Raw genomic sequence first — 72,089 nt, forward strand, 5'->3', positions numbered from 1 at the left:
TTTTACAAGAACTGTGGCTAGGAAAGTCCATTTATCTTGAAGATATAAATGAGACTTGGAAATTTATGTGAATGCACTTCATCTTTCTTTCAGAATTAAGGAAACACACTCAGTGTTAGTGTAGACCATTTTTAAACAGGCTGACAAAAAGAAACAGCACTTTAGGTTGAATTCAATTAAAAATTTTAATGACTAAATTACATTGACTGCTTGAAAAAAAAAAAGAGTGAATAACATATATTGAAAATGAGAGATTATAAGTGTAATTGTAGGAAACTGATGCTGACTCTGTGTTGCAGCATCTCAGAGAAGGTTCCACTTCGACACCCCTGTGGAAGAGTGTAAGGCATCATTTTTCTGATGCTTGTCCACTCCTTTGCTGGGGTGAAAGAAGTTGCAATAAACTGATTAAAGCAAGATGCTTTCCATTCTCCCAAGGAAAATGTGGTAGAGCTGTTGAGATGTGTGCTGGCTGAAGGTGAGACTCTCAGCTCATCCATCGGCTGCTCTTTGGAATGGGAAAAAAAAAATGTAAAATATCCACGCACAAAAATAGAATTTAAAAAAATAAAAACTCCTTTAAGCACTGTAGTCGTGGCAAGAAATTTACACGTTATGTCCTCTTCCATAAAAAAGCATCATCAAAAAGAACTTGTGCCAGTTTTGTATTAAAAGGCCTATAGAAATCTCTTAAAATTGCCTTGGTGGTTGGCAGCATGGGGCCCAGGCTTCTGTCTTCAGGTCTTCGGGTGTTGGATGCAGGACTCTTGGTAATCAGAGCTTCTTGTTTCTCACTCAGAGGTCCTGTGGAAAAAGAGAATATTATCTTCAAATATTTCCCCTCAAAATGCCCATCCTAAAGAAATCTAATGGCTGAATCAGAAGGTTTGCCATGAGGAGAAAAATGTAATTTTTGTTAGCAGCCACACTGTCTCAGAATATGGAATACAGGCTTAGATCAGTAAAATAAATCACTACTGGTAAATATGGAAATAATACATGTTCCTCTCCTGGTAAATATGGAAATAATACATGTTCCTCTCCTGTTAATTAATCCTCTCTATAAAAAGCAGCACAAATCACTCTTGGAGGGAAATGGCTATTTTCAGAAAAAGCCCAATGATTGAAGACAACTTCCCCTCCATTCTGGAGCAGCAGGCACTTTATGCTGCTATTCCATTTCATGGTGTGAGCTGACTAATGCCCCAAGAAACCCCACAAGCTTCACTCAGCACTCAGGAAAGCCCTGGTTTGTTTATTTTGGGGGCTGGCAGTGGGATCCAAGTGGACACAGGTGCAGCGACACCCCACTTTGGGAATAAATGTGCATCAGCAAGATAAAAACCTAGGGAGTTTTCCAGCACAAACCACACTCAGGAAGCAGATGCCAAGCTTTTCATCTGCTCAGCCTGCTCCATCCAAGCTTTCCCATCATCTAGACCAAGCCTTGGACCAGACAGACGATTTTTCAGCCACATTTTCATTCTCTTGCTACTGTCAAATCAACATTGGGCAACGTTTTGTCTGCCGGCGTTTCTTCCGAGGATTAGCAACAGATGTCTCAATCAGCACAGCAAAAACACAATTTCTCCCTTCTCCTCGGCTACAAACACAACCTTTCATCATGCTCAGATTTAGGTTCTGGGCTGGAAGCACTTCAGTTTGTTAAAATCGTGCAGGGTAACTTTGCATCTCCGTAAGCCCGTGGCAAGCGAGACCTGAGTGACTTCAGAAGCAGGGCTGGCTTCTGTGTGGGAAGATAAATCCCTGCATTCTGAGGGGTCTGGATGTTTTAATTTTTTTCTTTATATACTCTTACTAAGATCTTCTAACACCAGGCATTTGAGAATTTAATTTTGCTTGACTCCAGGCAATGAGATAAATGCATCCTTCAAGCCAAATTCCTCTGCTTCTCTTTTTGTCTCTTAATAAAGCAAAACCAACCTAAAAGGAGGAGGAGAATAATGATTTTGCACACTTAAGCCAGCCAGCAAGCACCTACCCAGATCCAGGAACTGGAACACCATGTGCATGGTGTACCTCATGTTTGATGCATGGTCCTCCAGGCGAAGAACAAGGATCTGATCTTTGTTAAAAACTGTCAGCCAGTCCAGGAGATACACAACATAGAGCCCTACCTGTAACCTCACCTGTAAGTACAAAAAAACCCCAAATTAGTTCACCTTACAACACAAAACACCACCCAACTCTGTCATCTGAGGGGAAAAAAAAAATCCCCAAAATGTGCTTTTAAGGAATGACAGAAAGAATGTATGTGAATATTTTTAAATCTTCCTCTCAGTTTCTGAACAGCTTAAAGAAATCTTTGCAAATAGCTCTTCTGCTGGTGAGAGATGTCATTTTACCAAGCTGCATTTGCTGCACCAGCCACAGGTGTGTGTAGAAACGCTGCACAGACACAATGACCTGGGGAAGGATGCTCAGCCACCAAGCTCACACCCAAGCTCTGTGTGCCTGGAGCCTTCATGGAGACCCTGAGGGCTCTCAGCCCCCAGGTGAACAGTGATTCAAGGGAAGATGCTCAGTCCTGCCCCTTCTCCAGACCCCAAGGCTGCTTATTTCAGTTTGATTTCACCTTGGGGAAATAGTTTAGGGGTGGGCTTGGCAGTGCTGTGTTAAAAGTTGGAAAATTCAGTGACCTTACAGGTCTTTTCCATCCTAAATGATTCCACTCCAGGTCACACTGCCATGAGCAGGACAAAAATTCTGCCTCGCTGTCAGGTGTTAGATTTGGGTGCGTTTTGCTGCATCCTCTGATTGCAATAATTAGGTTGAGATCTCAGCTGCAGCAGAATTGATGGTGCCTTGTCTGAGTACCCAGAGAGTCAGAGCAGAGAGAGGGAAAGGCAGATTTTCAGCCTCTCCTGCCCTTATCTCTGTTTTAGCTCCCTTCTCAATTTTACATAACAAGTTGAAACAGAAAGAGTAGCCTTGGTGTTCTTAAAAAGTCCAGCCTCCAACTGTGCTTATAAATATTTTTCTCAATCCCTTCAGGCTCAGAGGAGAGGAACATGAATCCCAAGTCTTAAACATCTTTCATAAAAGAGACTTAACATCTTCAGCTCGCATTACCACAGACCCATCAAGTCAGACAACAGCCCCTTTTTCCTGACACCGCCCCATGACCTACAATGATACCTAAATTCCCCTAAAAAAAGCCTTATTCTGAATTATTGCCAAATTATTATTATCCTGTGTGATTCTGATGTGTGCCTTTGGCTGTTTATAACCCAAGTCTCCACAATTAGCAGATTTCTTTATAGATATTCTACACCAGAATCTGGAACCTCTTATTTAATGAAGACACCAGGCTAAGATGGGATAATTCTGGCAGGGCAGCACCCCAGCCCTCAGTCAGCACCTCACTCCACTCAGCAAAACTTGTGGTTTAATGTTTCTTTTCTCACTTGTAAATAGTTTCTTCATCTTCCCTATGCACTCCTTCAGGGGCTGGCAGGCTGGGATCACCCTGGTCACTGTGCCTTTCTCTGGGTAAAGTTCTTGCTGCTGATCCCAGGTGCCAAACACCCCTTTCTCCCCCTCAGCACCCATCAGCAGCCAGGATGCCCAGGACACCTCTCTGGTTTCAGAAACACATTAACAAATAGCAAACCCCTTCTTTTCCTGGCACAGTCACAGAATTAGCAACCTAATGAGCTCACCAGGGACAGCACTGCTCACTCCTTCAATGCACAGCAAACCAGGAACACAACAGATTTAGCAGCTTGGCTGCAGAAGAAGCTAAAAAAGGCCACTGAGGAGCACAGTTGGCATGTGGGTTTCATTACAAGCACCTGCTTGTGGCTCTATGGAAGGAAAGAAGCCTCCTCTGCTCATTTCCAAAAGCATCTTCTTCAAGAGGGCTGCTCAAGAGGACAACAAATGGAGACGGGTTCTGCACCCTGAGGATGAACATAAGAGGAAAATCTTTCCTTCTGGTTCTCCCTCTGCCTTTCTCTGCCACACTGGAGGGAATACATTTGTGCAAGCAGATGGCTGGAAAATTCTGTGACGCTGCCCAGCAGCAACTGGGGTGTGAGGAAGTCCTGGGGGCTGCACTGGGGGCTGAGCAGCTCCAGCCTGGCTGGTAAGTGAGAGCAGTGTCCTGTTTGCTCTGCTGCTGCAGGGACACAGCCCATGGAATGCACTCTTGTACTGTTATTTTATCCATAACTTCACCCAGAGGCAAAGGAGGGAACTATTCCCTCCGAATCCTTTACAGCCTGAGCAAATAAAAGAGGATTGAATGGCAAACTGGCCAGATGAGATACATCCAGTCCATCTCTTCCATATTATTCTCTGCCCTGGAGCAAAATGTGAAGTCAGTTCTATGCTGAAATTGTGAATTTTGGAATTGTAAGCCTGTAATACTTATCCATTCCCCTGCCAGCAGTTTCTGTGTTTTCTTGTATAATTTTCTGGCATGCACAATTAAAAAAAAAAAAGAAAAATATTTTATCTAGTTATTGGTAGCCTTTTCTTACAAAAGAACACATAATTTATTCTGATTTTGAGGCAATTTGGTACTGCAAAGATCTTTGCCAGAGCTACTTTTTTGGAGACATCTGCAAAAAGCTTGCACATTAAATTGCAATCTTCACAAAATGTGCTCTCCATGCACTTGCACAATAGGAAAGCTGTGTTATCCCTGCTGGCACTCAGCAGGGAACAGGCTGAGGAGACAGCTGGGCCCCCACACCATCTTTTACATGCCTACATATATATTTATACCCTCCACTTTACTAATGAAGAGGGAGAAAAGTTTTGATTTCTCGCGGCTTCCTTGCAGGGGATTTTGGTGCCTGAACAACCTTTCCAGCAGGCTGTGCAGATGGACAGAGCCCAGGCAGAAAGGGACTGATGGACAGCAGCTGGCCAGGAGCCAGCAGGGAGCCCTGGAGCCAAGGAGGGCAGTGGGGTGGCCTGGGCAGGATGGAGAGGCAGCAGAGCAGGGAGGTCACTGTGCCCTGCCCTGGCACTGCTGGGGTCACACCTGGAGGGCTGTGCCCAGCTCTGGCCCCTCAGCTTGGGAAGGAGCTGGGACACTGAGCACATCCAGAGGGGCTGGGAACACAAACCCTGAGAGGAGCCCTGAGGGAGCTGGGGGTGCTCAGCCTGGAGAAAAGGAGACTCAGGGCTGCCCTCATCACTCTCACAGCTCCTGAAAGGTGCCTGTGCTCAGCTGGGCTGGGCTCTGTCTGCAGCAGCACTGACACAGCCAGAGCACACAGCCTAGGCTGCACCAAGGGAAATACAGGCTGGAGAGCAGGGAAAAGTTTTTCCCAGAAAGGTGATAAAGTTCTGGAATGGCTGCTGGGGAGGTGCTGGAGTCACCTGTCACCGACACATGTTTTATGAAAAACCCTTTCCTTAGGATTTTTTCTCCTGAGAAGCTGAGAGGCCTCAGGAACAAAATGCAAACAATGATTGTCTGCTGCTGTGGGATGCAGCAGGTGGATCTGGGATTGATCTCATGTGGTTGTTTCTAATTCATGGCCAATCCCAGTCCAGCTGTCCAGACTGTCTCAGTCAGAGACAAACCTTTGTCATTCATTCCTTTTCTATTCTTAGGTAAGTCTTCTGATGAAATCCTTTCTTCTATTCCTTTAGTATAGTTTTAACATAATATATATCATAAAATAATAAATCAGCCTTCTGAACATGGAGTCAACTTTCTCATCTCTTCCCTCATCCTGGGACTGCTGCAATCACTGTCACAGTCCCCATCCCTGGGTGTGTTTAACAAAGCCTGGATGTGGCACTGGGTGCCAGGGTTGAGCTGAGCTGTTGGGGCTGGGCTGGACTCGATGATTTTGAAGGTCTCTCCCAACCCAGTGATCCTGTGAATTCTGTGAAGAGAGCAGGGAGCCCGAAGTGCGGGGCCATACGTACGGGCATGGCGTTGTTGAGGGTGTTGTTGTAGACACAGGCTCGCAGGGAGAAGTCCAGCACGCAGCCCTCGAAGAGCTGCAGCGACTCCGCCACCTTCTCGTGGAAATCCTCCGCGGACTTGTTGGCGCTGGCGAAGTACAGGTAGTCAGAGTACAACCTGGGAGGGGAGAACAGGGCAGTCAGGGGCTGAGGGAGTGGAAGAACATTTATTTACACAGCAGGTTTGGCAATTCCAATCAGCTACAGGAATCCAGGGAAAGGGGAGGTGTGTGTAACAGCATCCCGCCCACAGCCTGTCACCCAGTGACACTTTTTAATTCATTTTAATCACTTTTAGCTCACAGCAAAACCCTCTCCAGGGAATTTTGAACAGCATCCCCACTTTCAAGGTCTGCGTCCCTGGAGACCTGACCCTAGAAATTGTGTGAGCCAATGTTTTCTCCTAAAGGCAAAATTTAAATTTTAAATTCATGTTCTCTGTGAACAGAAATGGTCTCAGCTGATGTTGCTGCCCCTCTTCACCTGGTGTTCAATGGTCAGGAACAGTCCTTGTCTCTAAAACTTAAAGCTGATTTTAGAAACTTTAGGTGGGTTGGAAAGAGTAATTCTTATATTATTATTCTTATAGTAATTACTCTATAGAGTAATTCTTATATTATATATCTTATATACGGCTGGCTACCATCATCATTAGAAAGAGTCCAGATTTCCTATTCCTTTCACAGGAAGCTTCACCTCCAATCTTATGTTGACTTTCCATCAAAAACTTCCAATATGCAGCAGCTTACCTGTTGATTTCTATTTTTTTTTTTTTAAGATGAAGCAGGAGTTTCTCTAAGTTACAAAGCATAATCCCCTCATTGCTCACTTTTAGCACAATTACTTAAAATCACTTTAAAAAGATAATGTAAGTTCAAATTCCTTTGGGGGTGATGCAGTGAAACAACCCAAAACCTTCAGGCAAGGAAAATATCAATTTTAGCATTAAGCCCTGAAACCTTGATTAGGCTTTTGCAAGATAAACATGTTTTAAAGAGACAAAGGAAAGGAACTATTCGATCTGCTGAACACGATATTTTAACTTCCATTCATAATTAGGCTTAGAATGACCAGAACCCAAACAATTCCACAGGATTTTGAAGACAATTTTGTACCATTTGAGGAGCCACTTCCCCGGGTGTTTTTGCAGCCCAGATCTGATGCCTCCACAGTATCCTTCTCTTGATGAAATTCCAGAAATCCTACATATTTTTCAGCCTCTTCCAAAAAACCACAGGTGTTTAAGAAATAAAAACACCAATCTATTTAGGTCTCACTTATTACTGCAGTGACCTTTTGTATTGCACTTAGTTTATTTATCCTTTAACTCCCCTATATTTCCGTGGGTACTTAAAAACACCTCATTTGGAAAGTTTAGGCCTAAATCCAGCAAAGCACTTAAGCACAGCAATAGCCCCTCTGCACTCATTATTTATGTCAGTGTTTTTTGCAAGAAGAGAATTTTAATTCCCAAGTGAAACAAATGAAGACTCTCTGTTCATCTTAAAAGAAATAAGAAAGGGAAAAGCTGAAGGACCAGGCCAGCTAAGTCCACCTAAATTAGACACTCAACAACACCTCCTGCTTGCAGGAAATGTGGATATCAGGACCCAGCTTGTCCCAGGATGGTGGGATTGAGTGGTGAAAGGCTTTTTCCTGGGAAAAAGCAGCCAGCAGGTACAGCATGAGCCAGGCTGAAGAGTCATTACAAAGGTTAAATATGACTGCCTGGTGTTTCTGACCATCCATCAAAAGAAATGCATCATTTTTCAGACTCGTTGGCATCTTATGAAAAACTACATTCTTGAGGACAAGTTCTCCCTCTGCAGGGCGGTTGGGATTTCCTTTCCATTTCTCTTTTTCTTTTTTTCCCCCATCTGTTTTTAATTCTGAGGACATCTGCCTTTGCTGATTAGGATTTCAGCTGTTCTAGCTACTTGAAGTCCTTCCTTTCCACCTCTGTCCATTCCAATGAAATAATGACACCAGTTGAGGACAACCATCTCAAAAAAAGATGTAATTCAAATATTCCCAGCTGGGGCTAGCCCAGACTTTGTGCAGGTTAGATCAGAGCCCATCCCAGCCCCCTGCCCTCCTGGCTGCCCCAAGGAACCTGTCCCACTGCCTGGCACCACCAATGGATGCCTGGGCTGTGCCTTCTGCTTTTGCTCCTGCAGCTCAGATGAGCCATCAGGAATGCAGGGAATTGCAAACAAAGAGGAACCAATTTGTCATAAACACAGTCAAGGAGATGAAACTGACTTTTTCTGTGACCCCTGCTAAAGCTGGCAAAGAGCTGCACCTCCATTACAGAGGGTGGTTAAGGCAATCAGGGAGTTTGTCACTAATTTACATGAGGAAGCCACTCCAGCCACTCTCTTGCATAAAATTACCATCTGTTAACTCCTGGGGTCAGGAGATGCCGTTGATGTGGAGAGCTGCATTTCCTGACACAGGAGCTGGGAAGCATCTCCCAACCCTGCTCTCACCACAGCCATGTCCTGCCAGCAGGGAAGCTCCTTGGGGAGCACCACCCCAGCTCTGGGAGCTGCTGGGCAGTGGGTACAGGCTGCCTGCACACACAGCACAGGCCAGCTCTTCTCCCAGAGCCACCAGAGCCTGGTCCTCACAGAGCCTTCATCCCCAACATCACTCTGTATCCCCCATCATCACCTGCATCCCCACCATCACCTGCATTCCCACCATCATCTTCATCCCCAACATCACTCTGTATCCCCCATCATCACCTGCATCCTCACCATCACCTGCATCCCCACCATCACCTGCATCCCCACCATCATCTTCATCCTCACCATCACCTGCATCCTCACCATCACCTGCATCCCCACCATCATCTTCATCCCCACCACCTCCTGCATCCCCCATCACCTGCATCCCCCACCATCCCCTGCATCCCCATCATCACCTGCATCCCCACCATCCCCTGCATCCCCATCATCACCTGCATCCCCCACTATCATCTTCATCCCCACCACCACCTGCATCCCCTTCCTTCCCTGAGTTTTTCTGGTGCTTTGTCCCTGAGCACTGACCCTGCCACAAGGATTCTGACTGTCCTTATGGAGCTACAGTGAGAAGGAATCCACACCCCTCAGTCTGATCCTTGTGGACTCTGCCTCCATCACACCCTCATCCTTATTATCCTGCTTCAGAGAACACAGTGGGAAGGAATGAGCCAGAAATCTGGAAGAAGACTGGAGAGAAAAAGTAAAATGCAAGTGGAAAGCTGGGTATTCCTGACTCTGCATAGCCATTTAAAACAGCCCATACCTTGGGAAAAGCCAAGCCCTTTCCCTGCAAACCAAGGATGAGCTCCTGTAGCTGTTGGCTGTGCAAGCTACAAATGCCCAGTGAACCTTTACATGACTGTCTCAGCAAGCACTTTAAAGAGTTTTTAAAAAATGTATCATTTGCTGACTCCAGAGCTATTTAATCATTCTTAATCATTATTATTTAATCAGTTTCAACTGCAAACCCCATGAAAACATGGATTTTACTACTTAAATGAAATGAAACATTTCCCAGGACTACTTCTGCTGAGATCTGGATTTGCAGTGCCCTCCTGGTCTAAAGAGCCCTGCTGAGAACCAGGGCATATTAGCTCAGGTAATGGCATTAGATTACATTTGGAAACATAAAAATTCTTTTTTTCAGAGTAGCTCAGTAGTCCAGGCATGGAACTCATGGCATTCACACTCACATACTTCTCTTTAAAACATTATCACTGTTACCTGTGCCAAAATACACAGAATAAAACCCCTCTTGTCACAACCAAGTAGCTCTCAAACATCACATGAATATTTACTTGCATCCAACAGAGTGAGAGCTGAAAATATTATTATAACAAGAAAATTTTCTTGCTCACCTTTCAACGGGGTCCCTCAGCATGATGATAAGTTTGGCATTTGGTTGGAAGGCATGGATAAAATCCTGGATTAGGAAGGGAGGTTCTCCTTCAGTACTGTTGTCATAGAAGAAAATCCAAGCATTGTTGTCCCACATTGTCGAGGCACTGGCCTCCCCTGGAAATGAAAAGCATCTCTGCTGGTAACTCATTCCATTCCACATGTTGGAGTGGAAACTGGCTGAATTTTGAAGTGCTATTAGGCAGATCAAAATTGACTCCATGAATTTCAACACACCCTAGTTGCTGCAGACTGCTCTGGCTGCAGCAATCCCACTGCCCTGTGCCTTTGGGAATGCAGGGATGCTCAGGGCAGGTTTTATGCAATTCCACCTGAAATGCTGCTTTCCATGACCACACTGCTTCCTGCTGGTGGCTAACACATGCAAATAGATTTAATTTGGGCTGGAATGGACTGCTGAACCTTTTCCAGTGAGGGATCATGGAATCACAGAATGATCTGGGCTGGAAGGGACCTTCAAGATCATCTTGTTCCCATCCCTTCCACTGGGCCAGGTGGCTCCAAACTCCATCCAACCCAACCTTGAGGAGCAGGAATTTGTGCTGAAGCCTTGCAATGCTCTTTGTAGCACCCACAGGTTGGCCTTAATGCTCCCAATCTCAGAGAAGCAGTTTGCTAACAAATTGGAACATTTCCCACAGAAAAATGTGGAAACCATCACCCCTGCTGATCAACAGCACGGAAAACATAATCAGGAGAATCAGTGAGCATATAAGAAATATTTAAAAAGCAGCTGAGATGCATCATTAAGGTTTGAAATATTATTTTTATATAATTATTCATGTAGAACAAGTCAACTATTTATGAACAGATAAAGGGTTTATAGAATAAATAGCACACTTTGGTAAAATACCAGATTCTGGTATCTCTAGTGTCAGAAGAACTCACTCGGAATGCAATGCTACAGGGAGAAATAAATTTAGTGAAAATCTCTGCCAGAGTGAGGTATATGATGGTTCAGCTGCTAAAGGATCTGATATGTTGTTTTGAATTTTGTAACTTTCTCTGTCTTTTTAAGTAATGCTGGCATTCATTTGGCACAGTACTGTTCAATAAAACATGCACAGAAGCTTTTTGGGGACTTATAATGAAAGCTAACTCTTGCTAATGAGGTTTTTCAAATCAAAGGGAAAGAGATTAAAAAAATAATAATGTTGTAGGCTTATGGACTTGTACATTATTTCCCTATTTTTTTCTTCCTTCCTCTGCTGGGAAAGCCCAATAAAGATTTAAAAAGATGGACAAAACACAACACGAGAAAGGTACTGGCTCCAAACTTCGGCTGAACATAATGTGATTCATTAATAAAGTCTGGGAGTTGTTAGAAAACACATTAATCTCCTGTCACGTTCATTTTGCCTCTTTCAGGAGGAGGAGATCAGCTCCAGTGGCTATAGCTGGGTGTCCACAACAGCTCCACTCTTCCATTCTAAATTAATTAGCCAAAGCACTGCCTAATCACCAGCAGGCTTCCACTTGTCAATTAAAACTCAATTAGCCCAGCTCCCACACTGGGTGAGGCAGAAACACAAAGGATTAACCAGGGGCCAGGAGCTGAGACAGCCCTGCCACAGAAACCTCTCCCGAGCCGCCAGGATGCGGGGAAACGCAGAGGGGACGAGCCCCTGCAGGCAGGGGTTTGCTGGGGAGGGCACTCCAGGGATGGGGGTGACCTTGGGGAGTCCCTGCTCCATCCCCCCGACAGGCACAGCCTCAAACAGCTCTCTCAGAAAGGTTTGGCTCAGTGATGGCAAGGTGATTACAGCCCGTGACCCCACCGAGCCACCTCGATTTCTGCCTGGACTGGATCCGATCATCCTTCACAGCTCCCTGATCACCTTGGGTGTTCTGTTGGATTTCTCCCAATCAGCCTGGCCAAACCTGCAAACACCTCCCTACACTGCTGCAATGGGAGCTACAAAAAACACCCAGTGCACTGACACAGAAATGGGCAGATTCTCCTAAGATCAGAGCCCCCGTTCCACAGAAACTCTGAATTCCACCTCCCCAAATCTGCAGGCAGGACTCAAGGCAGGGATACAAATCCCATCATCAGAAAGGCTGGAGAAGAACTCCAAGATTGTCTAATCCAACCCAAGATCACAGGCACAAAACCAAATCATGCTAAAGCATTACCAGGGCTCAAGGTGCTGCTCCAGCCCAGCAAAACCTGGGCTCAGCTAAAGCATTACCAGGGCTCAAGGTGCTGCCCCAGCCCAGCAAAACCTGGGCTCAAGAGGGTAAATCTTCCCACAGGATGACGGTCACAAATTTAATGAGGGGGAAAAAAAGATATATAAAAAAATATAATCATCATTCTGGTCCCTGCTGACTTTTATAATTTTAATTTCCTGCAGCAGATAATTTTTCTGACAATTTGACAGTGTTTGGTTTGGGGTTATAATACAGGTTTAATACCTGCAAAGAGAACAAGCCATCCTAAACATGAGATAAATTAATCACCAACAATTAATTGTGTTTAATTACGCCGGTGCAACGGAATTGGTTTTTTTCTTATGGACTTAAAGATCATATGAATTATTTAATTGCCTAAAGAATGGTGCATAACCTCCTCTTTCAGTCATTAATGGATTAACATCATATTGTGTTTTCACAAGTCATTCCACTGAATTTATCTTATTAATGACTCCACATAAACAAATCCTGTTCAGAATGCCTCGGGCTAGATCAGCCCTGTCCTCTGGGGTTCATCTCTAAACAGATATTGAGGGTTTGTTTTTTTTTTGGAAAATGCAGTTATTACCCACTAGATTTAATATACAAAGAAGCCCAACTTTTCAAAATAATATAACATTATGAACTACTGAAATATTTACAGTTTTAATTTGATTTTTCTTTACAGTCATCTGAAATAAGAAAAAAAAAGATTATGAGAAAACCTGATGCTCATACAGATTCATTTTAGGCTAGATGGCTTTGTTTTGTTTTTTTACCAAGGTCATAAAAGACTGCCTTAATGAGTATAATCATTCAAGACTTTTCCTGTAAACTTAATAAGAAAACCCAGCAGAACCTTAATGACACAAGAAATGAGACCACAGGAAAAAGAAACACAAAGTGAGCCCTACAAAAAGCTGCAACAGGAGGTGGGTAATCAAAGATGTACATTGCCAATTAGATTAGTGAATTTAATTAGTATAAGCACTTCGCCCATCAAAGGACAGGAGATATTATTGTAAGGAGCAGGAAAATCTGCAGATGTCCTTGATGGCAACATTTCTTAAGAACCCCATCTTGCAAATGTTGCTCAGTGTTGCAATGTTTAATAAAGTGAATGATGGACTTAAATGGAGGCTGGGAAAGTATTGAAGAAATCTGGCTCAGACAAGGCTCTGGTTTAACCAACCTAAGGCATCATCACCATCTCATCCAGCCATCAACAGGTTAAAATTTTAGATCATAATGAGACCAAACCCCCCTTAATTCTGAGGGCAGGCAATAAAATCTTGTCTCTATGTTCTGTAGAATTGTGACTTCAAGCCTACTTGAAAAGTCTCTTTTTGACAGGCAGCTGTCACTTGCACAACTACTTTTTGCACGGAATGTGTCTGGCTTCCCTGTGAAATAAGACTGGTAAAATTCCCCTCCCTGCAGTTTTCTGGTTTTAGCAGACAGCAAAAGCAGAATTTAGCAGTTTGTGATGTTCCTCATGGGCACTGTAAACCGGGACACCGTGGGCCAGAGAGGATTGACCACTGTGTGCCAGGGAAAGCAATCCAGGGATCCCTCCCTAGAGCCCTGTGCTCACCATGGACTTCCACAAAGTACAATCAAACAGCACTTCTACACCATTCCTAGGGGCAATTAGGTAATTTAACACCAACTAATTATATATCAATTTTTACTGTTGGAGCTTAAGAGCCACTGGGAGCTTCTGCTACCACATCTCCCAGCAGCTCCAGGATTTTTGCAGCACCCAGTGTGTGTCATACCACCACAGTTACTGATTTATCCCAGACATTTGGAAGTGAAGCCACAATCCCAGCACTACAGGCAATCCCCTGATAATTGTGCTTAAAGTGGATGTGGCACTTGGGGACATGAGTTAGTGGTGACCTTGGAAGTGCTGGGGGAATGGATGGGAGTGATGATCTTAGAGGGCTTTTCCAACCTAAATGGTTCTAAATGGTGAAAACAAAATGGAAACTTCGTTTGAACGAGTCACCAAGGTCATTCTCGGGGAAAAGAAAAACCAAACAAACACATTCATTAAATGCTGATGCTCATCAGATACACAGCACTTGCTTGGGAATTTTCTGAAGACAACCACAACTTCTTAACAAAGAAAGAAGGAAAAGAAAGCCAAGAGCTTCCAGGCACACCAGAGAAGAGCAACATCAGGGGCTCTGTGCTGAGAACCAGCCACAAAATCCCCCTCTGGTACCTCAGCTCTGAGCACAGCCAGTGTGGAGCTACAGAGAATCTGGGGGCTGTTTCTGCCCTACCAATGATGATGTTGTTCCTCTTGCCATGCTCCTTCACTGCATCACTCTGCAGCACACTCTGGATCTGATGTGCTGCCAGGTCGAACAGATCCAGGTAATCTTCCACCGGGTAGCGGTCGTGGAATCCATCCCTCAGCCGGATGATTCCTGAGGAAAAACAGCCAGGAAGAGAGAATTAAAACCAGCAATTCTGACAGCAACAGGGCAAGGCTAACCACTGGTGCAAACCAAGGTGGTTGGCCCCGAGCCAGCCAGCATCAGCACGAGATCAGACCGGCCAAGTGCAACCCTCAGATAAAAGTGCCAATAATGAAGTGGCTGAGATCTGAGATAGTGAATGATTACACCATAAATTCGCAGTGATAGGAAGTATTTTAAGTGCTCTGTTTTGTAGTCCCTGCATGAATGAGCTTGGATTTATCTTCTTCTAAATATAGCTTTTGGAAGGAATATAGAAGATAAGATTCTGCTTCCATTTGCACCCATGTAAAATTGCAGTAATATTGGACTCCCACTAGATTTACTGTTTTGAGATTGAGCACAGGCTCTGATGCCAAATATGCAAATCAACACACACTGGGAAATCATTCATGGGTTTTTTTCCTTTCACAGGTATGCAAATAAAGCTCCATGGTAGTATCTTGTTTTTCTCCTCTCCTTCCCTACACTCCAGGGTGAGTTCAGTATCACCTTCCCCCTGCGTTTCTCAGCATCCTGAGCTGCATCCTGTGATTTTTATACTCCTTTTCCCACTCCTGTTTCCAAATCTAGTCTCACTTCTCCATTTGCTGTACATGCTCCCCACACAGGACTTCTCAGCTCTCCCTTTCTTGTTCCCACAAGGCCAATAATTATCAATTATGTGAGAGGAAAGCTCAGCAAGGGAGTTCTTTTGTCCATTGCCTCTGATTTTCCCCTTTAGGAAAGTGGGATTTAATGAGGGTAGAAGAAAGTTCAACAGCATATTTTGACTTGTTTTGAGGGGGGAAAAAGACAGCCCTGGTTTGTTGCCACCCCACTCCTGGGAACAGAAACAGTGGCAAGGAGCCAGGAGAGAGAGACAGTCAAGCTGAGACCAAGTCCTGTGGAGCATCAACCACCCCAGCAGAAGGGGAAAGGAGTGATTTGTGAAATGGGGCCTCCCCAGAGGGCTGTTTGACTTCAGCTGAAATTAGTCAGTCTCATAAAAATCCACTGAATCAGAGGATGCCATTGAACAAAGAGTCTTTCTTGTCCAGCTTAAGTGTTACAAACCAAGCCTAGTTAATAGCCAGGAGCATAGGAGTCATAGCCACTTGCTGGCTGTCTCAGTTTCACTTGTGAGTGTGTTTGTCATATCCTCTGTTTTTCTTTTCTTAATTTTTAAATAGTAACCATTAGGTAATGTACTTTAAAGGCAGAATTAAAGGACTGAGCCACCAGGAATAAACCTGATCTTTCATTCTCAGTGGCAGACAGCTGAGATGATCAGAAGGTCATCCCTACAGATCCCTCTCCCATGAGACCACGAGCTCAGCAATGTTTCCTCATTTTCCAGCTTTACAAAACAACTTCAAAAAAACTGAATTATGCAGAGAATGTTCTCTTCAAGGATCAGCACTTGGTCTCCAGTGGCTGACCACAAGACTCTGCAAGTGGAAGGCTTGTGAATGCCAGCACAGAGATAGGAATTCACCCTTGTTCTCAAGTTAGATGCACTCCAGACTGATTTTTTACATTCTTCTGCCTGTTTGGTAGGTCAGGTTCAGAGCTTTAGTGAGTCTTGCTGAAGTGAGGCTGGGTGCATTACCTCCTCCAAAATTCATTCCAAACATTTATGTTGAGGTTCATGTAAGTGGAGGTGTAAAACATTTCAGTTTAAGGTATCAGTTGGGTTCAGCCTTTCCTGCCAGCATTACCATGGAACACAAAATCCTCCACAGATATTGCTGACAGTCCCTTCTTTCCATCACTTTATCTGAACATGAGAAAAAGTTGTGACTATGCCTGGATCCCTGGCAGTGCCCAAGGCCAGGCTGGATGGGGCTTGGAGCAGCCTGGGATAGTAGAAGGTGTCTCTGCCCATGAAAGGATGAGCTTAAAGGTCCCATCCCACCCAAACTATTCCGTAATTCCCATGTTTTGTCTCCAGTCAGCTGCTGACTGTGATGAACAAATCCCTTCTCATGGGTCTTCATCCCTTCTCATGGGTCTTCAATGAGCACCACGATGCTTCTCTTTGCTTGACTTGGTTTCACTCCTCAATTCACACTGGTGCCTCCAGTGTTTCTCAAACAGGACTAAGTAATCTCAAAAGCAAAGCTGCATTTTCATCAGATGGCTTTACATCTTAGTTTACAAACAAGTATTTAGAAAATGTCCCAAATATTTTGCTTGGCAACTTCCTTACGGCATTTGCAAAGAAGGAAAACTGAAAATTTAACAGCAAAATCATGAAATCCCATCTCTGTGGCTGAGAGCCCCTCACCAAGAAGCAAAGAACAAAACCTTGTCTGCAGGAGCTCAAAGGTTCTTCTGGGAACCAGGGCACAGGGAAACAAGATGGAAAAGACAAGACCACATGCAGAAGAAATAAAGAATTTTCAGCAGCACTACCACTGCCCTAATGCCTCAGGAAGTGTCCTTTCTTGCCTTTAGCCACAGAAATTCATCATTTTCCCATTCCAAGGAAGCTTAGAAAAGCACCAAAAGAAAGTAGTGATCAAAGTCCTCATCTACACTCCAGTGCCAGTTTTCCTGTTCCAAAGTCTGTGTCTGCCATAAAGCAACAGCAAATGAGAAACAGAAATTCAGATGCCACCAAAATAATCAGAATCTTCCAATTTTCCTCTTGGAAACAGTAAAATCACTTAAAAGTCTTGGATCTTTGATACCAAAGTCATACAAAGTGAGGGCACACCAGCACTTAACAGCCAGATTCAAGAAGAGGAAAATCCTGGGTGGAATGCAGAGGGCACAACCCTCATCCACACCTAGAGGGGAGCACGTAGGAAATTCAAATGGGTCTCCTGCAGCTCTAATCTCTAACCACAAGACTGACCTTCCTCAGCATCCAGAGAGAGAGAAGAAGGAGAAAAACACTTCAGGTGGATGAAATTCTGTGCTCAGCCCCACTGCCATGAGACACCCTATGGAGGGGTAATCATGATGGGTGGATGCCTTTGGCTCCAGTTGGCCACAACCCCAGCTAGTCAAGTCTGCCTTCAGAGATGGAAATAATGATATAATCCAGAAAAAGGATCAAAAATACGTGCAGGGCCCTCAGAGAGAGAGAGATTCCTCATGCAGAGCATCTCTACTGATCAGTGTTGCCCACAGCCGTGGCACTAATGAAGCTCCTGCCACAGTTGTATTTATTGAATCATAAGGACTGAAATTTTAAATAGTGACCCATCATTTATTGATGTAAGAAAGGCTTTACAGAATTTTGCAATACAAAACTATCACTGCTGCTCTTCAACTTCCCCATGACCACCTAACAGTTTCTCTTCTTGCCTTTATAAATTCATAGGGTCAGTTTTACGCACTGGTTTTGTTTTCCCTTAGATTTTCCAAATAAACCAAACGAAATGTGCATTTCCTCAAGAGGCTTAACCCAACCCACCACCGAACAAAAGCAGGTGGAGTGCCCACCACCTCGATTTCTCAAAACCACCAACCCCAGCAGTTTCTCGGCAAGCCAACACGCAGCAACTCTACAAACCTCATCCCAAACACTTAAAAAAATTTAAGAGGGACAACTTGCCTGGCTGGCAGAGTACATTTGGACTCACCAAAGCGTTTCCTGGTCCACCAGTGGGGCTCCTTGATGGCCGAGAAGCGGACGTCGGGGTGCAGCCGCAGGCGGTCGTACAGGTCGGTGGTGCCGCACTTGGGCTGCCCGATGATGTAGAAGTGCGGCAGGCAGCGCAGGCGGTAGTGCTTGTCCTTGTAGTGGTACAGGTGGTTCCAGAACACCTTCCTGAGGTAATCAAAAATGATGCGGAAGCGCTTGGAGTACAGCGCGTAGGAGTTGGTGGCGTAGGGATCCGTGGTGGTGTTCCCGCGGAACTCCTCGTACCAACAAGGGTTCTTGCTGTTTGGAAGGAATTTGTTAGGAATTACCGAAAACATCTGCAACATAAAGAACAACAATTTCAGTCAAGGCAGCAAGCAATCAACTTTTCTTACTCAGCACTTACTTTTCTTACTTAGCACGGTGAGAGAATGGAAACACTACCTGGGTATTTCTACCTACAAAGCTGACCCCATTCATTGCTCCTGATGAACCAAATCCTGTGCAACCCACTGGACTGGGAGACAGGTATTTATAAATCCTTTTATTTTAAGGCCAGAAAGGGCCTCAATAATCGCCCCAACTCCTCTGCAATCCCAGGAACTGATTTTTAAAGTCAAACACCCAATACTCAGATCAAATTACCTTCCAGTTTTTAACTCTGAAATACAAGGTTTGCAACGATTTTCAGGAAGGCACCCTGGCAAGCAGTTATTAGAAAGGCTCTTTTCTTATTTATCATTTCAGGTGACAGGAAAATGTAAGTCACAATGATTTTGCATGAGAGAAGGTAAAAGTTCAGCGGCGTTGTACAGCTACCAGAAGACTGCCTGATTTTTTGCTTCAGGTGTCAAGACCATTTATAGAACCCATCCATCCTGCCCGTGACTCAGAGGGATGTGATCTACAATATCAACCTCTCAGCTGCTGTGAATCAGGAGACTCTAGATGGTGTAAATCACTGCATGAACGTCCAAGCAGTTGCACTTTTTTACATCTAGGCAAAAGATTGATCTGCAAGCCTTGAAATAAGGATGTAAAAAGCAGTTTAAGACACGCCTCAGTTCGTACTTACATGTGGCTCTTGCTTCCTCAGCTCTTCTAAATCAGGGCGCTGCCTCGTTATAAACTCTATCTTTGAAGTAATGGTGTCAATAATTAATTTAATGCTTGGATAATCCTTTACATATGAAATATTCATTTTTGAAGGCTGGTAATAGTCTTTCATGTCACTAAGGCTTTCATTGTCCATTAAGCTGGGATTGCTAGCAAAAGCTCCGTAATGGAAGGGAGATGGGATCAGCAGCAGGCCGTGCTTGGCTCCAGTCAGTATGTAGGACACCATCACCAGAGTCATTATGATCAACCCAAACATCAAACTGCAGAGCTTCCCCTTCCTCAGGCAGAAAAACCCATTCCAGCTCTCACAGTGATCAGTCCTCACTTCCAGAACCGCCAGCCACTTCATCTGCTTGCTGTCGGTGTACAAAGGGATTTTATTTTCTCCTCTGCACACAGGACACTTCTGGTTATTGTGGTCAGGTCCACGGCATCTGAAACACTGTCTGTGCAAGTCATTTGGTAATAAATGTATGCAGCAATTAATGCAATACCTCATATTACTACTGTTAAACTCCTACGTTAATGAGCCAAGCACAGCCATAAAAATGTTTCTGAAGCATATGAGTCATCTTCTGCAAGTCTGAAATTATTTCGTTCCTGGAGTGGTTCTACAACTACTCAGCAATGCAAAAGGACAGGGTCAAAAACAGAATAAAAAGTGACATGTGTCACAGAAAGAAAAAGAATCCCCAGCCACCACCAACACACAAAAATAGATGTACTCTGGATGTGGTTCCCAAGAATTTGGCTCAGTAAGAGGAATGTGGCAAAGTAAGGATCAGCTACAAAACTGGCTCAAGTTTTTCCCATTGAACAAAACGAGAAGGGAAAAAAAATGTTACGTAGTGTGAAAATATGCAAAAAATAAAAATAATTCATTTTCCTCTGCTTTATGCTGGAATAGGCAAATATGGGTAGAAATTTCCAGGTTCCCTTAAAACAAGCAGGTTCCAAACCGCACTGCTGCTGCTGCTGGAAGCTTCATCTTCCCAGAGGTGGCTCCAAAGAGATGCATTGTCCGACCTAGAGAAACAAACCCAGACATTTATACACACCCAGGCATCCCATCCACACCATCTACAGCCATAGCAAAGCACAACCTACCACCAGTCAGTGCAGATTCCCATTTGAAAGATGCCTGCTGTTTGCCAAGTCTGTTAATTACAGCACTCAGGACAATAAACCCAGGGAACATTTGGCTCCAGGTTCACAGCAAGCTGCCCCTGATTTTCCATCACCCATCTGCTCACATCAGTGACTGGTTGCTACTACAGGTAACACTACACGACTCACTAACCCACCCAACAGATCTTAATCTGCTCCTGAAATATGGGAGCATTTCTGGACAGTATCCAGTGACACAGGTTTAAATAATTACACTCTATCTGCTCCTGAGGACCTTAAATGGACAGTCCTGAAGTGGGGTAAGACCCTGTTTCAGGCAGATAAAGTAACAATCTCCTTTCAAACATGGGAGATAAAAAGCCAAACAAAAAAAAAGTAATCAAAAGCCATAGTAAAACATTCAGCAAAGTGAAGGGATTAAAAAACAGACACAAGGAAAAGGTTAATGACAGGATCTCAGGTTTCTGGACAAAATGACAAAATTACTCACCAAATCAGAGAAGTATAATCATTACTATTATGAGTCCCACAATTTGACTGCTTTGCCTTTAGATCTATCAACACCTATTTTTAATGCTTAAGCAACACTGTTATAATTCTAGATAATAACCCCTGGTTCATTCCTCCAAAAGTGTCCTGATCAAATGGGGCAATCACTTCAGATCTCACATTTATCATCATCCTTCTGGCTGCATTTTTGTATGAGACAAAGTGCTTTTGTAAAAAGTTATTTGTATTCTGTTGTTTCTCCCACTGAGCACTGTCACATATTGGAGGATTTCTGCAATCAGAGCAAGTAGGCTGTGTCTCAGGGACTCAAGAATAATTAGATAAATATTGAACAAAAGTATTTGCAAAACACTTTCCTTCCACCCCAAAAAAGTTCATTTCCTTAATGAATTTATTCTCTAAGCCAGATGAGGCAGACAGAAATCACAGCATAATCATTACTGACTATATTTAAACCAAAGGGAAGGAAATCAGTGCAAGACTTCTCAAAGAGACAAGTCTTAAAAACTTCTGCAAAGGAGCAAAGCTGTGATGACCTTGACAGAAATTTGGACAACTAAAGATATTAAATCAGATTCATATGGGTAATTTTAAACCTAGAAAGTTTATGTGTAAAATATCCCTGCAGTAAAACATCCAAAAGAAAAAGGGGAACTATGGAAAGGAGCCAAGGCTGGAAAGACCTTGATGGTTGTCCAAACACCACCAATGGTGGTGAGAAGAAGGACAAGAAAGGGAAGTCCTGACAAGAAGTGAGAAGTTTCCACTTCCCAAGTAAATATTTCAGGCAGAAATAAGACCCTGATCAAACATTTTCAGAGAGGAAGCAAAGGGGGCCAGAGACAGAGGCAGTGTCAGGGCAGATTCAGGCAGCATCCACATCCAGCAGAGGAAGCCATGAAAACAGAGAGAGCTCAAAAAAAAATACTGTAAAAAAGGGGGGATGGAGGTGAGGGCCTTCATCACAAAAGATAAAAGAGGAAGGTGAAGAAGCCCCTCTCAAAAAAGAAGCACAAAGAAGAGATTACAGGTTAAAGCTAGAAAAGATCTGGTAAGCAAAACCTACCCTACAGCATCTCTTCAACAATATTTATCATGTTCTACGCATTTGTTTTTATGAAATTCTTCTACCCTGAACCCCTCTTCTTTGCTATCCACCTCAGTACCCTCTCTGCTCTCCAGCTCCTTGCTGTTTATTTTCATAGACCAATTCCTATGCACTGGCTATTTAAAATAAAGAAAAAATCCAATTTATCTTCCAGCCCTCTTCTAACAGGGATCTGCAACCTGCTCAGGGACTGAACAGATTTATCTGAGATAACCTTATGGGATCAATTCCAGGTTTGTGTATTTGACATCAATTCTCAAATTTTTAAAAAGAGCAATCAGAAATACATTAATGAATGCAGACCACAAGACCTTAGAAAAACCACATAACCTTCTCTGTCCTATGTCCATTTGTGTGTTAAAAAATGGGCTGGGATTTATTGAACCCTTCCCAGCTGCAGACACTCCTCAAGAAAATCTGCCACAAATATTACAAAGCCAAGGGAAAACCATGTTAACTACATCTTTGGCAGGTGAAGAAAATTGTTTATCAGGAAGCTGATACAAGGGGGGAAAAAATAGAAATATGTTTAGGCTACAGGAAAACTAAGATATTAATCAGACCAGTCATGAGGGGAAATTTAAAGTTCCACCAGCAACCATAACTCTGACAGCTCATGCACAAGCACTGCATCAGGCTGCTTAATTAGCTGATCAGTTTGATGACCTATCACAGGACAATGACAGATCACTCAGCTAATAGAATAAACACACTGATCTCATTTTTTTTAATAACTGCTAGTTGCCAACACTCCATTTTACGTGATTTTGCCCTGTCAACGTTCGTGAAATAAAAAAATTGAATTGCAAAAAACACATAAAAGGATCTAATTCCCCAGTGCCACTCCCTTCTCTTTCCCAAGCAGTTTTTGATAGAAGTTAATTCCCTAAGATTTCACCATGGCAGGAAGGATGCTCACCAGAAGGGCAGGCTCTCCCCCAGCCCTCATCTCCCTCATTCACCCCATGAAATCAAGACATCCACAGTGCCCTGTTTTTGTTCCTCCCATCCAACATTCCCAGCAGCCACAGCCACCAGCAGACATCACCTCTTTGTATTCCACTCCTGAGAGCAGAAGGATGTGGATTGCAGGCAGAGGGAAGGTTATGAGGCTTGAGCTGGTAATAAACCATGTGTGTCTCCTTAGATTTTAGCTGCAAAGCTGCTGGCTGTTCACTGGCAGAAAATTACTCTCTTTACACAACAAGCAGTGTCTTTGTATATTGAATAATGTAGCATGTAATTTCCCCTTGTTGAAGGGAAGGGTGAATTATTTATGATCACGTCTATACTGCATTTGTCTGCTGTGCATTAATGCGTGCCAGCCCTAACCACAGAGCAGAAATCAACAGCAACCTTTGCAGGCTCCTTGGCCAAAAGCAGCCCTCCTCAGAAAAATCAGGATCTCTGGGAATAGCCTGAGGAGGAAACATGGATATACAAGATGACACACAGCGGAATGGGGGGGAAAAAGGAAAAGATCTCCTAGATTTCAATATATTCCCACTGAAGCCAGGGGGGACTTTGCTCCAAACTGGAGCAGGCTCAAGCTAACAAAGGTATTTATATGGAACAGAATTTAATAGCAAACAGGTGAGACCTTTGAATGGCAGGTTCCCTGAACAATCCCTGCATTCCACGACAGGAGTTGGGGGCTCAGGATGCAGGAGAGGAGGCTGGCAGGTAACATGGGCAGGAGCCACAAAAGCAAACCACAAAACCTCACCCCAAAGCACTGAAAATGCAGCACCCACCAGGCCCTACTCATTTCATCCACAGGGTAAAAAGTCACACTCCCCTCAAAGGAAAATGTGCAAAATTCTTCGTCATCCACACGGGTTTTGTTGACTGTATAGAAAAGATCTGAAATTCTGCACTATTCCTATTAAATGAACATTTCATAAAATTCCTCCCCTTTCACTTTAAGGATTGTAAAGGAAGACTGCAACCAAAAGGGCTGCAGAATCTCAGATTCATGGAATTACTGAGGTTGGAAAAGCTCTCCAAGATCATCAAGGCCAAGCATTAATTGAGCACTGCCAAGGCCACCATGTCCTCAGGTGCCACATCCACAGAGCTCTTAAATCCCTCCAGTGATGGTGACTTCACCACTGCCCTGGGCTCTTGATGAAGAAATCTTCCCTAATATCCAACCTAAACCTCCCCTCCTGCAACTTGGGGCCATTTCCTCTTGTCCTAATGCTTGTCCCTGGGGAGAAGAGACCAACAGACTATAAAAAGCAATTACTTTCATATGCCCAGTAGCTAAAATTCTGCTCCTCTATGAATAAGATAAAACAGATGGAACAGATTTTACACATATATATACATATGTGAATGACCTGTTTTCCAGTTCACCAGTTCCTTAATATTTAATATGCTTTCCTTTCTTTCAAAACTCTTTAAAATTAAGATAAATCAAACTTTTGCTGGCGCTCTTCAGGTGACATTTTTCTGTAGCCTGTTACTTCTAATCACAGTCAGCTTTTCCTCCCACCACATGAGAAGGTGGCTGTTAACCTCTTATAAACACATTTCAGGTACACCAGGAGGACATTTCTCATCCTGGGGTATAGATGCTCCCCTGAATTTATGTCAGTGGAGCTACAGCATTTTGTTTCCTCCCTTCACACAATGTAATTGAAGATTTCAGGTAAATCAGTCCTGATGTGCAGCTCACAACCTAAAATATTGATGTCTAAGGCAAGTGAGAAAATAATCCACCAGGTCTCAGTTTAGATGGGATGAAGCCTATTTAGAAAGCTACAGATGCTATAAAATGAAGGATAAACATTTTTATCCAAAAAAAAACCCAAACAAAAGATTAGGCAAAAGATAATACTGCTGAATCATCTGGCCAGGAACATCACATTGCTCCTAATTTAATATGTCTAATGCCACTCTTAGAGTAACAGCTATGTTATTCTATCCATGGCCTCCTAATTGTTTCCACTAATCTGGATAAATATTCCTTCTGGCCTTCCCTGCCAAATCAGGAAGGTTTGCTTAAATCAAGCTCTCAGTTTGCAGTGCTGATGTTTTTTGCAACCTCAGAGCGAAGCTGGTCCCACGCCCTCCAGAACACTCCAGAAATGAATTTCCCTGTGGAAATGTTCCCCCTGGGAAGCTCCTGTGAAGACAAGGCTGTCATTAGTCACAGAGATGCAGCTCTGGAAGGGAAAGGCTGCCCACAGTCCTACCCCCATAAACTTTCCATGACTCACATCAAAAGGAATGGCAACATGAAAGGGCAAAGTGAGGCTGGTGGAGTGAAATCCTCGTAACATTTTCATAGGGAAAGAAAAAGCCCAGCAATATTTTCAGTAGCAGTGCAGCCCAACCATGTAATTCCTTTTCCATTCCTCCATCACTCAGTGCAGCACTGTCCATGTACAACAGCAATTCTTCAGCCCAGGCAGGATAAGTTTATGACCTCTGGACACAAAAAAACCTGCAAAACCTTACAATGACAGATATTTTTTAGCTGTCAAGCTTACTGGAAATGGTTAGAATTGAAGCAGGCTACAGGCAGCACACAAACAACCTGAAGTATTTGTACAAGGGTAGGGGAGTATTTGTACAGCAGGAGGAAGTTCATCCTGTGAGTGGGCAGGTTGTACCATTTCAATAAAAAATAGCCCAGTAGAAGGAATAAAATCTCAGCTAAATTAAAAAAGAAAGACCATTATGTAAGGAAAAGAGAGAAATAATCATAGATTTTCTCTCTCCTGCTTCTTGGACACATTTGGCTCCCCAAGTTTACATTTTTAGAAATAAACTTTGCCTGAACTCACATCTATTTACCTCAGAGAAATCAGAAAGATGCCAGAAAGATGATATGTCAATAAAAAGAGGATCATGAATCACTGAGCTCTGCAAACTTCTGGCAAACAACAAAGACAGAAAAAAAAAAAAAAACCCAAAACAAAACAACAAAAACAAGCAAAAAGCAATTGCAGTGATTTAGAAAAGCCACAGGACTCATTACAAAGCTCAGCAACCTCCTGCAGACTGAAGTTATGTAAAGCTCCTTTATTTACTTAAATCCTCTAATTTTTAAAGAATCATCAATAAAGTCAACTCCCAAGATGCTGTATGAACCCATGGAAGCATTTTCAAGGCAATCAATGGGAAAACAGGTAATCCTAAAAGCAAGAGGAGGTGGCCACAGCCCATGGTTACACACTCAACCTGTTGAGCAACTGCTGAACACTTGTTCAAGTCTAAAATTTTCATTTAAAGAATGCATTTCATGGCCTTTTAAAGCCAAAGAAAACCTCCTGAACCACCACTGAATCAGCAATCTTGCCTAAAAAACAACAGTGGCTTCTTCCACAACCCAGCTGGTTCCTTTCTCAGCATCTAATCCAAACACAATCTGCTCCTTCCTCATCCATACACTTCCAAATAAAATGTGAGAATGGAACAAATTCCTTGCTCCACATGCAAAAAAAGAAAAAAAATAATAAAATCAGCAAACTCCCCTAAAATCAGCATAACAGGAGTCATTTCAATCACATAAGGATGACTTCTATTATTTGGGCTGCAGTGCTCAGGAAATAGTTCCTGAAGCTTGAATCACCACTCAGTTAGGGCATAAACACTGCCTGAATAAACAGATTCTTGGAAGCAAGGAAAAAAGAGTGGGGATTGGGAAAGGGAGCTCCCTGACCTGGATCAGTGACAGTAGGGTCATGCCCTCCCCCAGAAATGCATTATTGCACCTAAAGTCTTGTGCAAGTTCCTGGAAATTACCAAGGTCCAGCTCCTTGCACTCCTAAAATGCCACAGCCACATGTTGTGATGTGCTGTCTGCCTCGAGAATGTGAAAATAACAAAACCAAGTATTGCCCATTTTTAAATTAAAGACTTTTTCAGCAGGATTAAAAAACCAACCCACCAATTATATTTAATGACTTCAGTGCTCCTTCTTTCTATTCTATCTGATTTGAATCAGTCTAAATCTAAAATCAGACTTTTTGGGCTACTTACAGGATAAAAATTTCAGGCAGGAAAATAGGACCAAAAATCAGGAATTTTTCCAGAAATACAGGTCCAAAAACCCTGGAAGGAAAAAACCCAGCATCAGCAGCCACCCAAGCTGTGGCAGCACATGCCTGGAGCTCCTGTGTCAGGACAGAGCTCCCATCAATGTGTTTAAATCCTCCCTCTGTACAAACAGGGAGCAGAGTGCTGTTTTCATACATTTCTGAGGATGTTTGGAGCAGAATTTTGCCTGCAGTGCACACTGGCTTCTCAACTCCTGATCAAAACTTGCTGCCTACGATGTGCAACAGCTCCAGCAATTCATCTTTTCCCTTCCCTTAGTTCCTATTCATCTCACACAGTGCCTTGCTACAGAATCACTGACAGGTTTATATTGAATATGAAAGAGTTGCACACTGTAGAAAAAAACTGTGGCTTTACATAAATTATTCCAGTGCATTTCTTCTCACAAAAAAAAAAAAGCCCATTTAATCCACTTTCAGAAATCATTCTGCATGGTCAAAGTTCAGTATCTTTATTTTCAATCCTCACAGGAACTGTGAGCAACCTCCCAACAGACCCCACATGGTCCTTCCATGGAAACCAGGATAAACCAATGCACCCGTCCTGTGGGGCTCACAGATTCCTTTCCCAAAAATCTGGAGCCACATTAGAAAGTTCTGACATTCAGAACACAGCCAGAAATTGCATCTATTTAACAAAAACCAGCCAGTGTCTCATTAAAATGATCCATTCACCAAGAGCCAGAATAAAGGACTGATGCCATTGGGAGTTAATTTTTACCACTTCCTAAGAAGAAGTGCACCTACTTAAATGTCCAGAGAGACACCAACACCAAAATTAGATAAAGACAGATGTAGAAGGTCAAACAATTCATGCAATGATTTCATATCCATGAGAATTGTTCAGGCTAAATTTACCCTATGTACTTTTTTTGTTTTATGGAAAAAAAAATAAGCTAAGAGCTCCCTGGGAAGGCACAGGGATCACCTGAAATACAACTTCAGGTGCAGAAAGTGAATGTGACAAGGCTGGTCTTGCCATAAATGTTTGTATTGCATTTTTAATAAGACCAAGCAGCTGCTGAAGTTTCATTTCCAACACACAACATCACGATAATTTACAATAATAGAAATTCTTACCTGCCTGCTCTTTCAAGGAATACATCCCACTCTCATCCCACAAACCAGCCAAATTCCCATTCTGAGTGCAACAGGGAAGCACAGAGCACGAAGGCTGAATCTGTTATGAAGCTCTTTCACTGCAGTTATTTTTATCAAACAAACTGAAGAGCTTTGGGGGTTGGCAAGAGGGAAAAAAAAAAATCATCTCTAAATACAGCTCTCATACGCCCTGCAGTCAGGCTGTAATCAGAAATAAATAAGTGTTTATCTTCAGAAAACGCCCAAGGCAAAGAATTGGTCTGGTATTGACAGAGCTGAAGTGTCAGACCCAGCTGTTCTGCAGTTACCTGTTCCTTCCCATCCACTGTGAATCCTGTTTCATTTCAGGCTCCCAAGGCTGCTCCATTGATTCTCTGGAAAGATGCTGCTGCAATTCACTCCAACAGCTCTCCTGGAGCAGCTACTCCACAGAGACACGAGGGTTTCCCTCCCTGCAGAGCTCATTTAGGTGAGCACAGAGCAGTGATTCCATCACTCTACCTGAACACAACAAAAAGTTGGGGATTCCCCATCCCTGGAAGAGCTCAGTGCCAGGCTGGACGGGGTTTGGAGCAACCTGGGACAGTGGAATCACTTCACTGTGCAAAAGAATAAAACCCTTCAGAGTCAGTGTGCCAGCTGACTCTCACCCAAGGGAGAGGAGGAGAGCTGGTGCAGCACAGTTGGGTTTGCAGCAGGGGATCTGTCAGTGCTGAGGGTTATTTTAAGCCCAGCTCTTTGTCTCTTGCATGGATTACTGGTCCAGAACCAGCACGTGGGGGAAAAATGTTCTGAGAGTATTTGCAACGTCCTGCCAAGCGTTTTCAGCCTTGACATGCTGCAAAATAGTGGGCATAACTCACAGTTCTGAGTTACTCTGATTACCATCTTGTTCCTTTTACACATTTGATTTTCCTTGATTTTAGCAGCTCCTACCTCAGGTTGATTTAAAGTGAGGAACATATTCCATCCACCATCTGATCTCTAATACTTTCTGACACTTTGCAAGGGGTATGCAGCACAAATTGCTAAATCCTGTGGGTTGTGAGAGATCAGCTGCTAATTTAAGGCTGCTTTTGAGGGATGAATAACATTGTATGGAATAAATAGAATTTGCATCACTTAATGCCTTCGGTGCCTGTTTATCCCATGCTGTGGTAAAATGGTTTTGCATGCAATAATGCAACCAAGTGGTATCTACTAGAATTCATCTGATACACCTTCACCCTTCATATACAAGCAGTTTTTCTGACAGGGGACCCATTCTATGTGAGGCTTAACTTTGCTTTAAACACAATACACTTACGGCAATTCTAGAGCAACGTAAATGCTCGCAGCTGCTCATTTGATTTTTTAGTGGCTGAGAAGGGATTTTCCTCCACCCCCAAGCTGAATTTTCTCCATAAACTTTACTATCTCAACAGAGTCATCTGAATTCTTTTTGTTGTGACTCATATACGGTGCCTTCTCTGTGAGACATGCATTGAAATGGATGGAAAAACGTATCTCATCTGTACATAAGTACCATGTAAGTGCTTTTGCATGAATAGGGCATTTCATCTTTCATCTAGTGCTGAGTGGGTGAAAGGAAACATACACAGCTGCATCCTGAAAAGACAAACTCAGCATTAGAGTCTGTCATTAAAGTTTCTTGTAAATTCAAACAAAAATTACACAACTCAAACTATTCATTGATGCCAAATCACAACTGGGGCTTTGTTTCAGCACTTTAAAAAAACCTAACTTAGTTCCAAGCTTAGTAGTAACTTTTCTAAATGTTCAACAACTTTAATTCTTTAAGCAATGACACATCAGATAAACCTCAGTCCATTAACCAAGAAACCACTTTGTTCATTACAAAGTGCAGCAGACTCAGAGCCCAAAGTGGAAAGCCCAAGAAAGCTCTAAGTGTTCTCAAGAAATTTCTAATTAGTTATCTCTAAAATATCGCCAGATAAAATTCTTGCAGGTAACTGCTGGCTACACCTAATTAAGCAAAACCTTTTTGATATCATTTCATTATACTGCTCCCAGCTTCCTAGAAAAGTGTTTATTCTGCAGAAGTCAGGCAACATTTACTTCCAAAGCTTTCTGCCACTGTTCCTAATTGTTTCAGCAAAGGCTTGGGCTCCATCTCTCACCCCTCTATAGTGTGTGCTTTGTTACTGCACAAAAGTGCAATACATTTTTATTAAACAGTTTATAAGATCCCATCATTCTGAAGACATTTCTGCACCTCTGCACCCCAGGCTTTGAGGTGTGTGTGGTTGGCAGAGCACACACTCTTGATGTGGAAGCTGAAGCCATTTGATGATGGATGAAACTCTCATGATTGTCCTCTCCTACCTTCACACCATCACATCTAAAGAACAACACTTCTACCACAAGCTTCAAAGGATCAAAGTTCAAATATCTTAACTCATTGATTTCCACAGTGGAGGAGAGAGGATGTGCTGCTCAGAAATATCACGGCTCTTGGTGCTGTTCTCACAACAGGGCAAAATCCAGCCCAGGAATCTTGCAACTGCCCCAACCCCACAGTTTACAACAGTCACAAAAAAAGGGAAAAAAATCCATGCTACATATGGAACCCAGTGGGTAAATATTGTAATATCCAGGACAATAAGAAGAAAATCTGTTCCCCAGGCACTGAACCATTGACTCCCTTGACTCGACTCTCTCTTCCTGCAGGTTTCTCCCGTGCTTGGCATCAGCGTGCTTGTTTTCCACTTGGAAAGAACACAACCACAAATACCTTTTCATGCCTTACACTGCACTTAGCTGGCCTCCAGATTGTAAACAAACAAGATAAAAATCTGAGAATGTTCTTTACTCAATCTCCATGAAAAGAAACCAAGGGGAAAAAGAAATTAGAAAAGCAAACCAAAACCCCAACTCTGCATAATGATGAATGTACCAAGGGAAATTTGGCATGCAGTCCCTCACACCATGCCTCTTCTGCAACATTTTCTGCAATATAAAGACAACATTTAGCTTAGCAAACTAGATGGTCTTTATTTGTGGGCAGAGGAAACCCAAGGCAAGTGCTCCAAGAGACTTTTTTTTTTTTCCAATGGATATGTTAATTACTTAACTTCTGTTATTGGGAAACTGTCCCAAACTAACCTTCCACTCTCACTCTGCTTCTGCTGCACTGGGGTCAAAATTCACTTTTTAAGGTTTTGCAGTGAGAAATGGAGAAAACAAAGCCCACCCTTGATGGAGCTCTGAGACAGCACAAGTGCCTTATTCAGATCCTTCCTGATCCCCACCTGAGCACCTTTTGGGAGCTACTCAGGGATGCCTGGGACCAGGATGCTCCAAGACCTGCTCTGTGGGACACAGCATCTCCTGAGACAGCCCAGAGTTCCAAGGAAAAGGGAGCATAACTGCTCCCAAATTCCCTGCTCCAGCCAGAAATTTCTCACTGCCATGGAAAACCCCCAGGTCCCTGGAGGCAGCAGAGCACAGAAGTGACCAGTGGGAGGTAAAATGAGGTTTCATTTCTGAACTGCAGTGCTTGTTGATGCATTTGGCTCCAGACAAATAGAGGAGGACACGGAGTTGCTACAGGACTGCAGCTGAAATGGCACCACTGCTTGAAATAAACCCTTTGCTGAGGCAAATCACACAAGGAATCTGAAGTGACACAAATCCCATCAACTGCAGTTGGCAGCCAGATTTTCAAGAACAGATGCATGACTGTTAATGATAACCCAAAAAGCTGTTTCTAGTGCAGAAAGACTGAAACTGTTAACATTATGAAACTGCAAAGAGCTAGAAGTATCTCCAGAATACGCCCCACAAAATACTTTGCAGGAACTTCAAAACTCCAACTTAAGCAGAATTAAAATATCTAACAAAAAAAATCTCCAGCAAAAATGCCTCCCAAGTTTTGAAACACATTTCCATCTGTTAAATTTCTCTGTTGCTGACGGTGTTTACCTTGAGTCAAAGATATGAGTCTTTGATTTCGTGAGATTAATGTAATAACTTGGTTTAGGCTGTTAATGCATTCAAAGCTCTCAAATATGCAGGAGACTAAGATGGCATCAAGAGCATACAGATACATTTGGAGGGGATGTTTTTAATGTGAAATAAATTAGAAATTCCTTAATCTATTTCTGCAGCAAGGACTACACTTACATAAAAATTTCCTGGGGTGTCTTAGGCTGGAAGAGATGGCTTCCAAGCCCATTTATTCCTTCTAAGCACTGCTGTATAACCTAAATAATAACAGTAAGGAAAACCCCTAAAGCCCTGTCAGCTAAGTGAGGACTCAGCTTTGATGAATGCAATGCTCATGTCTCAAAAGTGAGACCTGGCCACGAAACAATGATAAATAAAATATTCATATTATATGCAGATATCTGTAGAGAAAAAGGATGTATTGGTCAGCAGAAGAGCTCAGCCCAACTGGTGCATGAAGCTGCAAGAGGAAACACTTCTGTTGGTGCCTCAGATCCAGAGAAATGTGAAAAACAGTTCTGTCCTCAGCTGTCCTGCCACTAATGCTGCTGAGTTACTCTTTCATGGGCACCAAAAGGAGCTGCATGGTTTTGGGAATAAGGCATTGCAGAAGCTGCCCCATGCTCAGCTTCCTTAACACTTTCCACACTCAAAAATGGTGTTTAAAAAGCACAGCAGGTGCCACCACAAGCTGCATCAATCATTGGCTCCTGCAAAGATCACTCCACGCCCATAGCTAAAGGCAGCAACGTGCAACAAAATGCCAATAAATGCCACATATTCCATCAGATCTTTGGGAATGTGACTCAGCAGCTGGGATGGAGCAGTTCTGGGCACTGCAGCCCCTCCACCCTACTTTATGTCCTCTACAGGAGATGCCCAAAGAGCAAGGCTGCCCACACCCCAGCAGCTCTGGCTTGCCCTGGCTCCAACAGCTCCAGGGTGAACTCAGCAGCCTGGTCAGAGAATTGTTAAGGCTGGAAAAGACCCTTAAGATCACTGAGCCCAACCATCAACCCCAAGCTGCCACCTTTGATGCCTCAGGTTTGGCTTTTCTGTGTTTCCCATTCTGTGCTGCTTTAGTGTGTGGGGCTGGGCTCACATCAGGGATGCTGAGCTCTGTGCACAGAGCAGGGAGACAAAACAATTCCTGCTCCAGCTGGGCACCAAGGACAAATGAGCCAAATCTCAGGCCAGGAGCACAAACTCCGTGGGCTGGAGAGAGAAAAACAAGCAGGGTGGGACTGCAGGGGCTGAAGCTGGGATGGGACAATGAACTGCAAGGTGCAAATGGAGCAGAGCTGATCCCAGGGAGAGACCCCGTGCCCGGCCGGGCATTTTGGGGCCATTTTGGGTCATCTTGGGTGCAGCCCTGGCTGGGCTCTGGTGCTGCCCCAGGTGGGTCCATGGAGGAGATCCTTTGGATAAATCCCTGCTTTATTCTTCAGCTCTGTCCAGCCTCTGCTCTAGGTGAGCTCCCACCAGGCATCACCCACCCAGCTGGGAGAGCCCTCCTGAACCTTTTGGCTGGGCTTTTTTGCCTCATGAGCTGCTGTGGTGGCCCTGCCATGAAAACCTCCAGGCTCTGGCCAAAGAATTGCTCCAGGAGCTCATCCCTGTCCTGCTGCCAAGGGGAGGTGGCAGCTGGAGCGTGGGGATGCCCTGGTGCATCCCCACCGTGCCGGAGGAGAGCAGAGCTCCAGAGCAGAGCCCACAAGGGAAGGCAGCAGGGATGGGTTCTCTGGCTCTCCTGGACAAAAATGAAATGCTGGATGAGGCTTGGAGCAGCCTGGGGTGGTGGAAGGGCTGGAATGAGACGAGCTTTAAAGTCCCTTCCAACCCAACCTTTAGAATTTTTCCGTGTGAATAACCAAGTCCTGCTCCTTTTACAGCAGTTACTTCACCAGCATGTGGAAAATTAGGCATTCTAGAGCACCATCCTAGGTGCAGCAGAGAAATAAGTCTCACAACTGATCATTTGATTTAATTTGAAGTTTTCCTGCATATTTAAAATGCCTTCAGCATCCAAACCATTTATAATCAAAGTAAGTGACTGCAGAAGTCCAGAATAATCTATAAACTCAAAAAATTCCACAGTTCTCCTCATTAGGTGAAGAAATAAATCACATGCTGATAACACACCTCTGTTTCTTTATTGCATGGCTCATTGGTTTAAATTACACTTTGAGAAGAATAGCAAATCAGAATGAAACCTTACAATTATATGGGCTTCTTTCTTTGCATGTGAAAACTTGCATTTGATGCTATTCTTGCTATTCCTCCTTTAGGTTCCTTACAGAGGGCCAACAAAACTGATCTGGAACAGAAAAAATGCTTTATCCGAAAATTAAATACAATGTGTGTTATTTTATCAGTGTTTTGACAGAGATGCTTCTGCCCAAGGTGAAAAGTAATTAAATGAGAAAATGCAGCTGTAGCCATTCATGTGCACTCAGAGGTATCCTGGGGTTAGGTTATGGTCCAGAGGGTGTGGAACTCCCAACACCAGATCTCAGGCGCTTTTCAAAGGTGCTGCTCCACCTCTGGGTGACAAAATGACAGAGTTCTGACATGTGCCACCTGTAATATCATTTGGACTAACATGATAGAAGCACGAGAAAAGCCCAGATCTCCTAACTCACCATGCAGAATCCCATTACCTGGGAACTGAGGGATTTTGAATGAAATTCAGATATGTGTTTCACAAGACAGAAAGCCACCAGCAATCCAATTTCTAAATAAACCACCTAAGGCAGGCAGCATGGACTCTGACTTTCCCTCAGTAACCACATTAAACAGAATGAATTTCAGCCTTTCATAAGCTCAGCAGACAGAGAATGTGAATTTTCCCAGCTCCCCATGCCAGAGCTGTGCCAGAACCTCCCTGCACAACAGGGGCAGGGAGCATTTTTGGGTCCAAAGCTGGCAGATGGCACTTTCAGGAGCAATGGTGCAAGACCTGCAGGAGGAAATGAAACCCTCCCTGTCATAAACAACCCCCAGTTAAGAACTGGAGCCCTCATTAATGTAATTGGTTTCATATGAGGTGCTAAAATCCAAATTTGCTGCATTCAGAAGCCAACACTGTTTCTATTAGTTAAGGAGTGTTTTGCTCACCTCTATTTTTTGCTCAAGCACAGAGGGAAAAGGGAGGGGAAAATGTGTCATGTACTCTGCCTCCAGCTAGAGAATGCCATGCTAGAGTACATTCTTCACCTCAGATGAAAAATGAAGGCAGGTAGCCTTTCAGCACAGCTGCTCCTGAGGACTGAAATGGAAAATTATTTGGAGAGGAACTCTCACATCATTCACTCAGAGCTGTGGATTTACATCCTCCAACCTGCATGAGATCCACAGAGTGAGTAGGACTCCATCCCAAGCTGAAATCTGAGGGAGGAGACGTATTTAAAATGTAAAAACAAACTACAGTACTACCACTCAGGTTGGGGAAAAAAAATTACTGACCATTATCCTTCAGAAAAACACTCAATTTTCAGCCTTTCTGCTTCAAATGCAGCAAATTAAATTTCCTCTTTTTAATGGTGCTGCCTTTGAGCCCAGGCCAAAGAATGAAAGAGCAGGAGGGTTATGTTACCAGGCAGCAGAAAGGGTGTGCACCTCCCAATCTGGCATCTCTGGTAAGGGCAGGGAAACCCACAGTGGAACAGGACCCACCCAGGACTGGTGAGGAATTGTCACCTCCTCCAGCTCCCTGACACTGGCCATGCCCATGCAAGCCAGGAAATCCAGCTGTGCCTTGGGTACTGAGAGTTTTTCCTCTTTAGGGACACACCTCCATCCCCCTTTGCTCCTCCTTGGAGCCTTTAAACCCTGAGGATGAGCTGCCCCACTCCAGAAGCAGGTGGTGGTCTCTGATTGCAGAATTATTCCTTTCCCTCTCCACAAAGAATTCCACCTTCTGTATAACTTTAAAATTCCCCCCCACTGCTTTTAACTTGGCTGAAGATGAATATCTGTGTGAGCCATTGGCTGAGGTGTCTTTAATGACAGAACAGTTCACAAAAATAAAACCATCCTATCTGTAAAATGTACGTTCCCCCTTCTGAAAATGGAGTAAGCCTATTAATTATTTTCTTAAAGACTGGCTCTCAAAATGGCCCTGCTGACATTTAAGGCTCATAAAAAATGCAAGTCTGTCTGATCTGTGAGAAATGAGTTTATATGATCTATTTTAAGATGAAAATATTTATCAAGGAAGACAGTCGCCAGTTAGGAACACAAACAGAAACAAAGCCACTTAAAGTAAGTTGTCCTTTTTTGTTTTAATCTTTTCCATGCCAAGGACATGCTTCTCCCCAGAAGAGTGGTGCACAAAATAAGTGACATCTGGTGGCTTTATGCTGTAATAGAATGAGGCACCTCATTTCAATGCTGTTAACCAAATCAGTTTTTAAATTTACTGCTTCTTAGCAAAGCTTTTCAGATGTTTTATTTATTTATTTTCATGCAGATACTTCTGAGGCCCCTGGGCATCACAATCCCTCTTGCAGGGTGACAACTGCTGTTATCCAATTAAAGTGGGACTGTCATATTCACATCAGGAAAAACACAACTCCACAAAGGAATTTGGAAGGTACAGGAAAAGAGCACTAGGATTTAGCTGGACAGCATCAGTAAGAATCCCATAGAGCCAGGCTGTAAAAAAAGGCTGTGCAGAATTCTGTGAAGGAAATAATTCACCTGCACCAATTATTCACATGCTCAAAGTAATTAATATCAACTTAGGTCTCTCTGAATTGTCTTCCATTGGATTTTAATTAAACCCAAAAGAAACAACTGCATTTTTCATTCTGAGTTTAGCAGCATCCTGGTGGCTACAACTTTTACAAATCTGAAACAGCTTTTCCCCTTTTCATGCTTTATTGATCCTCAGCAATGGCCACATCTAATCCAGCCAAGCCTCCTGCACCTAAACCTGCACTCCAGACATAAAGCAATTACAACTCCCCTTCAAACTCCTCCAGCCAGAAATACACTTCTCTTTTAGAAAGCCATAAGCCTCTCCTGGATAATTAATAGAAGTACTGTCAGCCAGCCTCAATTAAAATTACAAAACTGCTGGCACTGCAATATCAAGGCTTGCAACACTAATTTCTGCAGTAATAAGTATTTATGGGGGGAAAAAAAATATATCTGTAAGCACCATGTAACAGAAATGAGATGAAAGATAAACAGACTCTAAATATTTATCAGCAGAGGAAGTCCAAAAATATAGCAGCAAAAATGGAGCGGATGGCAGCTAAATCCAGAGCATGGAGGGTTCCTCGAAGGATGTGCAAGGAGGAACTTCATTTTCAGCCTGACATGGCTAAATCTAATTAATTCCTTCCTCCTATTCAATTGCTGCACAGAAACCCCTGATGCCAAAAGGACAAAGCTAAAAATGTCCCCAAAGCCATGCCTGAAGGCTGCACTTCTACCCTGCAGCAGTGCAATAAAGAAAGAGCTGGACTTTGGGGCTTTTCCATCACTTTTAAGGCCTAAATATCCTTAAGAGGAATGTCCACCTGCATGCTTGGCTTCCCTCAGCACTGAAAGGGGGCTCCACATCTGCAGGATCTCCATAAAAAGGGGCCTCTGGGACAGCACAGCTACTGATGGATTATTTCAAAGGGAAATATTATTTCCTGCTCGCATTCCCTCATCCCCACCAGGCATTATCTTCACCTCGAGACCTCCTGGCTGAGCTAAATAACACATGCACAGAAAAGCACAGCTGAATGGCTTTAGCTCCAGCCACTCATCAAGGAGAAAACTTTTAAAGATCCCATTTCAATTTATTTTTTGAAATGCTGGCATGCTGAAGTCAGCAGGAAGACATTTCAGTGACTTTAATGAAGGCAGAGGTTCATCCAGAGAATTGCTGTTTGGAATGAACACAGGGTTTATGTTATCTCATTTGAAACCTTCCAAGTTTTCTGTTAAATGCAACTTAATGATATTTGCTATCTCGGAATTATTTGCTGTCACAACACAGAAAGGAGGGTATTAAAGTTGTGCACTGTAAAATGTTTAGTGATGATGGATAGGATACTCTTGTTTCACTAACAGGCATGTTTTTAATGCATAAATATTAATTGTCCTAAAGTGCCTGTTCATTTTGCAGTTTTTGAAAGCTTTAGCTCGTAGGAATTGTAATAGTCCAAAAAAGATACTGTTGGTATTTACATATTTATCAGCATTTTCAGGGCACATTTTTAGGGCTTTTATCTTTTTTTTTTTTCATTCATTATCCAATGTACCAGCACGGCAAGACAAAAAGAATGGAAAACTGGAGAGATTACTACACTCATTTAATGGGTATCATTACAGGAAAACACTATCAAAACTCAGCAGAGGCTTTTTATGCATTCCCCTGTATTACACCAGAATGAGTGAGTGCAAAATTCCAGCTCTGATGCTAAAGCAGGAGAATGCTCAACCTGCACAGCTGAAGCAGGGATGAGCAGCAGGTGAGTGGAACCATCTGAGAGTCACTAACTCCAGGCAAAAGCTGCTCCCTGACAAGCTCTGGAGGGTTACCTGGATTTCCCAGCCTTGCTCCTTGGTGAGCACAGGGTGGGAATTCAGCACATCGCTCTGGATGTCCAGAGAGAACCCTTGGGGGGCTCGGAGGTCTTGGAATGTTGGCAAAAGCACCTGGTGGCTTGACTTTGATCCCTCTAGGGATGTGCCACCTGCATATGAGGGTATGAGAATCACTGGGGTTTAAATGGTGTAGAAACAGTATATTTACAAGGTGAAACACAAGTTTTAAGGTTTTGGTACAGGGGGTTATAGAAACAAGATAGAGGAATTCAAGCCTATCTCGTGGTTCTTCTTTCTTCATATCTTCCATTTTCTGTGTGACACAGATACTTTTGGATAGGTTCTTGGTGAAGGTGCACTTGTTAATAAGTGAAAAGTATTGGAGACAAAAGGTAAATAAGATTTATGTAGGTTTTGTTATAAAAAGACACGACTGCCCCGTGGGCGGGCAGAGTGCCTTTGGCTGCCTTGCTGGTCAGATCCTGGCTGGGCAGAAAGAAAAACTTTGTAGATAAGAAATAATAAACAACCTTGAAGAGCAAACCTGAGAGTCCAGCCTCGTCCTTTGGAGCCCGATCTGAAGGAACCATCCTACGCGTGTCTGGGCACAGACAGACAACAGCTGACCCGGACACACAGGGCTCTGAATCCCTCCAAAACAAATGGAAAACTGCTCCCACTCCCACCTCCTGGTGCCCCTCACACCAGTGAAGCCCAAAAGGTGAATTACTCCTGATCCAGCCTCATAAACCCACCTGGGATTTCCATGGATACCAATTTAGATTACATTTACTCTGCTGTTTATTTTCATTTTGCTGATCTCCTCAGAAACACTCAAAAATCTACTCTGAAGGGTTAAAACCTTCCCTACTTAAAATCACCTGATGTCAGACAATTTTTTATATCCTTTTTCCTCAGTGAGAGGATCAGCTCAGATCCCACTCTTCCCTCCTGCTCACCTCTCCCATCTCATTTCTTGTTTTAAAGATGGTATAAATAGCTTTGCAAAGTAATGCTAATACTAAGTGTCAAGTGCAATAGTGGTTTCATTCTGATTTATCCTTATCTGATCCTCAGGCAAGCGAATCCTGAAGCTGAGAAACTGTTTTCAGAGCTTTATAATTGATGAAACTTTTCATCTAAATTATTTACTTTCCGAACAGCTCCGATGAGTCGCTCAGGGCATAAAGCTGTAGTACTCCATGCTGGAGTGCTCAAAAACATCTTTTTGTCTTCTTAAATTAACAGCCCATCACTGCATCTCGTGCTGCAGTTTCTATTGGCAGTCTTTAACACACAGCAGGGTTTTTATCTGAATTTTTATGGCCTGCAATGGATGCAGTTACAACCCAGATGTCTCGGTGTTATCCCAGAGCTCCAGGGAGACACAAAGCAGGCAGAGGATCCTGAAGGTGTGACTCTTACAGTGTGCAGCAGCATTCCTTCCCTGGAATCACCTGGGCACAGCTCCACACCTGATGGACACATTCAAAACCTGCTCCTCTTCCACTGCAAGAGCAGCACCCAAAATCCTTTCCAGAGGCAGCCCCAGGAAATGTCCCCAGGCTTCAGCAATCCCAAGGATGAGCTGCCCTAAAAATGCACTAGGAAGGGGTGGAAGACAAGAGCAGGAGCCCCATCACCAGCCTAACACAGTGAAATACACCTACAAAACGATGAACTTAAAAATTTGAGATTCATTATCCATTTAATTTACTTAGCATTACCAATATCTGTTTAACATTATCTAATATCCACAGAGCTGAGCAAAAAAGACAAATTACAATGAAAAAGCAGCCAAAATCAAAGAGGCTGGGGAGGAATATTAGATAAGGTATTTGATGGGCTTGCAAGGAAGTGTTGGTTTTAAGAGCTGCTAAAGGATTTTCAGGAGATGAAGCTCCCCTGTGAGGAGCTGGGCCTGCAGGCAAACCCATCTCATTATGTGATACATTCTCCTAATAAACTATTAAACCATCCCTCTCCACTTCCTCCTGTTTCCAGCTTTACCCAGACAAACCTCCTGGCTGCCCCAGTCAAGGAGTCCTTTTACTTTGGATTAATAAATTCTGGCACTCAGACCATTAGATCCCAACTTAGGCACAGCAAGGTTGACACTGGGCTCTTACATTTCCTCCAAATTATGGGCAAAACCTTGCAGAATCCTGATTTCTGCTCCTTTTTTTCCCTTGAAGTCTCTCCTATTTGTTGGGATCTCACTGGCACTCATTTGGTGCCACTTCTAAAGCACTTCAATTAACTGGTTTTCCTCCACACTGTTCAAAACCTGAAATTGGGCAAACCATCCAATCTTACAAACTCCCATCCACGTGCTGCCCATCCTCAGAGCACTCTTTCAACACTCTGAGGCTTCTTCCATCTCCTGAGTACACATGCTGCACATAAATCTTTCTATTTTTTTGCCTTTGTGTCTCGTAGAGTTTTTCATTTTTCAAAGCAGTCTTATCTTGTTTCCTCTGTATGACTTTGAACTTTGCATTTTATCTTCACTCTTGTCTGACCTCAGAGTTCTCCCCAGCTCAAGCTCACCTGTAACTCAATGACTTATTTGAAAGAAATGACCTTCCCTCTATTCCATGCAATCCTGAGAAGTTACAAGCCTAACTTCAACTTGTATCTAAGCCAAACACCAATAAATGCAAAACCAAAGTAAAATTTAACAATACAAAAGCCTTTTTCACTCTCATCAGTTTTTCTAATTTTATGGTTAGATAGCAGGGTACATTCACCCACACTGAAAATCAAGGTTTTTCTACAGGAAAAAATATCTCCTCATGAAACTTATTTTTTCCTACTGGAAGGCGTGAGGCAAATGGAAAATGCCAGTTTGAGTATTTTGCTATTTAGGTACAGATCTGCACCTTTTACAGCGAGGAACAACCCACCTCACATACAGATTTGGCCTAAAACCCCATTTATTTATAAACCACTGTGCTTATTTGGTGAGTATATGATGGCATAGTAAATTATAGGGCATTAAGTGTGTATCTGGTGCTGCTTGGTATATAAACAAACAAAGCCTGGCTTGCTCCCTTGCCACTCCATCCCACCGATTCTCCAAGGGATGGGGTTCATTTCCAAGGACACCCATGGCACAGGAGGCAGCCAGGTGTCCCCACCATCCCCAGGGCTGCAGGGGCTGTGGCTGCTTGCAGCAGACCAGCAGGGGAAGGGTCACAGCCCCAGGAGCTCCAAAAATGAGTCTGGAGTTGAGGTGAACCCCTCATTTTTGGGTGAGGACAGGAGGAAAGCAGCAGCCAGGCGCTGAGGTTTGGGAATTGAGCGTTTCAGGCAGCTCAGGCTGCTGTGGGAGCTGGGGAAAGGTGGATTTGGGAATGAGAGGAGGCAACAGGCTGGGGCTGGAGGGCTGGTGCAGGAGAGGACAGAGGGATCAGAGGGCTGGAGCATCAGTGCTGTCAGGAGAGGCTGGAGTGGGGTGTTCAGCTGGGGAAGAGAAGGTTCCAGAGAGAATTAGAGCACCTGAAGGGGCTCCAAGAGAGCTGGAGAGAGACTTTGGACAAGGGATGGAGTGACAGGAGAAGAGGAATGGCTTCAAAGTGACAGAGGGCAGGGTTAGGTGGGATTTTGGGAAGGAATTGTTCCCTGTGAGGGTGGGAAGCCCTGGCACAGGTGCCCAGAGCAGCTGGGGCTGCCCCTGGATCCCTGGCAGTGCCCAAGGCCAGCCTGGATGGGTTTGAGACAACCTGGGACAGTGAAAGGTGTCAGGGTTGGAACTGGATGAGCTTCACATTCCCTTCCCACACAAACCAGTCTGAGCTTGTGACCTCTGTGTGCTGCCACCAGAAGGGACAGAGGCAGAGGGGCAGAGTGTGCCAAGGGTCCCTCCCTCCTGTCCACATCCACCCCCTCCCCATCCTCCCCACAGCTGCCCTGGCACTGCCACCAGGACAACATTTTTCCTTCTGTTTCTTCTTGCAAGGCATCACCTGCCTCTCTCCCCTCGGAGGATGCTCCTTAAATCCAAAGCTTACAATCCACCTTCAACAGCTGCTGGAAACCAGGTGTAACATAAATTAATAAATATTCCATGGAAAAGCTACATTAACTGCTTGCCCCTGAAGTGCTGTTTAGTGGCATGTCAGGCACAGCTGTGTAATCAAAGGATTACAGTGCTCCCATTGCAAGGCTCTCCACCTCCTCAGGAGCTTCCCTGGCTCTCTGCAAAAACCCAGCCCAGGCACCAGGACAGAATTGCAATCACGTCTTTGAGCCTGGGGAACACAACCCAGCAGGCTGTGGGGACAAACACAACACGTTTTCTGTCAGATAAACAGGCAGCCACACAAATTTTTAGCAGAATGGGTCAGCAAAGCTCCAGATCCTCTGGAATTTTAGTGAAATTGCAGTGTGAGTGGAGAGATGGGTGCAACCCAGGCTGCTTCAAAAGGAGAACTTGCAGGAGGTTACAGATCCCTTCCCCTGTGTAGATGTGCTCAGACTCCAGATCTGACACCTCCCTTGGTAAGCAGCAAAACAGGGCACTTCACTAAAAAACATCAATAAATAAGAAATGCTAATTTGCGGGGGAAAACAGGAAAAAATGCTCCTTTATTGGAGATCTACCACAGCTTTCCACAGCACTTTGGCTTCTTCTAGCTGAGCAACAGCACTCCAGCCAAGGAGCACAGTGGGAATTTAGAATTATCCCTCCCTGTGGGAGGGATGGAGGAAACCAGGTGGGTTAAAGGGGAAAATGGGAGCCTAAAAACAGCAATTAACAAGCCCAGATCAAATCAGGGTGCATCTTCTGCAAACCCTCTGAGATGTCTGAAGCAGTGCTCCCCATCAGGTAAGCACCCAGGGCAGCACTGAGTGATTTAAGAGCACATCTCATAGAAATTTATGACTGTGGGATGTACATTAACTGTAGGGGTGATTAGGAGGGAGAGGGGGATGTCAGTATCTGTTTATGTCATGGCTTTTCTTCACCTAAGTGAGGCATCTGTGCTGCAAGAGAAGCACAGCTGGGTGTTCCAGGTTCCTAAATCCACGTGTCATTTAGGTGAGATCAGCCCTCTGCTGCCAGCTCACCTCGGGACAAATCCTATCAGCACCCAACCCTGAGCCTCAATACTGAGATTTTGCTCTGTGCACATATAAGGAGAAAATCAGTGCAGGATAATAGTTTATAAAAGGAAGGATTCCCTTCCTAGTCAGCAGAGGAATTTCACAAGAAATCCTTGGCAGAGTTTGCTGCCACCCCACTTGATCTTCAACACAAACCAGTGCTTTGAGAGGTGCTTTAGTACCAGCCCATCCTTAAAACTGAGATCACCTGGGCTGCCAACAAAAGCTTTGAGCACTGAAACTCCCCATTCTCACAGAGCTCCTGCCACAGGTTACTTGAAATAATGTTAAAATAGAAGATAAGCAGTACCTTATTTGCATCTCTGTGATTATGTCTGCATGAAATCCCTGTTCATGCTGCTGGTGGATTACACACCTTCATCCTTTCCCCTCCAACCACATGAAATAATTCACATATGAGAGTCTGCTTCACCCTTCTCATTTATATGATTTCCAGATACCTGCTTTTAGTTTAGCAATGAAGATAAAAATCCATTACTGCCTTCCATTGCATTAGTGGAATTAAGTGTTTTGCAATGTAAATCTCCACTGTTTGATCATGTTCCTGTTACAAACCACCAAATAAAACACTCTGAATTTGAGATTAGTCCTCCTATGACAAAATCTGAACCATAAAACTATTTTCCTATTGATTTCAGAACTGCATGGTGGCTGCAACTCACAGACACAGGATCTAAGTGCTATTAAAAAAAAAAAAAAGGAAAGAAAGAAGGTAGTTTCACTACTAAATCTTCATAGAAGTAGTCCTTCTGCATTCCAATTGATTTTCTTTCTTTTGGCACGTGAAGAGCCAGATGAATCCTTTGACTCAATGCCCAAGAGTGAAATGGCACCAGCAGCAGCAGCAGAGAAGCTCTCAGGGCACGAGACGTGTGACAACATTTTAATCAGTGACAAAAAGAGGCTTCAAGGCAGCTACTCTGTTAGTGTTTGTTGGTTTTAAGTGAGATTCACTGTTTGTGAGTGACTGTATATAAAAAAACATATCTGTGTCTATAAATAGCGCAGATATAAATATATATGTATGGTTCACGTCCATTTGGGGATGTTTTATTGGTGGAAATTTCCCTCTCTGCCAAAGATCAAGCAGTCCCCAGTCAGTATCAAGTGCAGGGCTGTTCAATCAGGTGTTTGTTTATCCAAACGAGCACATACCATTTGCAGTTAAACCTTAAAAATATTTATTTTTCATGAACAGTTCCAGCAAACTTTGAGATTTAATCTGTGATGTGCCCAGCTGGCCACTCTGCTCTTTCTTTTACGTCTCAAAACACAAAAGAACGTGTTTGTTCTACAGGAGATGATGATGATGATGATGGGTTTTTGGTCTGGCTAACAGTTCGAGAAGTGAAACCATTCTGATGTCATATGCAAGGAAGTCAGCGTGAAGGGGACTTCAGAACATAGCATGATATAATAAATAAAATTAAATTTAAAAAAAAATTCAACTCTGAGAGTTTGGTAGGTGTTTGGATGCATCATCAAAACCATACTCTCACATATCCTATTAACCTACAAATCTGTCTGTGCCTAAGACACCCAGATCCCTGCAGAGTACGGCTGTAGTATTACAATGAAGCAGCAGAGGAAAATTAAAAAAAAAAAAAAAAAAGAAAAAGAAGAAGAAAAAGAGAAGCCCATATATGAGACCGCCAAAGTTCAGCTGGTGAATTGTTGCTTAACAGACTCTGACCATAATAACCCGTCACTGAACCTTGCCTGCATTCTCAGTAGCTATGAAGCTATTTTTAACAGCCAACAGCTTGCATTTAAGAAATCCCCCTCTTCACCCAAAAATATTCGCAGCGAGCGGCAGCGTGCCCGCCCGGCCCGTTCCTGGCCGGGATGCGCGGCCGGGATGGGAAGGCTCTTTCGGGAGAGCCCCGGACAAGTGCCTGCTGTCCCCAGCCCCGAGCCCGGCCGCGGGCAGTGACAGCATCCGCGCTGTCCCCGCGGGTCCCGCAGCACGGCCCCGCTCCGGCCGCGGCTCCGGGGATGCCCTGGCAGCGCCCCGGCTGCCGCAGCCCGCGGGGAGCGGGGACAGCCCCGCGTCCCCCGAACCGAGCCGAGCCGAGCCGTGCCCGGCGCTGCCCCCGCTGCCCAACTTCCCGCAAAGTCCCGCTGCCTGCAAACTTGGGGAGCCGCGGCCTGGGGACCCCCCACCATCCCATTCCATCCCATCCCATTCCATCCCATCCCATTCCATTCCATCCCATCCCATTCCATTCCATTCCATCCCATCCCATCCCATCCCCGCGCTCCTACCTCCGCCGCCTCGGCTCCGCTCTGCCCCGCGCCCGCCGCCTCCGCCGGCTCTGCCCTGGGGGAGGGGGGCGGAGGACGAGGAGGAGGAGAGGAGGAGGAGGAGGAGGAGAGGAGGAGGAAGGGGGAGGGAGCAGCCCCGCCGCTCCCCGGCCGCGCTGCGCAGCCCGGGAGGCGGAGTGCCGCTCTCGGCTCTGCCCCGCGGCTCCCCGGGGCGTGCGGGTCCCCCCGGGGATGGGGGTGCGGGGATGGGCTGCGAGCAGAGCGGGGGATGCGCCGCGGAACCCCCCGGGAGGGATGCGGGGCATCCCCCGGGCATCCCCCGCGGCATCCCGGCCCCAAGAACCGCCCGCGGCAGCGGATGGATCGAGAGAATCCAGGAGGAGATCCAGGAGGAGAACCCAGGCCCCCCCTGAGCCGTCCGAGGGGAATTCGGGCTGTCCCGAATGCCGGCGTGCAGGCGGGGGTCAGCCCCAGGAGACTCGGGGCACGGCTCGGGGGCTGCGGGGGCCGGGGAGTCAGAGCTGCCCTGAGAGCATCCTCTGCCCTGCGCCGGGCTTGGAACGGCAGCAGCACCAACGTGGCTAAGGAGCCAACATCTGATACTGAGCCGAATGCAAAGTTTGTTCTCAAACAAGAGATCCTACCAAAATATATATATGTGTGGTTTTATTTATGTATGTGTAAAGTGAATATACCTAAAAACTGTTAAACTGTCAGAGGGCAAGCTGAGATTTAATTTTAAGAAGGAAGTGTTCCCTGTGAGGGTGGGCAGGCCCTGGCACAGGGTGCCCAGAGCTGCTGTGGCTGCCCCTGGATCCCTGGCAGTGCCCAAGGCCAGGTTTGGCTCGGAGCAGCCTGGGACAGTGGCAGATGTCCCTGTCCATGGCAGGAGGGCTGCAACAAGGTGGTCTTTAAGGTGCCTCCCACCCCAGACTGCTCTGTGGTTCTATGATGATAAATATGTGGTTAAAGGTATAGTCTGGTGATTAAATCTGTGATGCACACACATCCTTTCTGAGATGCAGCACATACCATTGCCCTCAAAGGTTTAATGCAACACTTGCAAAGCCAATATTATCAAAAGGAAAACTCTTCATATTCCCCCCCCCCTTACACTGTTAAGCTTAAATCCACCGTTTAAAACTCAGCAATGTTATTTCTAAGAGTTTGAAGTGATGAAGCACGAGCTGAACATGAAAGAACTGAATTCTTTATTTTAGTACTTCCTTTTGTGATCAAGCCCATCTTTGGTTTTAACTTTCAGAAGCATTTAAAACTCAGCTCTGTGGGAATCTGTTTTGCAGTGAAACCATATGTACCTTAATAATAAAATGCAAAGCAGAAGTTTATAAATTACACAGCTCTGACTGGAAGCCAAACAAATTAATGATTTCAAGCAGGTGATTGTGCACCTGTAAGACCACATAAGAACTTTTAAAAGCTTTTAAAAACCACACATGCACACATTTCCTATAGCACCATGTATGTATCTCTGTTCAGGTCACATCTGAATCTCACCTGATTTTTTAGAGGAAAAAAACCACCCAGAATAAAGACCTTGACGAGGTGACACCTGTGATTTATAAAATACTCACACACATTCAGCATTTCTGTTCTGAGTTAAATATGCTGCCCTCCAAGGCCTTTTTTGGCCTCATGGGATGCTCTGAATAGCAATTATCCTCAGCCAGAATTCTGTGTAATTACACTCCCTTCCTTTTTCTGTATTTTTAAATAACAAAAAATCAAAGAAGCTCTCATGAAAACAAGATCTTCATTCCCTGGAGAAGTCTCTGTTTGCATTATTCCTCACCAAGCAGCAGCTGGAGTAGAAATCTTGGTGGTGGTTTCCACACGTGGTAGCTCAAACCTCCATAAAGGCACTCCATAAAGGCTGAGTCTGCCCATCTCACAGACACTTACAGGCTGCCTTCAGTGCCACCTGGAGAGATGGGGAGGAAAACACAAACTTTAGTGGCATAATAAATCCCTCTCCAGGAACAGTGTTACCAGGACAAATCACAGGATCACAGAATGGTTTGGATGGAAATTACCTTAAAGCCCATCCAGTGCCACCCCTGCCATGGGCTGGGACACCTTCCACTGTCCCAGGTTTTTCCAAGCCCTGTCCAACCCATCCTTAAATTCTTCCAGGGATGAGACAGCCACAGCTTCTCTGGGCACCCTGTGCCAGGGCCTCACCACCCACACAGGGGAGAATTTTTTTTCCAATATCCCATCTAGCCCTGCCCTTTGTCAGTTTGAATCCATTACCCCTTGTCCTGTCACTACATGCTCCTGTAATGATTGCCAGAGGAAGGAAAATCAGAATAAACAGCCTAAAAATCTAAAAGCTAAAACTGACCTTTAGTTCTCACGATTCAGAGTTCAAAGAGGGAGGAAATGAAGAAGTTTCAATATAGAAATTATAGTAGAGCTATCTCTGACTAGATTGGTTTTCATAAAAAGAAAGGTCCTGACCTCCACCTCTGTAAATCTGATTTCTGCTGGTTGCCATGCTTACTCTGCAACATATGAAGAATCATCCCACTTTTAAAACAAGTTTGTACATATTTCTTAGCTCTGAGCGAGCTTATGTGGTGAAAAGGATGGGCGAGTCCTTTAGCAGTGTTGAAAAGCAGGCCTGCAATTAGTGGTGCAATTTAAAAGGTGATTTTCTTAACCATGTGAGTCCTTTCTCCTTGCTGCTGGCTGTAGCTTGGGGCAGAAATCTGGTGTTCAGGTCCAGTGGCTGTGCTTGCCAGTAGCAGAGCTGTGCATTTATAGCCAGATTAAACTCTGGGATAAATAAATCAGATTGTGTCCTCAGAGCACCGCTGTAATGGGATGCTAATCCCAGAAAAAGGGCTGCTTTTCCTCCACGTGCCTCTCCCAGCATCAGCATCTCTGGGTTATTCTCACAGAGAGGGCTCAGAAATGCAGATGTTTCTGCTTTGTGCTTCCTCTCTCCCAAGCTCATAAAGCAGAGGAAGGAGTTCATTGCCCGCAAGGAGCGAGGAGGATTCTGCTTCCCACTCCAGCTGCTTTTGGGGAGCCCTTTTCCCATGACCTCCATCCCCAGGCAGTGCTTCCCAAAGCCCTTCTCAAGGGATGCTGCTGCAGGGGGCCAGCACAAAGTGATATCCTTACATCAAATCCCAATTCCACCAAAAACGGACAGGAAAAGACCAAAACTTCCCCAAAACATCTCAGCCCCCTTTGTGCAAAGGGACCTGCCACCTTCCCCGAGGGTCACCTGCAGGACTCACCTTTCTCAGGAACAGCAGAGGGTGGTGGAGCTGGAAGCAAAGAACTTCCTGGGTAAAAAAAAAAAAAAACCCAACCTGTAAATCCAGCCAGGAGTTTCCGTGCAGTGAGCCTGGAAAACCACCAGGTGCTATGGATGCTGTATTTAACAGCTCGAGGGCTCAGCGCTGAGCAGAGCCGCAGCTCAGCCTAATCCCAGCCTAATCCCATCCCGATGGATGCAGGCTGGGCTTAGGATGTGCAGCCACAGCCCTCCAGCACCCCCAGAGATGGTTTCAGCTCTTCTCCCAACTCCAAGGCTGGGAGTTGGTGCTGTGGGAAAATTGCAGGGAGATTTGCTATTCTTAGTTGCGTGCTCTGCCATTAAAATATTGGTGTAATTCTCACTGGAATTAATGGAATGTGTATATTTTAAAGAAATGCATTATTACTCTCATTTTGCCCCTGGTATCCTGGCAACAGGCACATTCACATCACTAATTTCATATCTTGTACATCCTTCAGCTCTGAGTAAAGGGTATATCAACCTTCAGATACTCTGAATGCCTTTTTTTGCTGTTTTCCCAGCTTGGGCTGGGAATTATTCCTCTTGGCATGCACATCCTTGGAATGCCTCTGGGAATTCATGCTCAGCCTTTAATTGAAGACAATGCCTTTGTCCCTGGAACAGGCAAAAATTAAAACTGAAACTTGATTAGGTAAATGTGGCAGAATCTGGTTTCCCACAAATGGTCTGTTAGATTTTAATGATTTTTAGGTTTCAGTTGCCTTTTGCCTGATGCCATCCTTTTATCCTGAGCTGTGTGTGTCCTTCAGCACCCTCAAGAGCTCCTTTTTACTGGTGACCTTTATGCCCTCCAAGTACTTGTTGAAGGGTATCATTCCCCTCTTAGTCATCATTTAGCCAAGTGATGCATATTAAGTTCCTTTAATCTTCACTCATAACTCAGTCTCTTCCAACCTTTAATCATTTTTATTACTCTTCTTATGAATTTCTTCCAATTTGTCTGCATCTCTCTGGCAATGAGGCACCCAGGATTTACTGCCTTGTTTTAGATATGCTCTCCCTGCAGCAATGCAGAAGATGTTACCTCCTGCTACTTTCATCCACCACTGATTTAACAATATGCTGGAGTTGTGAGGTAGCTGGGAATCAATTAAAATAGAATTTAAATGGCTCACTGCTCAGAGTTACTATAATTCTTTTGTGGCACTGTGTGCAAGGAGAAGCCTTGGAGCCTGTGAATACCTGCTGCTTCTGGAGGCACGTGTTTGTGATTCCCAGGGCAGGCAAAGCTTTGAAACCTGCTGCATGAACAGCTCTGTGAGCCTCTGAAGGGATGGGAGGGATGAGTTATGATCCAGAAGACAGCTGGAGATTGGTTCAGATTTTGGCATTCACATTCCCTGTAAAATCCCTTCACCCAGGATTTCTCTCCTGGGAAGCTGAGAAGCCTCAGAGAAAAAGGGAAACAAAAATTATCTGATTTGCTTCTCCTGTGTTTTGCTGCTTTGGAATGTGTTTGGAGATTGTTTACTCACAGGTGGTTGTTCCATTGGATTCATGTGAATTGTTTTGGTTTATTGGTCAATCAGTGCCAAGCTGTGTCAGGGCTCTGGAGAGAGTCACGAGTTCTCATCATTATCTTTTAGCCTTCTGTCTGTATCCTTTCTGTATCCTTTAGTATAGTTTAGTTTAATATTCTTTAATATAATACAGTAGCATAAAATAATAAATTAGCCTTCTAAGAACATGGAGTCAGAGTCATCATTCCTTCCTGCCATGGGGCACCCTGCAAATACAGAGTGGCACCAGGAACAGTGTGACAGCTCCACACTGCTCCTCCTGGAGCTCTCAGAGAGGTGACAGCACCCGAGGGCTCCTCACAGCACTGCCAAAACTGAGGCAGGCTGCAGCACAGAGCTTGACATTAGCTTGCTTCAAGATCTTTTTAAATGGTTTGCTTCAATAAAATATTTAGGAAAAAAAAAAGTCTTTAGAAATCCGCACTGCTTTTGAGCTTTGGTTAATGAAGAGCTTGAGGTCACTGAGCAGCAGGTTAAGTGATGAAAGATGCTCTGAGACTTCTCAGATCTGCTAAAATGATCAGGTGTCATCTGTGTGCCCACCATGTCTGGCTTTGATTCAAGGCACACACTGGAGTCCAGAGGATCCCTGCTCCTGGTTCCTCTTTTCCCACCTGAGCAACCCCATGGTTTCACATTGCTCTGGTGGATCAGGAGGGCACTCCTGGAGCTGTTTAGTTCCTGTTACAGAACATTTTTCCCTTTCTGTCCCATACACAAGCTGGGGCTCTCCAGATGTGTTTTGTGTTCTCACATTTGGTCCCTGAGCCCCTGGTAGGGAATTTAAGGTCACTGGGCCTTTACAGTCACACTCCAATGCCCTGAGTTTTCCCTTTCATGTCATTTATTGCTCCTCCTCCAGCCTCTGAATTCAAAATGAAGCGTTTAAAATTTGATCAGGGATGTGTTCTAATGAGTGCTTGGATTTTATGTGTGCCTAGTTTCCTTAAGTGATTTTTACCCTCTCTGTACCTCCAGTAAAAAGCAGATTAACTGCATTTTATGGGCTCTTTTCCCTACATACCCCAGTCTTTTCCCCTTTCCCATCTGTTGCTCTTCATTCATGAAGTTCCTTGCAAACCCCAGCCTTCAGCAGTGGCTCAAGAATTAATAAAACAGCTTGTGGCACGAAGCACATTTATATACAAGTCGTGTGAGTGCACATATGAATCTTTCCTTAAAAATTATTTACATTCTGGACAAACATCTCATAGTGCTGAGGGGAAAAAATGTTTCTTTTAGCCATAATTTATAAATATTTCAAGTACCAAGGCTGATTTGTTAATGCTGAGTTTGTGGGGTCTACTTGTATAGACATGGCCTGTGCCATCCTGATTTTTCCTTCAGGAGCAGAGGATGGGCCCTGCCCCTGTACAACTGCAAAGAGATTAATTTCCAAGCCTGCCTTTGCTGTATTAGCCTTCATTTTACATACACAAATAAAGTAATTTAACTTGTTAGATGTTCTATGAAAAGTAGCAAGATAGACCAACTGTCTTTACCTTCAGAGTTATGAAAACCATTATTAAAAAGATCTGTCACGTAACCTCCTTGCTGACATAATGATAAATGTTTCCTGCAAGTGTTATTCTATCTTCTAATTTCAGAAAAATTAATACACCTTTTTTCTGCCTCTTTTTTTTTTCCTTTTTTGCTAGCTCAGGCCTTGTTACAAAGCCATTTTAATTTGCAATCATTCTTCCAGTGCACCTGCAATGATAGAGCTGATAAACACTTTCTTAGATGATAATTTTTAATGACTACCACGGCTGCAAACTGAATTCTGGCTTCAGGAAGAAAGCCAGAGATGGCAAAAAACTGAGAGACAGAAGAAATAGCACGGGAGGGATGCACTTCATGCAATAATTATATTGAGCAATTTGGCCTAGTGGAAGGTGTTGGGGGCTGGATGAGATGAGCTTTAAGATCCCTTCCAACTCAAAACATTCTGTGCTTCTGTGATTCTCTATTCTTACTGCATTTTATTTTTCCGGTGACTTCCTACTCACACAGTTAAAACACTGCCGTGCTGGAATCCATCAAAAAACCTCTCAGTTTCTCCTTTTTCCCAGTGCCTAAAAGCTGAAACCCAAGAGCAGGGTTCCTGCACACTGCTGCTATCTTGCTGAATCAGGCAGTCTGGGGCAAAGCCAACTCCTGTGACTCCTGTGGTCTCGCATGAGGAATTGCTTCTGTTGGAGAAGCGTTGACCATTTAATATACACTGCTCATGACTCACCATATATTCCCTGAGCACTTGGAGGTATTTCCATGCTGTCTCTGTATTTTTACAACCTAAACATATTCCCCTGGAGATTTATGCAGCTTTACATTCTTTTCTCTCATAGACATTTCCAGGAGTTTTATGAGGGAGCAGAGAGGGAGCCTAACCAGCGCGGGCAGCTCGCTTAATTTAGCACAGTCCTGTCCTTTCCAGTTCACCCACCTGCAAAATGGGAAAAATAATAAGCACTTAAGGGAGAATATTCACATGTCTAGCTTGAGACCTTTAATGTTCATCTCTCCAGAGGCTCAGCAGAGAGAAACAGCTTCTAATTCAGATGCTTCGAATGGGCTTCTACTGGAGCTTGCTCCTCTTCTGGCAGTCAGGGAGACCAAGTTCCCAGCTCCAACACCCCTCCATCAGGCACTGGGTGACATGCCAGAAGCCAGACACTGTGGACATCATCTTTCATGGCTCCTCCTGCAACCACTTCCACGCTCAGCTTCTCACTGGTGGAGCAATGTCTGAATAACTCAGTGGTTTTCCACATCTGCAAAGTGGAGTGGGCTGCGGGATGAGCACCATGCAGAGCCCCAGTGATGACTGAAAAAATGAGCACTTCAGCAGCACTTAGTGTGTGTTAAACCCAGTGGAAGTGCTATGAATTATCAATATGGCCAGTCATTGGTATTCATTAGGGCTCAGAGCAAGCCACTGAGACTCAGATCTTCTTCCCTTTGCGCTCTCTGGGTTGCAATTGTGTGACATTGAGCAAGTCACTTCTCTTGTCCTCGTTTTTCCTTGTCATTAGGACCTCAGCATCATCCCTGAGTGTGATGTGAACCTTAATAAGGCTTGAAAAGGGCTTTCAGAACTTGTGCTGAAGAGGGAAATATTAATGTCAAGCGCTGCTGTAGCAGCAGATGAGAGGAAGCCAGAGCCTCCTCCCGATCCAAAGGGCTCGGAGCGGTGCCATGGAGCACTTCAGTGCCTTGTGGATCCTGCCCAGGAGCACTGGGGACAGAGAGGCACACCGAGCCAGCTCTGCTCTCAGCCAGAGCCAAGAAGCACCACCAGGGAGTTGGGATTTGGAAAAACCATCCCTCTCTTGCTTTTCTTCGGGTTGCACAGGCAAGCTGCCCGTTGGTATGCACAAATGGATATTTAGGCTTCCAGGCACCCGCTCCTGGACACAGAAAGGCAATTTGGGACTGTGTTTAGCATGGAAGGGCTGGCACAGAAATCAATCTTTATTTCAGAAAATCTTCTCTTCAGTGTTTAGCCTTGGTGTTGATTATATGAATTAGATCCCTATTACAAATGAGCCTCGTGTCCCAGAAATTAATGTGTTGTGCTCAAGAAGCAAGACTTTCTGCATTTCATCATCATTCTGTTCCTTAATGATTCCTCTTTCCTGGCAATGATGAGAAATGTTTATTTCCCTGGAGTATTTCTGGATGGTGAAATGATGGTGTTATTTGTGGGCAGTGGATGCTGCATTAACCCGCCAAGGCTGCATTGCCATCTCTAATCATTCTTTTGGGAGAGCTGGCCACCTTCCTTCACACCTCTGCTTTCCACAACACCCTTTGGCCACTTCTAATCTATTCAACCCACTTTTATGCTGGAGACAGTGGCTGCCAGCTTCTGCCTGCTCGAAGGCATAGGAGCAAGACAAAGTGACAAAGTGACAAAGTGACAGTGAGATAAACACTACTGAGAGGCCTTAGTCTGCATTTTGAGGACTGCTGTAAATCAGAGTGATGGAGAGAGACAGATTAGTGGTGCCAGCCTAGAGAGGTGAATGTGCCTGCAGGGATCTACATATTCCTGTAAAATGCATCTACTTTTCATTTATAGCTAGCGATAGGAACACTGTCATGATGTTGTGGAGAAGAAGGATATGTTGACAGCAGGGTCGGGCTGTTTCACAGTTCCTCAGGCTCTGCAGGAGTCATTGGTGGAGTTAATGAAGGTTCCTACAGTGCTACAGCCCCATTTTCTTATTTCCATATCCAGTTAGAAGCAAACCAATTCTGCATGATCATATTAAAGGAATTCTTCATTTCATGTCTTGTAACTTCTGTCAGCAGGTGTTGGCTGACACTCTCCATCCTGTTGAAAAATCCAGGTGCCTTCCCCAAACTGAATACCCAAACCCAAACACCTGAGATGAGATGAGTTACATACCCAAACATACATTGGATGTTTGAGGCAACTTCAGCTAAAGCAAAATCTTGGTGAATTTGATCCCTCACCAAAAGATTGCACTTAAGAAAGTCACATCAATGCAAAGTCAGGCCTGAAATCTGCCATCTGCTGAAGCAGGGAGCCCTAAAGTTAAATTCACCATTGGAGCCAATGCTTGCTTGCTCTGCAGTTACCATCTGTAGTTTTTTACATTGCTTTTTATTCTGTTAAATTCATGCCTTAGTGTTTAAAAATGTCCCCAAACTATGAAAGCAAATGAGCAGTGTGACAGGGCTCAGCCCAGTGAAGAGAATAACTTTGACATTATCAGATTTTTCCCACTTGAAAATCTCAAGGCTTAATCTCATGGAAACCCTTGGTTTTACAGTTCACATTCTCTGCTTAGTACTGGAAATCTTGCAATACTTATTCCCTCTGAGTTCACTCCCAGCACACTGGAATTTCCTCTATGTTGTACTAACAGAGAGCTCTTTGCTCAAAATTGATTCTTTTCTCTGCTGCAGAACATACAGCCACTGGTATCAGCAGCTCCTGTTGGAGTTTTTAGATCAACACAGGTGAAAAAAATTCTTCAAAAAAGCTTTGGTGCTCAGCTGTATGTGCTCCCAATCTCAAATTCAGCCCAAATACGAACAAAGGAGAATGTTTGGGAAATGTACAAGCATGCAAAAATCACCCTATTAGATGATTTGCTTGCAGGTGACTTTTTCTTTCATGCAAAGGGATGCGATTTAAAAGAGAGCAAAATTCCCTGTGGTTGATTCATTCAGCTTTTTGGTTGAGAAGATGCAGAACTGCCTAGAATGGCAGTGTAGCCCCATTGTTTTTTTTTTTTTCCCTTTTCTGGTTCAGAAAAGAAATGTCAGTGTGACCCATCTGCTGGAATCTGAGCAGAGCCCCAGAAGACCCACACACAGGCTGGAAGACAAGTGCCCATATGGTGTCTGCATTCATTCATTGCAGAGCTGGTAGGCAGCAGAAATACCTCAGGGAAGAATTGGGGATGAAAAGATATTTTTAATAAACCAGACTGCAGTGATCTATAATGGGAAATAATCACTGAGCCTTTTCCACAAATATCTGAATTTCTGTCTCTCCTACTTTCCCTTCCAGCACTAGCGTAGAAAAACCAGAAAAGAAAGGTTTCTTGTACTGTAAAACACTCAAATATTTCCCAGTTACCGGTACTCTACTGTATCAAGGTTACTGTTAATGTTATTAATATTAATTTTCATTTACACCACTGCAAAGCCATTAATGTGATAACAATGTTATTATCTTTATAGCAATAAGTATTTATTAAAAGCATGTACAGTGAAAATTGGTAATAAGATGAAGCAATGCAAAGTAGAATGCAATGAATCCCTTAGGAAGAATAATAATAAAGATTTCTGGCTCTTTTTATTCCTCCCAACAACTTCAGAGTATTAAAAAAAAAAAAAAAAAAGCAAGATAACAAGGCAGGCTCGAAGTCACTTATCAGGATTTGCAAGGGCTCTGAGTGTTTATCCTCAGTGAAAGCTGGAAGGATCCATTTCTGGAAAATTATTGTTGCCTGCCCTTTTAGCAAGAAACTGTCTTGCTGGTTTTGTTTAATTAAACTGCTGCTGTCAATTACTGCCTGCAAATAACACAAAGTATTGCCCAGTGAACTTGGGAAGGCTCTCAGCAGCAGCTGGGGTGTTGTGAGCTCCCTGCACATCTTTTGAGGGTGGGAGGTGATAAAATTCCCCATTTCTGCCCATTCCTTCAAGGAAATAAAAATAACCCATCATTGCTGTGGCCCCACTGATTGAAACTGGCTGTGAGTCCTCCACCATCCCCAGGGGAAAGTCCTTGGTCAAACAAGTGGGGTCAAAGCTGGGTTTTGGTGAAGGAAGGGGAGGAATGGAGGTGTTCAAGACAGGAATCTTCCCCTACAAGCCAGAGTGCACTCACTGTCTCTCCATAATGTTTAGTTAATGGGAATAAGGGGAATTAAAAAGGCTGAAAATATTCCCTGGAGAAAGCCAGGTCCCCAGTGAGTACAAGAAACTGAATTTGTGTCATACAATAAAATCAGTGCTTCCATCCCAAGCTGAAAATTTGCTTTAGTCCCCAAGGCCCCTTGTTTGCTGAGCCTTTCCTGTTGTCCTGGCGTGGGCGTGCAGTGGATGCTCCACTCTGACTTCCACTCACCCCCTGCCCCTCTGCCCGGCCAAATCGGGCACCCCTCCTCCTCTCCCTCCTGTCACATCCCTCTAGTTCCAGTTCCACAATCAAGCTTTATTCTTGCTCCTTTTCTCTTCTCTTTCTCTGCCAGGAGAGGTTGTGGTTGGACTGATGCTCCGCCGCTGACCCTGGCTGCCGGGCTGGCAGCTCCGTGGAGGGAGAGCATTCCCAAACCCCAGGAGCACAGAGCCAGCCCTTCCTCCGTACTCTGTGTTCCCTGCAGCTCTGCTGGACACTTCCTCAGGCAACAAGGAATCTCACCACTGGCTGCAGCTGAGGCTGGCAAGTGCTGCTGCCCGAAAAAATGACAATCTATTTTTTCCTTTTCAACTGATCGCCAGCTGAGCGAAGGCTGCTGGTGCTTTCTGCTCTGGGCAGCTGAAAAGGTGACCTCTGATTAACTTTCTGGGCCAATGACCTCTTACATTCTCTGTAGCCTAGGAGCACAGATCAGTTTTTAACTGCTCCAAAAGTCCTCTCCCTTATCCCAAGTCTCCCTCTTTCCATCCCAGCCCTGGGCCAAAAAAGTGACAGCACAAGTGTTGCTGACGTGTATGGTCTGAATTGAATTGGATGCAATTCTGACCAAAGTATCCAAATTCCAGGAAGGTACAAGCAGAAAAGTTCTACCCCCAAGCTTGGGGGTTTCTTTTGGAGTGCAACTTTTCCACAGGGATCTCTTTTCAGTGGATTGAAGGCATTGTGTTCTTTCCAATGACCATCCACAAAAGATTGTTCCCCTTCAGATTTAATTCCTGGGGAGGATTTTCCATGCTGTACATTCAGTATAATCTGTACCTGGACTCCAAACATTACTTTCAAGTTGCACAGAGATAAGAAACACCACAAGAGTAGAGTGTAATATTAATTAGGCTCCGTTTCCCTCCTGTCTGGTTGGCCCAGCACAGTTCACTGATTTTATTTGTGGATAGATTTGAGATATGTTCACAAATTTATAACTCTCTTGCCATGGGCAGGGACACCTCCCACTGCCCCAGGCTGCTCCAAGCCCCATCCAGCCTGGCCCTGGACATTTCCAGGGATCCAGGGGCAGCCACAGCTGCTCTGGGCACCCTGTGCCAGGGCCTCCCACCCTCACAGGGAACAATTCCTTCCTATGAACAGGTAAAACAGAGGTGAAAAATCATAGCTAAAGTGATGCATTTGTTGTATGTCCCAGATGCCTTCACTTTTTCCTTTCTGTTTGAATTCTCTTCCCTCAATGTTACAGCTCTAGCTTTGATCCATCCCAGCAGAATCAACAACCTTTTTTAAAATGTTCTTTTCAGTCCAAGTCCTTTCTGTGATAACAACAAAAACAGTACAAAAAGAAGATTTGGATTATGTTTATATGTGACTAGACTATTGATCTCACAGCCCAGGAAAAGAAAAATAAGATGAAATGTGATTTTTAAATCTGACCATGAGGAAGGGATCAGGATGAAGCCAAGCACAAGTCAGTGGGGAGCGTGATTCTGCAAAGAATCCACCTCAGAAAATCAACTTGCAGTGTTTGTACGACACAAATTCAGTTTCTTGTACTCACTGGGGACCTGGCTTTCTCCAGGGAGTATTTTCAGCCTTTTTAATTCACATCACTCTCATTACTTACACATTATGGAGAGACAGTGTGATCTCTCTAATCTCAATTCCCTCTCAATTCTCCAGGAATCTCAAGATTCCTGTCTTGAACACCTCCATTCCTCCCCTTCCTTCACCAAAACCCAGCTTTGAAAGATTCCTGTCTTGAACACCTCCATTCCTCCCCTTCCTTCACCAAAACCCAGCTTTGACCCCTCTTGTTTGACCCAGGACTTTCCTCTGGGCATGGTGGAGGACTCACAGCAGGTCCTTCTCTGAACTTCACTGTTTCTTTGGTGAAGTAAACCTACTTACTCCTGTCACAAGGTCCCTGTAGCCACCCCCAGCTGCTCAGGCTGCTCCTCATTTCCCCAGGACTTGGCTCACCGTGGCCATCATAGGCAGGTTGGTCTGAAGGGACACGTCTGACAGCGCGCCGGGAATTTGTTTCTTCCTTTTCCTACTGTAAAGCATTCTTCCTTCCCCAGCCCGCCCTAGAGAATCTAATTAGTGGCCTAATTACCAGCCCCATGCAATGCCCTGGCTGACCTTGGCTGGCTGGTGTTCTCAGCCTGCCTTCCCTTGTCAGTGCAGTTTTGGGGTCTGCGCCGCTTCCTCTGCGCGCCGCGACCTCGCCGCGCTCCGCTCGAGGCTTATTTTTGTCCCCTCCTCCAACCAAATTGAACTGTGAAAGCACTGTAAATTTTCAGCCTCGAGAGGCTCTTCATTAAGCAACAAATAACTCTCTGCACACCCTTGCTATTGCCCTCCTGTTGGCTGTTTGTCACACGGCGCTTCCCCCCTGCTCAGCCGGCTGTGGCCGTTCCACTCAGCTGACAGAGCTGCTGCTGGCCAAAAAAATTCACATTACAGCCTCTTTGCAGGGCCTCTGGCTTCAATATAGAAGCAACAGCATCATTTTTATCCTTATTTGGCTCAAAATGCTCGTGCTATCTCGCTGCTGTTATCAGATATCGGCGGGCAGTGTTTCACACTGGTGCCGTCCTACAGGAATTGGGTTTTACAGCTCCAGCCCCACTGCTGTAGCTAATGGTGCTTCCACACAAAGAGGTGCTGTCCAAAATAATGAGCTGCACTTAATGCCTCGATGCCCTGTCCCTGACACTGTCCCACTGGGGTGCCTCTGCAGCCCAGCTGCCCCCAAGTCTTGGGAAAAATCCGGGCTCCCACCCCTCTGCACATCCTGCCTGGCCCCGGGGTTAAGCGGTGTCTCAGCTCCCTGATAGGTGCGTTGGTAATTTCCAAGCCACAGTGCATCTAAAAGCCAAGCACCACCCTGGGAAGGATGTCATAAAACAAATATTCCTTTCCTGCTGAAATGCATTATTAAAGCCTCCACCCCATAAATCCCAAGTAGATAACACTCTCCGTGGCACCTTGTAAAATAAGCAATTTTCTGCTACCGAGGAGACAAATTCTTTTTCTCATTCCTATCTAAACTCCACCAACACCGTGACAGACACAACACTGCATCTGAGTTGGGCTTTGACAGCCTCATACATTTCTGACACTGTCAGCAAGAATAAATGTTTGAGGCTTTTCACTTTAGAGAGCTCTGGAGCAAAATGGACTTTCTGGGACTGGCTTCACCCTCTGTGTCCACCAGCCATAAAGTTTCCCACCATTTCCAGCACTGCTTCATTGCAGGGCTGAGCTAGATCTGATGTGCTGAGATCAAATCTGCACCTCAGAGAGGAAGCGAGGCTGGGAGTAGAAATATAGATATTGTAGAATCCCAAATATTTGGTTTTTTCGCCCCAAAACATTTCAGGAGGAAGCTCACTGTGTCTCACACCCTCTGGGTGCTGCTGGGGCAGAAAACAGAGAACATCTGGGGCTGTATCCAAAAAATCCTTGCTAAGATAGACATGGAGCAGCACTAGGACCAGGCTGGTTTTACAGCAGCAGTGTTTGAGGTGATAAATGAATTTGGACTCCATTTTCTGTTTTCCTGATGAATCTGTCAATGCTTCATTTCAGTAAGGTGGTACCTTCAGTTTTCTTTGGGATTGTTTGGGTTTTTTCAACTCTAAAACCACAATACTGCTAACTCAGTGATTACTGCACCAGCAAATGATAACATTTTATTACAGTTTAGAACGAGAAGGGATTAAGGAATTCCAGCACTCACCTACAAAATGGAACTGCTGTTTTCTAAATAGCTCTAATCAGCCACCAAGGACACTGTCCCATTTTCTGCCACCATGAACCATGCAGGTGTACAGGTTTATTTCTTGTATGAAAGGTCTGTGGGATCATTTATTTCAGAAACTTATGCAATGCCTTTTGTTCAATTCTAGAGCAATCAGGAGAGATAACTCACTCAGTAGTTCATTGTTATTTTTCTGCTCTTTGGTGCACAGAGTGTATCTCCTGTGTATTGAGCAGCTCCAGCAGGGTGTTCAATATCAACAGACCTTACCAAGGTCCATATGTGGTCACAGATTTTAAATACTGACTTTTCCTTTTTCTTTTATTCTTTTAAAGTTGAAGCTAAATTCAATAAATTTTTCTCTACGTTATCATATATTCAGGGATCAGCCTGAAGACAAACTAAATTTTCTTCATAGTGTGAGTGAAAAAATGGTTTGTTCTCCAGCTCAGCACAGATCACTCAGCATTGATCCCTTGTGTTAAAGCCTCTGCTCCTCATTATCAATACAGAATTCCCAATAAGAAGGAAAAATACATTCCTTTTCCTCCTCACCCTCACAATTCACTCAAGATGCAGGTTGTGCTTTGAAAACAGTGTCACTCAATCCTACCATGAAGACCATTAAAATTCCTTCATAGGGAAACCAGCTTTGGGTTGGGTTTGTTTTGGTTTTTATTGGGGTTTTTTTTTTCAATCTGCTATTATAAATAATAGCAAGGAAAAATAACGTTTTTAATTTGTGCAAATGCCTTGACAAAGTTGTCCTTCATCCTTGTGTAAATATTGCTCCTGTAACGCTGCCAAGGAATGGCCTTGAGTGTCTGCAGCCAAAACAAAAAATCAGACCTGCTCCTATCTGAGCCCATGAGACCTATGTGTAACTCGTGCTTGTGGCTGGTGTTCCAGCCCTTCCAAAATTGCCTCTGAGCCTCTCCTGACTGGGAATCCAGGCTGCTGTTCCCTGACTTCTGTGCAGCATTTCAGGAATAGCCACAGCAAGCTTTGCAAGGAAAAATACTTCTATTAGACAAACTGAGAAAGCTGGAGAGAAAGGCCAAGGTCTCCAACAAGGAATTTCTCTCCAAACATTTAGACTTGCATGCCTGGATGCTTATCTGTCCTTTCAGAGTAATCCAATAAAAGATAAACTTTCTCCTCCTAAAAGCCTTTACTCCACTTAAACCCTAGACCATCGTGGGTGAAATTCCATGGCTAACTCCAGAGATGCTGATGGAGATAAGGAGAAGGGAATCTGTTTATCTAAAGAGATTTGTACAGAATGCTCAGAAATGGCACAGCCCCGTTGCATAATCTGGCTGTGCTCCTCATTTCAGTTCCGTGGGGAAGAGGGGGTAACTCCAGTCAGAGGTGGTGTTTGTAGGATGTGTCTCAGCTCTGAAGCTTCCATTGATTCCCTGTCTCCCATACCCCATTTGATAGGAAAAGCTGCCCCTTAGGCACAAGGCTTCCCCCAGAGCCTCTGGAAACCGGAGGGTTCAATCAGCTCTCATGGACAGTGGTGTGAGAATAAACCCAAGTTTCCAGGAGCACAAGCTGGAGCTTGCAAACCTGCTGGCCTTTTATGGTGCTGACATTTGGTACCAGATTTGGAGACCAAATTACAATTACAATTTCAATTACATTGAAATGGAGTTCAGTTTAGAAATCCCACAGGATGAGCTCCTTGATTTTGGTGAAGTGTCCAGACTAAACCTTTCAGTCCAAGATGGGGCTCACTTACATTCCAGCCAAAAATTCATGAATCCTCTTGTAGGGTGAAGGGCTAAAGAACCACCTAGTGTTTTCCTGAATAGGAGAATCAGCTCCTCTGATGCCAGGATAAGAGAGAATGGGTGTAAACTGCCAGAGGGCAGGGATAGATGGGATATTGGGATGGAATTCCTCCCTGTGAGTGTGGGCAGCCCTGGCACAGGGTGCTCAGAGCAGCTGTGGCTGCCCCTGGATCCCTGGAAATGTCCAAGGCCAGGCTGGACAGGGCTTGGGGCAGCCTGGGACAGTGGAAGGTGTCCCTGCCGTGGCAGGGCTGGCACTGGATGGGATTCAAGGTCCTTTCCTGCCCAGACCCTCCTGAGATTTTATTCTATGATTACTCACTACTTTTATGGCTGTTTTCAAAATTTCCTTTATACATGCGCCTTCCTCTACCAAACCCCCAACCCTGGGACAGCAGTTCTCTTCACCCAGATGGTTCTGTGTGTGTTCTGCACAGATCTTTGCCATTGAAGTCATTTGCTAAAAATCTGGTATAATTTTAGTTTAAAAAGCTGACAGGTTTTACGTGTGGGAAAGGCCTTAACTCCAAGTTATCAGTAGACATCGCTGTGGCCAAACTATTGAAACAGTTAAATTATTCTGAGTTTTAACATCAGGAAATGGTGAAACTGTAGCAGGAAAGCATATTTTACATAATGCAGAATCTCAGTCCTGAACCAAAACACTGAGAATAGCCTGGAGGAGATCAGCACCTTTCATCCAGTTCCAAGAGAGTCTGGAAACATTCACATTTAAATTTGTCAGCCACCCTTTAACCTTTTCTCCCTTTTCTTTCTATCTTCGGAGGTCTCTCCGCATGCACCTCCTTCCTGTTTATTGGGTATTTTTCCATTATTAAAATAAGGGGAGACCTCTTTGAGGACTTCCCCCAGGCTCAGCCTCTTTAGGGTCCTCTTTAGGATCCTCTTCCTCCAGGGCTGCTCTGTTCAAAGGGAAATCAACGGTCAAAAAGAGGCACCTGGGCGTGAAAATCTTTCTCTGTAAATAAAGGTGTATCTACCATACCTGTGGATCACAGATAACCTGGGAGAGGGGAAAGTTATTCTTTCAGAGTACTTTCCAAAGTAAAAAAAAAAGGAAGAAAAACCAAAAAACTAATATAAGCAATATATTCTTGACAACTGTGTGGTATTCACTGTCTCCAAATATTTAATTTTCATTTTTAAAAAGGGTTTAATCCTCTTAATGAAATCATTACATCCTGAGTACCTTGATTTACAATTAGAAAATCAGAAGAAAGTGAAGAGTAAAAGTATGTCTTTCATCATCCATCCATCCCTCCATCCATTATCCATCCATCCATCCATCCATCCATCCATCCATCCTTACATCCATCCATCATCCATCCCCCATCCACATCCATCCATCCATCCATCCATCCATCATCCATCCATCCATCCATCCATTCATCATCCATATCCGTCCATCCATCCCTTCATCCATTATCCATCCATCCATCCACATCCATCCATCCATCCATCCATCCATATCCATCCATCCATTCATCCATATCCATCCATCCATCCATCCATCCATCCATCCATCCATCCATATCCATCCATCCATCCATTCATCCATATCCATCCATCCATCCATCCATCCATCCATCCATCCATCCATCCATCCATCCATCCATCCATATCCATCCATCCATCCATCCATATCCATCCATCCATCCATATCCATCCATCCATCCATCCATATCCATCCATCCATCCATCCATCCATCCATATCCATCCATCCATCCCTTCATCCATATCCATCCATCCATCCATCCATCCATCCATCCATCCATCCATCCATATCCATCCATCCATATCCATCCATCCATCCATTCATCCATATCCATCCATCCATCCATTCATCCATATCCATCCATCCATCCATCCATCCATCCATCCATCCATCCATCCACATCTATCCATCCATCCATCCATCCATCCATCCATCCATCCATCCATCCATCCATATCCATCCATCCATCCACATCTATCCATCCATCCATCCATCCATCCATCCATCCATCCATCCATCATCCGTCCATCCATCCATCCATCCATCCATCCATCCCTCATCCATCCATCCATCCATCCATCCATCCATCCATCCATCCATCCCTCATCCATCCATCCATCCATCCATCCATCCATCCATCCATCCATCCATCCATCCATCCATCCCTCATCCATCCATCCATCCTGACAGACTGACATTCCCAGGAGGGGATCAGCACCAGGAGCTGGAGCAGGGAAGTCCTTTCAGAGCAGCTCCTTGTCCCTGCAGCTGATTTGGGATGCAGAAGGAAAGCAGCCTCTGCCTTCCCAACCCGATGCTGGGAGGTAACCCCTGGGTCAGCCCAGGCTTGTTTGCAGTGGAGCAGGGTGCACCCTCTGCCAGCCTGCCTATAATTAAAGACCTGCAGTTTCCTACATATGAATTCTTAAAACATCTGTAAGCACGATTACAGCAACCACTTAAACAGCTCAATACGAGGCGAGCGCTCTTTTCCACCGGGAGATTGCTTTTAATGACTCTGTGTACAGCAGAGTCTGCAGATAAGGCCAGAAGTGCACCCAATTATCTCTCTGCTGGCACTTATTGTGCTTAAACTCACATTTTCAGGCGTTTTGGTTTGCTTCATGAGGACTTCCTTTCCTGTTAATGCTCAATTCTCCCTGCACAACTTTAAAAATGAAGGATCCAGCCCCATGCCTGTGCTCTGGTTATCCAATTACCCTTGGAAGATGCTGTAGAGCTCAACCCCATTTCCCTGTGTCTTCCCTCTCCCCTTTGACGTGTGCTGATAGCACTCTTTAGTGAACTGAGGGGTAGACTTTGCAGGAATTTGGCCAAAACACAGGCTGTGAGGTCAGTGGTGTGGCACAGGGTGTTTAGAAGGGGACTGAAGGTAATTCCTGGCCATGTTATGGCAGCTCCACAGTGCCCAGCTTTCTCCAAGAGTCCCAGGAAAGCAGAGGTGTGGGGAGCTGTTTGATGTGTGAAACACAGTTCTCACTTGGGGGATTTTCCAGCTTGGAAAAAGAGATTAAGGAACCAAATTAAGACTATCTAAAAATCCAAGCTGTTTTCCAGGGAATTTACTGTTGATGGTTTTCATGTTCTCTTTCCTCCTTGCCTGAAGAGTCACCCATCTCCAGTTTTCACCCCATATGAAAACACAGGAAAGATCTATTGGATAAACTGGGAGATCTCACAAGGGTGGGAGCATCTTTGTTGTGAAAGGCACTGCAAGGCTTGAAAGTAAAAAGCAGAACTGTGGATGTTTACACCATACACAAAACCTGCAAATTTTGTTTTATTTTTTTTTTTAACGTGGTATGCAGACAGAAAGAGAAAAGCAACTGCCTAAATAAGGAACTGGCTTAGAAAGAAAACATTTTATGAAGAAGTTGTTGTCTTGCAGCAAGAGGTCAAATCTGGGTCGAGGAAGAACACACAGAGGGACTTAAAAAGATCATAGAACCATTGAATATCCTGAGTTAGAAGGGACACACAAGGATCATCAAGTCCTGGTTCTGCACAGGGGAGTGCTTGGGAGGGGAGAAGGAGAAATCAAGATATCAGTGCTTGCAAAAGCCAAATGGGAATACCCAGAGAGGTCAGAACAGGAGGACACAGAGGAGGAAAGTGCTCACGGCTTGAGGAGCTCCTTCCCTCCTGTTTACCTGCAAGGTGGAGAGTGCTGGGCTATGAAACACTGCTGCTGCTGCTGCTTCCCAAACCCAGGAGCACATCCCCAGCAGCACAGGAGCTTTGGGTTGGGTTTGTGTGGGCTTTGTCTCCATTGATAACAACATTCCACAGGAGGTGATCCGGGATGAGTCCTCTCTTGCGTGACCCTTCCCGTGTCACAGCCGGATTCCCCTCACCACAGACACCAGTTGCACAATGCAGACACCATTTCCCAGCCCATGGAAAGCAGCCCATGTCCAGCTGGCTTCATCCTGTCACAAATGTCACCCGTGGATCTCACAGATGACGTAGCTCCCACTTCCCCCCTGACTCACGGACCTCTTTCCCCATCTGCCGTGAGCAGACCGAGCTCAGTTTGGAGCAAGGCATGTGCCAGAGCCATCTCCAACAGGGAGGACACGCTTGGGATGGGCCAGGAGAAACCTCCCAAAGGCCTCCCCGCAGGTCAAACTTTGTGTGGAATAATTCCATGGAGGCAGAACTCAGGAAATGAGGCAGAGACCAAGGGACCGCTGCTCTCAGCGCGTGCTCGGACTGTGACCGGCTGTGTTTGCTTTGTCCTCACCCACCCAAGACTGAAAATGTGCTTTAAACATTCATCTCTTCCCTTAAGTTCTGAATGCCAGAATTGCACCCTCATAGCCCCGTTGATATTATTTCTACACAGCATTCCAAGCAGTAAATAAAAGTGTATTTTAATTTGCTGAAAGATTTGTGCTCTTGGAAATGACACTTGTTTGTGTCTGATGCTCAGCTATATTTCAGTGTGTTCTTCTGATCAATAGAATAGGAACAGACTTTTTCTTGTCCTAATTAAATTGGGAGGCATTTTTACCCAATTAACATTTACCTGTCAGACCAGGCAGAAACATTCCTCCAAAGAACTGTAGTTGCATTTTGTGTGGGTTCTGTTTGGAGGAAGGTGGTTCTGAAGACAAATCTTGGCCAAATATTTTGAAAGAAGACAACAAATACTGTGAAAATAAGACACATGTAATCTTTCACTGCATTCCTGCAGGATCTGAGTTCTGTTGGGTTCAAACTAAAGCAAATAGAATTTTGCAGAGGAAGCTGAAGTGTTTCTTCCTCTCCTACTATAATTAGGGGCAGAAGCAATTTTAAAAGCAGCTTTTCTTTTTACTAATTCATTAAGCATGGATTTTCCCTGAAAACATTTCTCTATGTCAAGTGGCCCTAATAAACAGGATATTATACAGCCATGAGTCCAGTTCCTGCTCACAGGGAAGAAGTTCAACAGTTTCAACATGCTCAGCTTCAAGTGGTCTGGATGTCCTTCTGTGGCTACTTTTGTCATCCTGTGGCTTTAGATAAGGCAGTGTCTGAAACTCAGCCATGCTGTGTGAAAAATGAAGATAACTCTCCCTCCTTCACAGGGAAGAGATGAGCTTTAACCAAGCAGAGTGAGTAGATATCAGCCTGAAAAGCAGCAAAGAAACAGCAGTGGCTTTTTTGCAAGGATCTAAAGAGAACATCCTTTGCAGATGCTTTTTCCTCCACGAGTCACATTTTTAAAGCTCTTCTCACCACTATTGAAAATCAGCTTGGTCCGACTTGCAGGGTTTTGTTCAGCTTTATGTGAAGAAATATTTAGCAGCCATCAATCTTTCCCAGCTGCCTTTGATATGGGAGCTGCAGCCATCCAGGGGGTTGCATTCTGATATAGCAGGAGAAATGCTCAGTTTTACTGGGAATCTGGGGACTTCATCATTAGACAAGACAATATTAGAAAATTAGATATATTCATGTCTAAGGCTTTTGTCCTTTGGTCCATCCTCATTGGGGTCACCTGACAAAACACTGACTCTTTGGGTTAAGCAATGGGATGGGTATGATGGCCTTGGCAGGTTTGGAATGAGATGAGCTCTAGGTCCCTCCCAACCCAAACCTGATTCTATGATACCAGGCTCAGCTAAATTCAGATTCAAGTCAGTTTTTCCTAGGAATGGCTCTCAGATGGGCTTGCTAGCATGTTTGCAGAGATCTAGATAAGGATGTCTTTAAAAAGGGAAGCAGAAGAATGAGAACAAATTGGGAACAATTGCTCGAGGACTCTGCTCAATCCTGGGTAGCTGTAGCTGCAAGAGATTTGTTTGTTATTGTACAACAGTGTATTACAAAATCACCCTTCCTGTTACAAAACTATCCTACCCAAAATTATGACAAACTTACTGTAGATAACCTTGAGCAGATGTGCAAACTCAGTAGGATATTTTATTTAAAAAAAAAATAAACCAGTATGGACTGGGAATTAAAACTGTTATCAGAAAGGAAATCATATCACAGTCTGTGATACTGCAGTGAACCATTAGATTATGTCAGCCCAGTAAATTATTCCAGCTGGGAAGTGATTAATAGAGCTCCCAGATTTACAGATCAGCTACCTCAGCGCTGGCTGGTCAGAGCTCTGACACCAGCTGCCACTGGGCAGGATGTAACTGATTCCCCCAGCAGTCAAACACAATAAAGACTTGAACTTGGGAACCTCTCTCCTCTTGGCAGAGCCGCAGTCATTCCTCTTCCTGACTGCTCTGGAGAGATTTTATCCGCCACCACGCGTTCCACATTAAGCGCTGGAAGTTATTGGATTAGAGCAGTGCAGTAGGAAAGGTCACACACGGAGAGGGCTCTGAGCAGCTCAGCCTTTGCTGAGTGTCCTCATCAGGAGGGATAATCAGATAATCACCCTGAGGGCTGCTTTGCCACTGATTTCTGCCCCAGCACTGCCCAGGTGTCTGTGCAGCTCCGTGCGGTGTTCCAGGGCTCTTGAGCAAGCATTTCAATGAGCCCTTTCTCTGAAGTTCACCTGATATTTCCATGCAGTTTTCCTTTGGGTGAAATATTCTGTGGCTGCAGAGGTTTTCTTGGAAAGCCAAAGGGGAAAGTAAATTTAATTTGACTGTTTCTTAGTTACCTGACCTTTCATATTCTGTGGCATTGGGATTTTCCAATAGTCTAGAATCTTAATTAGCTTCTTCTCTCATACTTCTCTTTTTTCCTTTCTCAATCCTCCTACAGTCCCTTCAGTTGCTTCCAGAATTGAGATCCATGGAAAAAAAAAAAACAAATTAAATGGGGTGAGTTCCTGAGATGGGATAACTCATGGTGTCACTGCTGACTTCATTCCAGTCTAGTACTGAAGGTAAATGAAAAATACTGAAAATTCAGCTGAAAAACTGTAAGTATCATGGTTTTTCCATGTGCTTCCTTTCAAATTCTTTGATAGGCAGGCAGGGCCTGTACACTTGTTTCCCATAATTATTATTATTATAGATGTAAATCATAAGGATTTTTGCTTGTATCTTTGTGTGCATAGTCTCTTTTCATATACTCCAATTTCTCTTGTAGCTGGGACTTATACCCTACAGAGGGTAAAATTCATTAATTTTTTACTAAACTGTGCCTTTTATCCTGCTGGTTTTCAGAAGCTCTTTGCTCCTTCCTGAGATACTTTTGTCCTATGAAGCTGATTTCTTTTTAACCATCTTAGAAATGAAACTCCAGTCCCAGCTCTAGACAGCTTTATTTCATATGCTAAACTGTCACAATCAAAGGCAGAATATCTGCTGAACAGGTTTGGGAACATCTGGCTTGTTTCTTTTGACTTTTGAGCTAATTATCTGACTCTGAGCAGCTTTCTCTGCCAGGTAGTGTCTAACACAAATTCCCACACTGAGGAAGGAAAAAAAGGGAAATAACAACAATGAATCACAGCAAAACCAACCAATCTTTCCATCCAGCTTGGAAAATCCTGATGGAAGAGGCTGATGTTATTTCTGCTTTCAGACAGGAGTGCAGATGTGAAGGTGAGGACATGGATGATGGGAAGGAAATCCTGAAGGAGGAAAGGATTTGTTCCCTCTGTGCAATCCAAATAATGTAAGGGTCAGTCAGGGCAGGGGTTTCCCAATTTCAGCAAGGTTTCCCAGAAATAAGTCCATGTCTTGGGCACAGGCACGTGCCAGACACACTCTAGGCAGCAGACATTTTCCTTCACTTCTTGATTTATATATCCCAAATTGTGTCCTGGGAACCAGAAAAGGCTTCCTGCCATGGAAATAAAAAAATGCTAAATTCCAGTGAAGAAAGAACTTGTATGAAAAGCCAGTTTTCTTTGTAAATGACAGATGGTGCTTGGTCGTAGAGGGCGAGGGGAGTCATCCATTAAGGCAACTTCTCTTGCTGAATTCCATGTTTTAATTATGCAAATGCCCTCAGACATCACAGCAGAGATGCGAACCACAGCAGAAATGATTTTATCTTTACTGTTCTCTTAATGCTCCCCATTGCTCTTGAAAACAGGGAAAAGCCTGAGTCAGGAGCACTTTGCAGGAGAAAAGCAGGCTGGGGCTGGGGGAGAGGACGCTCTCCTGGTGGCAGCCAGCACATCACATCAGGGTCTGGTGTCACCCTCAGCTTGTCCATGAATGTGCTCTCCTGGTGATGGGTGACCCTGGAGCACACACACCCACACACACACACAGAGTTTTTAACCTGTCCATGAATGTGCTCTCCTGGTGATGGGTGACCCTGGAGCACACACCCACACACACACACACACACACACAGAGTTTGTAACCTGTCCATGAATGTGCTCTCCTGGTGATGGGTGACCCTGGAGCACACACACACACACACAGAGTCTGTAACCTGTCCATGAATGTGCTCTCCTGCTGATGGGTGACCCTGGAGCACACACACACACACACACAGAGTTTGTAACCTGTCCATGAATGTGCTCTCCTGCTGATGGGTGACCCTGGAGCACACACAGACATCGAGTTTGTAACCCCAGCAATCCCTGGCAGCGCTGTGTGATGCCATCCTGTGAGTGACTCTGCAGAGATTTCAGTGTTTTTATGAACTCAGAGCATTCTGGGGATCCTCAGGAGCCACTGAGGTGACCTCAGAGGGCTTTGCCACATCTCCAGGGGCACACACAGCTCCCAGGCACTGGTCCCAGCTCCTCCATCCATCCCAGCCTCCCCCAGGTTCCATGGCACAGCTCACCATTCCCAGCTGGAATCTGCTTCCCTGGCTCTGCATCAGAGCCTCAGCACACTGCTGCTGCTCCAGAGGCAGGGAAAGCTTCCAGGGGGCTTTGGCCATCAGGAATTTTGCTTTCCCTTGGTCCTTTCTCCATTCCAAGCCCCACAGGCAATCTGTGCTCCGTGTCTGGACAGCCAAGCTCAGAGGGGGCTGGAAAAAAACAAACAG

At 44.4% G+C, this 72,089-nt stretch overlaps 1 protein-coding gene across 1 annotated transcript; it reads right to left on the minus strand.

Moving 5' to 3' along the window:
* Window positions 1-280: 280 nt before the first annotated feature.
* CHST15 (carbohydrate sulfotransferase 15) lies at window positions 281-46,117 on the minus strand. Its single transcript, XM_084209890.1, has 8 exons — window positions 46,089-46,117; window positions 19,216-20,285; window positions 18,139-18,478; window positions 14,366-14,512; window positions 9,839-9,995; window positions 5,914-6,070; window positions 2,003-2,150; window positions 281-804 (listed from the first exon to the last, which is right to left on the minus strand). Exons 2-8 carry the CDS (start codon window positions 19,756-19,758, stop codon window positions 614-616), a joined length of 1,683 nt encoding a protein of 560 aa, XP_084066016.1. The 5' UTR covers window positions 19,759-20,285; window positions 46,089-46,117; the 3' UTR covers window positions 281-613.
* Between the last annotated feature and the right edge of the window lie 25,972 nt (window positions 46,118-72,089).

This window comes from Fringilla coelebs (assembly GCF_963513975.1).
Source record: "Fringilla coelebs genome assembly, chromosome: 8".
NCBI lineage: Eukaryota > Metazoa > Chordata > Aves > Passeriformes > Fringillidae > Fringilla > Fringilla coelebs.

Excerpts from the sequence above, each read along its gene's own strand:
- CHST15 (XM_084209890.1), bottom strand. The coding sequence starts at position 19,758 with ATGAGGTATTGCATTAATTGCTGCATACATTTATTACCAAATGACTTG. Across the intron at positions 2,151-5,913 it reads CCCTCAACAACGCCATGCCC|GTGAGGTTACAGGTAGGGCT; the intron begins GTACGTATGGCC and ends TTGTACTTACAG. Across the intron at positions 805-2,002 it reads GTTCCAGTTCCTGGATCTGG|GACCTCTGAGTGAGAAACAA; the intron begins GTAGGTGCTTGC and ends CTTTTTCCACAG.